This window comes from Prionailurus bengalensis, chromosome D3, assembly GCF_016509475.1.
Source record: "Prionailurus bengalensis isolate Pbe53 chromosome D3, Fcat_Pben_1.1_paternal_pri, whole genome shotgun sequence".
Lineage (NCBI taxonomy): Eukaryota > Metazoa > Chordata > Mammalia > Carnivora > Felidae > Prionailurus > Prionailurus bengalensis.
The window spans coordinates 63891084-63963172 of NC_057356.1; positions in this window are offsets into that span (position 1 = coordinate 63891084).

The following is a 72089-nucleotide window of genomic DNA, read 5'->3' on the forward strand; positions in this document are numbered from 1 at the left end:
GGCAGAGAAAGAGGGAGAGCAAGAATCCCAAGCAGTCTCTGTGCTTTGAGCACAGTGCCTGATGCAGGGCTCGAACTCACAAACTGTGAGATCATTACCTGAAACAAAATAAAGAGTTAGCCACTTAACGGATTAAACCACCCAGGTGCCCCAGAAAAATTAAAATTTGAAGTGAGTTTGGGCAATTACCAAGTTAGAAAGTAGGTTCCATATATTTCAGAAGAGGGACTTGGGGTGTGCTGTGAGATGAACCACATTCCTCATTTGAGAAAACCTAAATAGTTCAGATGTGAATAGAATTTAGTCAGTAGAGTAGACAAATAGGAAGATAGAAGCTTGGGAGTTTGGCTCAATGAATTATTTTGACCAATAATTTTCATTTTTTGATGGAAGTCTGTATGGTTTGATCATTGATCTTCCCCTTCTGCTTGTTGTCATCCATTTTTTGGCATCAGCCACCTTTTCTGGGCCCATATGACTCTATGCTATATGTTGGGAGGCCCAGAGGAGCTCATATAACATGCCTTCCCAAGGACTTCAGACGAACCTACAGTTGAAGACATAAACTGCATGTGGTTCATTCCCTTTATTGAGGTCTGGGTAACTCATATTTGGACACACTTGAAAGCTTAATTAACTATTGCAATTTTAGTGTTAAAAAGCAATAGGCATTCATGACGAAGGAATAGAAATCCAAATTCATGGAGTAATTCCAGGTGTAAGGAGCATCCTCAGACAAAAATGTCTTTTTGCACAGGTGAGGATGTACCTCTGTACTTTGCTCATGCACTTCTCTTTCTACCTGGTGTGCTCCCTCTGACATTTTTTCATGTTGAAAATTTTCTGTCCTTAAGTCTCAGGCACCACACCTTCATTAAGTTCCCTACATGGGAAATGTTGCTTTTATTTCTTCAGAGAACTTACTATGTTCTGTCTTTTATATTCAGGTACTTAACTACATCCTGCTGTAGGCAGCGAGTTCCTTTGGGTCACATATTGTTTTCCTCTGAACCTCATTATGCCTCATTGCATTTGGCACTAGGCCTTGCAGAGTCAAATAACTCAAATGAAATTGTATTGGGTTTTGATAAAGAAAAAAGCAAAGAATTTCATCTATAAAGAAAAAAAACTATGCCTGATTTACAAATTATAAATTTCCAGTCAGAGATTCAATGTTCCTGTCCCACTCCAAGATATAAATTTCCTCTGCTGGTCTGAATCATTTTGTGTTTAATAAGTTGGAAATGATTCAGAAAACTTCATGTTTTCTAATCACTAAAAATGGTAACTCAGTGGTTAATATGTCCCCCAATCCCATCAGTAGCAACAAAAGAAAATACAGGTGCTCAATTAAAAAGAAATCCTTGGCCAAACCAAGTCAGGGCCTGGAAATCTTATATCTCAGTGTTTGGCATGAAGATTTTTTTTGGGTCCATATTGAGGGGCACAATTGGTTTTCTTAAAGGTCAAAGACTCCTAACCAAGATCCCCATGTCAACTTGAGTACAAGCTTTATAAAGAGCAAAGCTGAGTACAAACTCAGCTCATACAACAAGGTCATCATGAATTCAGTTCCTTTATGCCTTTTGCATTACTAAGACTTGCTGGTCATCAGTGTTTATTTCTGTACTAGGCATAAGACCAATATGATAAGGTTTTCTCCCAATAGATAAAGAAAATGAACTTTAACTAGCAATAAACTTTAAAATGAGAGTACAATATTCCTTTAATTCAATAGTAAGCTGATAGACTCAACTATCTTAAAATCGATCATTATATTTGCATCTCATAGAGTCTTTTTCCAATAATTAAAAAAAAAAAGAATTACACAATATCCTAACAGCAAAACCCTTAAAAGGAAAAATAGCCTGTATTCTATACTTATACATTTTAGGTATTTTATTTTTTCAATTTTGTGTTTAGTTCCTTGTTCATATGCATTATTATGAATCCCAAATATGACATGGGTGCTGATAGTTAAAAACAGCTCAGCTTTTGTGCTTAAAAATATTCAGTTTGTTCATATCCTTGGTATTTATTAGAAAAAGGTGACAAGTAGACAATGATCTACTCAATTATAGTGAATACATAATAAACATGGAAAGTGATGATAACCTGTCTACATCCAAAGCTGTGTCATGAGCTGAAGTCATGGCAAAACAAAATTCTTGGGAAAAATGAGGCCAGGAGGGAATAATTAGAATTAGTGAAAGCTTTTTCTGGCAGCAACTCTAGGATTGCTTTGAACATAAAAGATAAGGTTATAAATACCATTTTTGTCTATTAAATTTTTTCAGGATGTATGGACTGAATGTGTCTTCTAAGATTCATATGTTGAAGTCCTAATCCCAGTGTGACTCTATTGCAGTATGGGGCCTGTAAGGAAGCAATTAAGTTTAAATGAGTTCTAAAGGTGAGGCCCTGATTGTCAGAAATGTGTTCTTATGAGTAGAGACAACAGAGAGCTCACTTTCTCCACGAACACATAAAGAAGAGGTGAGGAGAGTGCGCAGTGTGATGATGGCTGCTGACAAGTCTTTAGAGTGAAATCTACCTTATTGGCACTTTAATTAATATTAGACTTCCCAACCTCTATAATTGTAAGAAATAAATCTCTGTTGTTTAAGTTTCTCAGTCTGTGGCATTTTGCTAAAGCAGCCTGAATAGACTAAGATGGAAGAATAGGGAAAGGGTTAAATAATTACTTCCAAGTGTGCGCAATATCAAAAATTTTCTGACCAAGTAAATGGCATTGCCTTATATCTCTAGCCTGTGTCTTCATCAGAAGACTGGATTAGATGAACTCCAAAATCTGTTCAACTTTTGATAATGTCAGTGAAATCTCCTTTATCATTCTGACAGATTGCATTTTCCCCAAACAGCTATAACAATACCTTTCATCACACCTGCTTTTCTTAAAATGTAACTTGGGTATTCTTCCATCAAGATGTAGGATCCATGCTCCATGCTGGGTGGGCTTTGATGACAGCAGAAATCATATTATGAGATTTTCAAGGTGAGGTCATAAAAGGTGATAGAGCTTTCATCAGATTTTCTTAGAATTTATTCTCTTAGAATTCAGCTGCCATGCGGGGATGAAGCTCAAATAGCCATGTGGTGGAACCACATGCAGGTGTTCCAACCAAGAGGCTCAGTTCAGATCCCAGCCAACAGTGAATACCAATTACCCAACATTTGAGTGGGTGAACTTTCAGATGACTCCAGCCTGCAGTCATTAATCTACCTCCAGCCATTAAGTCCTCCTGGTTGAGTTCCAAAACATTGTGAAAAGAAAAACATAATAATAAAAAAAAACATCTCTTTTGTGTTCTTTCCTAATTCCCAAACCAAAGAATTCATGAGCAAAATAAATATTGCTCTAGATCACTGTGTTTGGGGTGGTGTGTTATGCATTGAGAATAACGGGAACAAACATAAACTTCGGCATAACAGATTATTGTTTATTTTTATTTTTGTTTCTTTGCTGATGCTGCTGTTGTCGTGACCACTCAGGTGAACTGGGCTTGAAAATTTAGAGAAAACCTGTTCAATAGTGAATTATGCTGGGTCAGGAACTTGTAATTTTCCCATAACCAGAGGTTTTCAGATATGTCTCGAGCGCTACAGAAGGCTCTTTTGCAATGATAAGTTGACCTGTCTTGGATGGGATGTTTCATCATTTTTGTATTTGTGGTATTTCGCCAAATATCCATCCCAGTGGTACACATCTGCTCACTGAATGTGGGCTTGGATCTAAAGATTTTTCCACATTGTATGATTTGATGATAAAAGAAATGGTAAAAGTGGACTTATCATTAATAAAAGTAATATTGATAATTATCATAATCATTATTATAACTAACATTTTCTGAATGGTAGGGACTGGCTAAGTGCTTTACATGTGTTTTCTATTCAATATCCTGATAACTAAATCTCTGAGGTAGTTACTGACTTATGGATGAGAGAAATTTCCCCTAGATTGATGATTTATTCATTGCCACTAATCTAGCTAAGTGGTGGCTAGGCTTAGAACCCAGGCTATCTGACTCTAGAAGCTATGCTGGATCTGCATATAATATGCTCCTGACTAACTAGTGGAATAAAGTTATCAGGTGAGAATGTAAAACTGCACCCTGCTCATTTCCTTTAGTAGTATGCATACCCTGAAAAGTGATTGTACTTATGACCCTTTGGGTACAAAATATGTCTCCAAGATAGCTAGGCCCATAGTTGAAGGTCAATGCTTTGTGACCATAGAGATTAGTGAGATTAACCAAAGGCCCACAAGAAGGCTAAGTTGAATGTCTCAGTCTTCTGAGAAACTTGTAAAAACTAACTCAATTACGAAGCATCCAAACACAAAACTATTACATTTTATACTTGCATGGTAATTTCCTCCTCAGCCCTCCTGTAATATAGTTTATCACTAATCCTCATAGCACCCCAATAAGAATCTCATGTAAAAAAGAAAAACAAAATACTTGGGAATGATCAAATAAATTCCATGCCATTGCAGTAGAGAATTTAATCACATCTTTTATTTTAGTTTCTCTGAATAAAAATAAATAATTGCTGTCAATTATGAGCTAAACCAATTGAAAGGGAAAATTTGAATTTTGAGACTAAAAAGCATTATTGGATTCAAACAAACAAACAAACAAACAGCAATCAAGACATAATTGTATGCTTCTAAATAATATCCTCATGAATCTCAGGGGTAATTTGTCAAAACAACAACAACGACAAAATTATTGAAAACAAAGAGAACAAAAGTCTTCAGAATTTTGCTGCATTAGTAATAGCAGAGTCAGAGATAGGAGAGTGAATGCTAGCCTAAGAATATGTTATACTGGTCCAGTGATGACCCCAACTCCCTAACTATCTATGAACAAAAGCAATCATTGTCTTTGGGTCTCATTGTTTTTTTTTAATTTGCAGAATGCAATGGAGGGAGTTTCTGAATGTTTATTCAATTTTTTTGGAGATGTAAAATTCAATGATATTTAAACTATGAAATCCTTATGGATTTAAATGGGTCATATTTAAAACTGATGATATGTTTTAGGACAAATTGTTCTGCAACATAACTCCTTTCCTGCTTGACTGAAGAGTGAAGGATATGTTAACACTTATCCATTGGCCAGTATGAATCTTAAAGCAGGACTTGGGAAGCCAAGGTTTTGACATCTGGAGAAAGCATACTACAAAAGAGTTCATCTCTAAGTCAAAATTGACTAATTAAAATTCCTTTATCTATCTCCCTAGGAAAGTTTTCTTTCTGGTCTCTGAAAAGACTTTGAGAAAGAAGAGATAATAAGTTATTGAGCATTTATTCTATGGAATACAGACATGAGCATTTTACGAGTAATATTTCATTAATCATCACAACATCATGAAGCAAATATTATCATCCTCAATTACATTTGAGGATAGCAGAGCTTGGAGATGGTGAGTCATATGGTTAGCAAGTGGATTGGATAGCATACCAGAAAATGTTCATGAGGAAACAGATCCTTTTTCATTCTTTGAGCTGTGTGTTTGGCGTTCAACTATTCCTCTCATACCAGAATTCTGTCTCCTAACATTGCCTTGGAGTGTCCATTTCTTATTTATGAGATAGGGGATGAAGTTCATTATTAGTATCTAAACTAGCATCTAAAACTTTCTCTGTGAAGGACCTGATAGAAAATATTTGTGACTTTGCAGACCACACCCAGACTATCACAATCCTGCAGTTACAGTGTGACAGCAGTCATACACAACATGCAAAAAAAAAAAATGAGTGTGGTTGTGTTACATAAAATTTTATTTACAAAAATAGGGGCACCTGGGTGGCTCAGTTAGTTAAGTGTCCGACCTTGGCTCAGGTCATGATCTTGTTGTTGGTGGACTTGAGCCCTGCATAGGGGTCTGTGATGACAGCTAGAGCCTGAAGCCTTCTTCGAATTCTGCGTCTCCCTCTCTCTCTGCCCCTCTTCTGCTCGTACTCTCTCTCTCTCTCAAAAACAAATAAACATTAAAAAAACTAGAGATTTTAAACAAAAATAGGCACAGGTTCTATCTGGATGGCAGACTGTAGTGTGACTCCTGAACTACATCTCAAATGCATCTACGCCTCCAGAACTGATAAAATTGTTTTTTTAAATTTTTGTCTAAAATTAAAATAATTGCCATGTGCAGTTTAAGCAGAAGAAGGCTTATTTATTTTAAGAAAATGAAATATGCATCAGTAAAAAGAGATCTGTTTTTGGTGGCCTGAGTAGATTCAGTACATTGACTCCCACTGTGTTGCTTTCCTTGTGTTTTTGTTGACAGAACAGCTAAGGAGCATCCACCAGAAATGACCCAAGACAATAGTCCTCAGAGGTTTCTGCTCTGATAAATGATAACATAGTAATGCATAATCCCTCTGCCCACATTCTTTGCTTGGGTCTCATAGAAGTCAATGATTGTATCAAAAAATGGCTCCTGGCTACTCCCAAACATACTTCTTACTTCTTTAATTGTTGGCAAGCAAGAAAGGAGTGGCAGTCAATCATTGGTTAAAATAAAGGCTGTGGAAAAAAAGGTTACATCAGTTGCTTCTATCGCAACATTGATTGCTGTGAAATTGTAATTCATGATTAAATTATCATCCCAATAATTCATGGGGTATAGAGAAACAATATATTTTTATTTGTGGCACTTTTCCTGAGACATTTCTCAATATGCTGAAATGTAACAGGGGCATGTTCTTGTTGACTACTGTTGCTATATAAAGGAAGAGAGGAGACTTCTGTTGCTGGCTGTATCAGACTAGCTGGTATCAGACTAACAATCCCACTGAGAACAATTATAAAAGCTGGATACCATGCATACAACAGCTGCTCAAATGCAATGGAGAGCAACCAAAGCATTCAGGACTGAAGAAACTGAAATCCCAGGGAAATGTGAGGTAAACCCTGATTTCTCTGTTGCTTCTTTTTCTTGAGACATTTGCCAAATTCCTGCAGGTTACAGGACAAACAGCGCAGCCACACACAAAAATGAAGTTCAGGGCTATTAAGCAGGCAGCACTTGAGGGGCCAGAATTGGGCAAATAAAGCTAAAGCACCCCATATTCTGTGCACAACTGTTCTCTCAAGGCATTTGCTGACTCCTAGGCTGAGCATGCAGCACAACACTGTGAAATCAAAGAGCAAGCAGCTGCTGAGAAACTAAAGACCTCAGTGAAGAAAGCTGGAGTTTTGTTGTTCTAATGATAAATTTTATCAGATGATTAAGAAAATTAGATTCAAGTTTCCACCGAGTAAAGAGGACCCAGGTCAATACAGTTGTGAAGCGGGAAAGGCTAAACCCAAATAATAAGAAAAACTGGAAATAGAGTACCATTTATGTATGTATGTATGTATGTATGTATGTATGAACGGGGGAGGGGCAGAGAGAGAGGAAGACACAGAATTCAGAGCAGGCTCCAGGCTCTGAGCTGTCAGCACAGGGCCCAAGTCAGGGATCCAGCTCACTCAGAGCAGTGAGATTGTTACAGGAGGGTGGGAGAGATGCTGGTCCTTGTCTCACAGAGTGGAAGAATAAATCTCCCGGACAACGGAGAGTGAGCAAAGCGATAGAGTTTATTGAGGGAAAGTATAAAGCTCTCAAGAGTGAGAGGGGTCCTGACTGGGTTGCCACTGAGGATTTTTGTCCCTACATTTTTTTGGGATCTTATCATAAAGTCTGTGAGACTCCACTCATGGCACGTGGCTCCAACAGGTCTAGAATACCTTTATCCTTTTTTTTTTCTCCTAAACCTCACCGCTTCTTCATCCTCCACTTTGCAGCTGCAGTCTGCCTTCCTGAAGGTCCCTTATCTTTCCCTGCCTAATGTTAACCCTTTCCCCACTCAAAATCATGACCTGAGCCAAAGTCTGACGCTTAATCAACTGAGCCACTGAAGGGCCCCTAGCACCCTCTTTTTAATACAACCCATTCTCCGTCTTTGCAAAATCACAAAAGAAAGGAAATGGGGAATGGGTAGGATCAATATTAAAAGCAATGCTGCAATAAAGAAAATTTTCAACTTAATATTTAAGGGCCCTGATCCTGGGCTCCCAGGGAAGCTATATTTTAACACTTATCAAGGCCAAAATGACTCAACAACACCTCAAACCATGGGTCTATTTCTGCCCTGAACACACATTGTTACATTTGCTTTGTTAAAGAAAAAAAAAAAAAAAGGAACATTCTGAGCACAAAAGATAAGGAAAAGAAAGAAACTTCCTTGTTCCCACAAGATTAAAGTCACACAGCCCTGCATATACTAGAAATTTAAGATAAGATCTGCAACTTTCTGAAATGTCCTGTGTTTAATGATTTGTAACTTTTTATGCAAAAAATGTGTAGAACGTTACACCAACTGTTCCTCTGCTAGAGTATTCTCTTCTTTGTGAAGATTGTGTATCACTGGCAGCTGTCCTAACGTGGGCTCCAATAAAATTCTCTTCCTTACTTCTAGAAATTTTAAAAGGTTTTTTTTTCTTTTTGCATTGACAACTGGATATGAATTTTCCAAAACCGAGGGAAAAATTCAAGCCATAGGTTTAAGAATTTTAGCAAACTCCAAGAAGTAAACAAAGTAACAACAACAAAAAGCTATACCTAGCCACAAAAAGAAACTTAAAAGCTGCCATGAAATAGTACATTGCTTTCACAGAAGAAATAAGAAACTGAAAAGAGGTAAACCAGAGATAAGAATGGCATATTTGAAATGCTGAAACTCAGAACACTGGATTGTTTACCCAGCTAATATATTACTCAAAAAGAAAAGCGAAATAATGAATGAGGGACTGCATTGCCAGCAGACAAGTACTAAAATTAATCCTAACGAAGTGTTTTGGGAAGATTGACAATAATCACAGATGAAGCATAGTAAATGTAGGACTCACTGAAGAACAATGAAAAGGTAAATATATGGGAACATCTAAATGAAAATTGACTGCTTACAACTTCTTGTGCATTTAAAATGTATGTGGAATCAAAATATATGACAGCAGTTAGTAGGGGGAGTAAATGAATATTAAGTATTATAAGACTTTTTGTTATCCATGAAATACAAAAAATACTAATTTAAGGAAGAACCTAGTAAGTTAAGAATGTAGTTTATTAGGCCTAGGGTAAAGTTTAATAGTCAAAGAGGAAAATGGAATACCTAAGTGTTAAGCTAAGTAATATAAACCAAATAAGCCAATAATATAGATATACATTAAGACAACAGAAGGTTGTCTTATAGACAATAATAATAGAGACACAAAGAATATATGAGATTAAAAAGAAAACAAAGGGCAGAATTACAGATTTAGGTCCAAATATAACAGTAGTTAAACAGTATAAGTAAGCTACATACTCCAATTAAAGCAAAAAAGATAATCAGACTGGATAAAAATAAAGAGACCAACTAATAGAAAAAACAAACAATTTTGATTCGTGAACAAAACACATCCTAAATATAATGACTTAAAAGGTTCAAAAACATATACTATGCAAATAACAAAAACTTGGCATAGCTAAATTTACCAAGTATACTTTGAAGCAAGAATTATTACTTGGGAGATGGAGGAGGATTTAATAAAAATCTAGTTCAATGGGAAACATTTAAGTATTCTGTGTGTTTTCAAATATAAAATAATGGCAGAAATAAAAGGATAAATAGAAGAGTCTAAATCACAATGAGAGGTTTAAGAACAACTGTCTTACAAAGAACAGATAGACAAGCTGATGAGAATGGACTGGATGTGCATAGGAATTGAAAAACACTACTATCAAAATGACCTGACTGAGATCTCAGTAAGGTCACAAACAAATGCAGAAAAGATGTTTTAAGTAACCATGGAACTTTTATAAGAATGAATGATATGCTGGATCATAAATCAAATAAAAGTATAAAGCAAATTGAAACATGCAGAATATTTTCACTGGCTGTAATTTTAATAATTACAATTTCAATTTTTGAAGTCAATCCATGTTTGAAAACAAGTTGGTCAATGTTAATCACCACATTAACATAATAATGATATTGTCATCTCCATAGGTAATGCAATGTTTAAACAAATTCAATACCTAGTCATGAATAAAAAAAAAATCTCTTAAACTAAGAAGAGAGCATCCTTAATCTGATAAAAAGATTATCTCCAAAAATTAGCAAAATCTACAGTAGTTACATTTATGGAGAAAAATTGAATGCTTATCCCAGAAATCAAGAACAAAATAAAGATGTCTGTTATCATCAGTGCTATTCAAAACTATCTTGAAGACCCTAGCCAAACCAATAAAGAAAGAAAAAAATAAATTCATAAGTAGACTACATGATTATATATGTAGAAAATACAAAGACTTTGAAGACAAATGATTAGAATTAGTAGATACCATTAGTTAATTTTGGGGATACAAGATCAATATGAACACTTCAATTATATTTTGATAAAATAGCAGCAACTAAATGGAACTGAAATTTAAAATACCATTCATAATGGCATCAAATATTTAGGAATAAATCTAATAATTGGTATTGGTAATACCAATTGGTAATACCAATACCAATTGGTAATAATTGGTAATATTTCAACTCTGAAAATTATAGAATTATTGAGAGAAATTAAAGAAGATCTAAATAAATGGAGAGAGAGAACATGTTCATGTATTGAAAGACCCAGTAGTGTAAAGATTTTTTTTTCCAATTGATCTAAAGATTTAATCCAATAGGAATCAAGACTAGCAATCATTTATTTTTGCATGTAGAAACTGATGCTAACTAATTAGCTGAAGCTAATTCTGAAATTTATATGAAAATGCACAGGCCCAAGAACAGCAAGTAAGAAGTAGAACAAAGATGGAGAATTTATACTAGCAAAGCCTATTATAAAGCTATGTAATTAAAACAGCTTGATTATTGTGTAAAGTTAGCTAAATAAGTCAATGGGACAGAAAAGAGATTCCTGAAAAAGATTTATACATATAGGATCACCTGACAAAGAGAAAGACGCCCCATTGAGGTAGGAGAAGCCACAGGAGAGGAATGATAGTCTTTTAAGAAAGTAGTCCTTTGTTGTCCAGACTGAGTCTGGAGTTCTCTCTTGCCACCAAGAGAGAGACGCAGATTTAAATAAGAGAAAGGCTAATGTCCATGAGGAGACAAGAGCCCAGAACGGGTTTCGTCTCCGTATTTATGGAGTTCACAAGCTCACGTGATGAATGTGAAGGAAACAAGATCTTACACACGTGAATGTGAAGAAAACAATCAGACAGTAATCATTAACCTGTGGGTGTAAGAAGCAAAGGGTCTGGGGGGCAAGTGGAGTTTGTGATCAAAGTACAATAGTATATTGGCATCAGACGGAGAGTACTTGTGATCCTGTTACAATATCTCGCTAACTAACCTCAGGCGTTTTCGCTAAGCTTATTTCTAACCCATTTATTTCCCCACACTTTATCAACTATCTCTCCCAATGGAAAGAAGTTTCTAAACCTTGACTGTTCTGTCTTAGCAAAACCAAATGCAAATTCTAAATAAATTGCAGAAATAAAGGTGAAAAGTAAAGCAATATAGCATCTAAGCTTCCAGATAGTCTATCATAATATTTAGGTTTGCAGAAATTTCTTTAAAGTATGTAAAAACACCAAAGTCAAGTAAAAAGATTGATGAATTGGGTTTCATTAAAATTAAACCTTTATTTATTTAAGGATACCATACAAGAGAGTGAAAGGAAAGGTGTGGTACGGATATTTGTGACACATTTACCTGACAACTTTTATCCAGAATACAAGATTGCCTACAAGTCAGTAAGAAAGACAACCCCTACGAAATGGTTGATCTGAACAGGTGCCTCTCAAAAGAGAATATTAAAATGTGATAAACTTCTGAACAGGGGCTCCACTTTAGTAGTAATTTTGGAAATGCAAATGAAGACCAAAATGAGATACAATACACAAGCAAAGGAATAACAAAAATTAAAATACATAAACACACTGACAATATCCATTATTAATAAGAATGTGGAGAATCTCTAACTTTCATACACTGCTGCTGAGAGTGTAAACTGATACAACCATCTGGAAAATCAGCAATATCCTCTGATATTGCTGAGCTGAGCATATATATACCCTATGCTCCCCAAACTCCATTACTAGGTATATACCCCAAAAGAATGGGTACACATGTGCCTTAGAAGACATGTCCAAGAAGACTGGTTAGCAGCAGAATTCATAATAGCCTTAAATTAGAACCAAACCTAAAGACTGTCAATACTGGAAACAATAAACAAGTTGAAGTATATTCATAGAATAGAATATGATAGAGCAATGGGAAAGGGCAAATGGCAGCCACATAAAATAGCATGAATGAATCTCAGACTGTTGAGGTAAAGAGACTACACGTGATTCTATTTTTATAAAAGTTCAAATAAAACCAAAACCAATGTATGGATATAAAAGTTAAAATATAGCTACAGAGTATGGGAGGGTGTAGTGAATTGTGGAGGTAATAAATTAGGGAGTCTTTAGGGCTCTGGAAAGGTTTTGAATTTTTATTAGCATGGTGATTATATAGGCAGTTTAATTATTTTTAATTCATTGAATTGCACACTTAAAATTTGGGTCTTTTAGTATAGGTATGGTAATATACTTCACTAAAAAATAGTTTAGAGTCAAACACACACACACACACACATATGCATGCACACATCCATGCACAGGCACACAGGCGCACACACATACCTCAAAGAGAAAATTAGGTGCCTTTAGTTATAATTACAGTACAGGTTCTTAACTACAACACAGCATATCATTGTGCTCTCTTTTTCTCTTTCTCTTCCTCCTTTCTTCCACTTCTTGTTCCTCTCTCCTCATGTACGCTGCTATTGTCTGGTGCTTTCTTATTTTTCCTGTTATCTTATATTACTTCTGAAGCTATTCCTTTTCCTTCCTCTTCACAAAGACGTTATATTTGGTGACCTAACTGTACTGTCCAGTTTGGACTAACCCCAATATATATGCAATAAAATATTTAATATCACTGTTCACTTAGCCCAGGTTTTTATGGGACTGTTAGCATAGGAAGCATAATAACCCCATGGTATGGTTAACCTCCATTTATTTCTCTAGTTATGTGGATTCCACCTTGTAGTCATTTTAAAGGCTTGGAGGAGCCTCATTAACTTTACAAGGCAAGGCTGGATTTACAGAACCAATATCTATGTGGAGAAAGCAACGCCTTCGGGTTCTGTTTTTATTGGAGGTTCTCTGTTGCCTTTTCCCTACTAATACAGATGTCTTTTATAAGATTACTTTTTATGGAACAAAAGCAACAGGCAATTTCCAATTAAATGCAGATGGCAAGGTTTCTCTTCCTACAGGCACTCAGGTGCGAGGATACGCTCCAGAGCCTATGAATTTTATGAGGGGTTAATTCAGTTAGTGTATTTTACATTATTTTGAATATTAATTACAGTAAAAATACTGCTTGTGTTTTACAGGTAGCATATTTTCCAAACAAATTCACATCTTATTTTAAGTAACCTTTCAAAACAAGCATAAGATTATTTCCAGTTCTAAATTATTTTTCTTTTCTGCTTTAACTAGCTCTTCTTTCCAGGACTACACGGTGAAATAATTAAATTCATTGCTTCTTATTGTCATTCAGCTTTGACTAGTGCTTAACTATGAGGCTTAACTATTTGGAGCATATGACAAAGAAACAAGCTGGGACAAGGATGCAGTCATCCTTCACTATTAGCAAGTTTAATAAACACTTGATTGTTAGAAGGAGGAAAATATACTGAATACATAATTAAATGCCAGTTGATTGAATATATATGACATGTTTCAATAGTACCCACTACTATATGCAAAGTTTATAATAGATGCCATAAAAAGACAACTGGGTTACCATGTGAGATTGCATTTTTCCCAGATTGAGGGAAGTGGATGACACACTTATTTCTGTTTCATGCTGTCTGCCTACTCTACCTTTCAAGTTCTCTTTTGGGCATATGGTAAGATTACACTTTCTTACACCCTTAATATAAGGTTTGACCATGGGATTTGCTTTGCCAGTAAAATAGGAGAAGTAATGTATACCACTTTCATGTGGAAAGCATTAGGGTCAGTGTGAGACTTACCATCCTTTATTTTCCTGTGCCAACGATGCAGTTATGTTCCAGACATGCTTCTACTCTGGAAGCCTGGATCTGGGAGTGAGCAGGATGTCCAGAGAACCCTTGATAGACACGTTGCTTCAGAGGGAAATAAATTTTTCTTGTTTTAAGCCGCTAATATTAGCAGGTTATATATGACCAAATTTATAACCCAGTGCATCCTGATATACCTTGAGCCTAGATGGATGCTTTATCCCCGGTGCTCAATGGGCCAATTCAGTTACTGGTGAAAATACAAAGATGTGTAAAAGAAAAGACCTACTACCCTCATGTGGCATGAATTTGAGAAAAGCCATATGAGGAAGGCTAAATTACAATACAGAAACACAAGTCAAGAGTGTTCACATAGCTACCAAATAAATGGGGGATGTGAGAAAGGAGTAGGGTCAAACTCTCAAAGGCCTCTGGGAAATAGAAGGACTTTAATCAGGTCCTTAAACATTGGTAGGGTTTGAAGAGGCAAACATGATATTCTAGGTGAAAAAAGGAATCTGAAGAAATAAGGCAGTAATTAAGTTGGGCAGATTCAAAGTCTAACAAATAGATACATTTGAAAGAAATCAATAATGAGCACATTTAGGAGACGAGAGGTAGACATGACCGGAAACATGTTTTAAGACAGGATGTGGCAACTCTAATGAAACTCCATGAGTTTGAATTTTATCCTCTCCAAACAGGTCATTGAACTTTACTCTCATGGGAATAAGAGAGAAAACTGGGTGGCTGATTCAAGGGTCATATTGATGAGAGAGAGCCTTTACAAGGAGAACAGAATAAATGTGAGGTGCTCAGGAGACATTTCCCAAAACATTACTGGAGAGAATACTCTTTTGAATACTGGAGTTTAGCTAAAGTTTGGTGATAAGGAAGGGGAAATAGAAGACAATAAGGATCAGGTCTTCAAATTAAGTATTAGCCATCAGCCTGTCGAATAAAACAAATGCCAACAGAGCAAAAATTACACAGCGGAGTCTCCATTATCTGTGACAAGCAAGAAATACACACTAGTGATTAAAGTCACTGAGTATTTTGGTGAGGGAAAAACTCAGGAATCTTGCAGAATTACAAAGGAGAAATTCATGGTGGTTGTACTCAGTAAGTACTGAAACCTAGCACACTGGAGAGGATGCAATGAGGCCACAGGGATGTATATGGTTGGTTAAAATAATTTCTTTGTTCCCTAGTCAGGAAAATGTTAGTTCCAGTAAGGGAGGTCTTAGGGTCAAAGTTCATGGTCCAATGACAGCTTCAGCAGGCTAAAAGTATTTGGAATTAAATCCAAAAGTTGGGGCTACTGGGTGGCTTGGTTGGTTCAGCATCTGACTGACTTCAGCTCAGGTCGTGATCTCACCGTTCATGACCTCGAGCCCCTCTTTGAGTGAGCCCTGCTTCTCTCTCTCTCCCCCTCCCTCTCTCTGCCCCTCGCTCACTTGGCCCCTTCTCTCTCTCTCTTAAAGAAAAAGAAAAGAAATACAAAAGTCAATTTTGATACTGCAGGTAAGCGCTTCTGTAAGAGAAATATTTTCCTTTCAACGTGTTCATAATGTCCTTGTTCATGCCGAAATCAAGGGTCTGTTTCCCTGACATCCTCTGCTGCCAAGTAACAAGGACCTAGTCTATCTCTTTGCAGGAACTGTCTCCTACCTTCCTTCCTATTTGAGGTCTGGCTCCTGAAACTCGACCTCCCAGGTTGCCACAGAAAACTTAAATTATATTAACTTATTGTGTATTTCTAGTCTATTTCTTCCTTATAAACTAGCTCCAGGCTTTACCTTCCATTATCAAGATCATTTTTTTTCCTTAAGAAAGTGACATTTGGTCTGAAATGAATTTTGTTTCTTCCCGTAACCCTCTCCTCTAGGAAAAGCACCTACAAAAATGGTTTTCTTATGGACTTTGAAAATTCCAAATATTCTCTTCTTGGCCTATATGCACAGACTTTACATTGTGGACATGACTCATAATACCAAAAAAAAAAAAAAAAGAAAGGAAAGGAGAGGTGGAAGAAATAGAGTAAGAGATGAGAAGTAGAGGGACAGCAGAAGGGTGACGAGGGAAAAGTGAGGAGAGGAGGCAAGATGAGAACCCCAGTGCCCCTTCCACCTCTAAAGTTAGACACTCACTTGGTCTGTTAAATGCTATGTCACCCAAGGAAATTTGTATTTAACTGTGATCAAAACCTTAAAAAAATGCTTAGGAGTTTTACAGTACAGTTTCAGGCACATATGGTTCTGGGGAGAGGATATTTGTATTCCCTGGAACCCTCCTTTTTTGCTGAAATAAAATATTAAACAACCATCTAGTTTTCCAAGATAGAGAAGACGTGGCCTGGTTGAGTTGCTACTATTGTGTTGCAGCCATTATCTCTGTATTATATTATTCAGTTGGTTAAAAAAAAATCCCAAGATGCTTTGTGCAGTTAAGAAATTCTAACATGCTGCAGACATAAAAAAAGAGAAAGCTTGTTTTTCAACATTGGTTTTGTCTTGGATTTTCCTTGGACATAGGCAGACATTCTTTACACAACAGGAGTCTTTAGGCTGCTGCTGCCACCTACAGAGCTCATTTGGTATTTCTCAGCAGCCGATGGAGGAAAACAACCAGGCATTGTTTTTGCAGTTGAGCTCTGTGCCTGTGTCTCTTTTCAGCATCAAGTATTAGGTACATGGTGTTTCCAGGTAACATGGTGCCCTGAAGTTAAACCACTTCTCACATTTATTGCCTGAGTACCTTATATTCTTGAGAGAACTGAAATCTTAGCTTGTTGGCTAGACTGTCCCATGAAATTTCTAAACTTGAAAGGTAATCTCAATAATGCTATCAGTAAAAACAAACCATTCAGAAAAATAAGAGCAAATATCAATAGTTTTTTTCACTATATCTTCAGAGTAATCCAATTCGGAAACATTTATATTTACCTGCATTTACTTCTACATTTTTGAATTTACTTCACTTGCATTCATGTGCTTTATAAAAAGATATTTAATACACTTCATTTATGTAACCAGAAACTAACATACCATATTCAAAATTGAGTGTGAAAGTAAATATCTATTCAAATTCCTCAGTCTTAGAAGTTAATAGTGAATTTCTTTTTGAATTGATAATGAAATTAATTGAAAAATTGGGATATTTTTCCCAAGTTCCTTTTCTAGAGTTTAATAAATTGACCTCTCAGGTTTTATTTGCTGTTGTTGGTATATGTGTGTTATATGTTGCTATATGTTATTCCATTATATATATTTTTAAATAAACATCCTGTTATTGAGAGAGCACTAATACTTACAGAATTTTATGCCAGTCAGGGGCCTAGAAGTGTAACTGCAGGCCCAGGCATTATGGGGAAGGCTTATATTATGTGAAGACTGAGAGAGGAAGCAAGAATGTAAATCAGCCCTGTGATCCTGAAACACAAGTCTTTTTCTTACCAAAAAACCTGCCTGGAACTTGTGAAAAGGTAATCCTTCTTAAATAACCTTCCCTGTGGTAAAGGAATAGTTTATTTTCTTCAATGTGTTATGAGTACTACTTTTAGAAAGTACAATAGAAATAAACTCGTAGAAGAATGAAATACAAACATAGCAAAGACATACATAATGCAATTGAGTCCCCCATTTTAAATTATTATATTCAACAGACATAAATTTAGCTTGCACATTGGCCCAAAGACTTCCATATACTCACTCTCAATTTCATTACTCATCACAAACTGGTATCAAACAGTTCCTAAATGGATGTAGGTCCACAGTCCCCACTCTGAGTAGCATTGCTCTAGGCCAATTTCAAAGTATGATGCATTTGGAAAAAAAAATTGTGTCTGTGAGCACAGGGGCTGTTACTGCTCTTGCTCAGGCTTAAAGTTTATGCATTTAGCACAGTCCCTGGCATTCCACTTCAAAATCAATAAAAGACACTGCAATTTCAGACATACAGAATAAAGCCTGAAAAGGTGAGGGGTTCTATTTCGTAATATCAGTCAAATCACCTTCTTCTTTTAATCCAGATTCATATTTCCACTGTTAGCCTTAGGTATGTTATAGTCAGAACAGGATGCAAGTCCCAAAGCCCTCAGTACAGCATGTTAGGAAGCAACTATGCACCACAGAAATGACACAAAGTGATTCATATGATGGTTCTAAGGTAGGGGAAGAAGGAAAGCAATCTTTTTGGACTTCTAGGAAATAATGGCAAACCCCGCTGAGAACTCCTTTATCTCCAAAATCTTGTGACCTTCCAGTATTCACTCTCAGGTTTTTATTGTTCCCGCCCCCTGCCCATAATCCCCCACCAACTGCTCTGCTATCTTCCCAACATCTGGGGCCTTTGCTACCCCCTTCCTCTTGCCTGTAAAGGCCAGTTTAGATTTTGATTTTCATGCTTTCTTTTTCTTTTTTTGTCCTGGTTCAGTCTAGACTAAAATGGAGACATTTTTCTATCAAATACCCTTTCTCTTTAGAAGCTTCAATTTCTTTCTCCTTATTGGTACTCTCTGCACAAAATATGCATAAACAGCTACCATATTTAGAAGCCTCACATCAGTCTTATAGTTAATTTTATTCTCTCACCTAAGTTTGTTCTTTATTTACTATATAAAGCTTCTCCTGACAGAATAGCCTCCACTGTCTCCTTCCCATCTCTCATTTATGCCTTGACCAACGACAATGTGATTTCTGTCCCTAATTTTAAACTGAAACAGTACAGTTAACCAGTGACCTCATCAGTGTTTTCATGGAACTATGGCACATGTTACCTTTCTTGATGGCTGTGTTTTGTCTATTTGTTATGATGTCTATGCTTTTTTGTGTGGTGTCAATATCTAGGGATTGATTCCATACCTTCACCAGGTAGAGCCTGACTCCATCCTAGATGATGTTGTGTGTACAAAACAAATAGAAGCCTTCTAGATCCTGAAATATTCTGTGCAGATAACTGCATTTTTTAACATATTTTTCCTAATGTCATATTTCTAAAGATGACATATCCTACTTGAAAGAATCCAGATACAAGTTTCAAAGTTGTGGTTTGCCTCTCTCACTGGGCCTGGTGCCTGCCTGTCCCCCAAAACCCTTCCTGTGTTGCTCATCATTTTCTGTACTTTCAGATCCCCTGGTCTTGCTGTGCAGACACACATCAGGAACCTTGTTTTCTTTACTCTGTTTGGAATTTTTGTTTCTCTTGGATTTAACTCTCCAACATTATTCATTTTATTGGAGTACTTATCACTATCTGAAATTATATGATTTGTTTTATTTTTTAATTTTTTAACATTTATTCATTTTTGAGAGAGAGAGAGATACAGACAGATAGACAGGGCGTGAGTGGGGGAGGGGCAGAGAGAGAGGGAGACAAAGAATCCACAGCAAGCTCCAGGCTCCCAGCTGACAGCACAGAGCCAAACATGGGGCTCAAACTCACGAACCACGAGAGAGATCATGACCTGAGCTGAAATCGGACACCCAAAGGACTGAGCCACCCAGGCGCCCCTGATTTGTTTTATTTTTAAACTATTTATTGTCTTCTATAACCAGCATGTAAGCACTATTAGGGCAGGGTTTGTTTTCTTCATGTCTGGGTGGCCGGAGCCCTGTCTAGGTTCTCAGAGGACAATTAATCCAGCCTCTTTTTTAATATGTGAGGAAGCTGAAGTCAAAGGAAGTCAAATGATTTACACCAGGTTTTACCCTTGGAGGCAAAGCCAGAACCAACACCCAGACTTCTTCCTACCACCTGTGCTTTTCCATATTTCCACTGAAGTATCATTAAAGGCAGAGGGAGTTAGTGTATATACCAGGAGATCTAGCATCAGAATCCAAAGTGACTCCCTCTGGACATAAAATCACCTGAATTTGTCCTAAAAATTTAAGCATATTTTATATTTTAATTTATTATATATCTGTGCTGGATTTAACTGATACATAATTCATGGAATAATGATTTCTTTCTACTATGATGCATCATGTGTATTCTGAAGACTTTGGCATTAGACAAATTGGAGTTCAAATCCTGATCCTAATATTCACTACCTGTGAACCGAAAAATCAAATAACCTTTCTCTGACTCCATTCCTGTGTTTAAGATGAAGACACTTATAGTTTCTATTTCAGAAGGTTTTTCTTTAATTAAAAGAAATAATACTATAATACTTTTAGAATATGTGCCTGACACATAAAATGGCCAAAAAATATTAGGGATGAGTATGATCTTCACTGTTTGGGACACTGGTGATCCTTAAATTCAAGGCCCGGTATGTGCTGCCTCAATCTCTGAAACCAGGCGAACCTGGAATGGCTTAACCACAGATTTCCTCCTACTCTGCTCCATGGATAAAGTACCCCTGCCAAACAACCTCCTTGTTAGGGGGACCAGACATAGTTCCTGCTCACCCCTAATGATGTGGTTCCAATTCTGTGCCAGTTCGTATAATTATTTAAACAAGCCAATCATAGCTTCGGCAACAACTAGGGGTCGTCACACTCTCTTGATGTTACAGACTCTGCTCCTCACAGCCACTTTTTTTCACTCTGTTCCTCAGTCCAAACCCTGTGTGGCCACAAGTGGCACACAGTGTTCTCCTCCCTGGACTTTACACGCCATGTGACTAATATACTTCACAGCATATACAACTAATAAAATGCTGTTTATCTTACGTGTTCAGTGTCAATCATAACGTTTGACCATCCTCATAACCAGAGGGTATGAACCCTCCCTTACCAAGCACTAGATAGAAGGTGATTAAAATAATAACAGCAAACCTTATAGTTTTGATTTGGATAACAATGCCAGCTGGTTTTCAAACTCTGTGATGAAATATTTTTTTTCCCCAATCTCATTTCAACCCCAAACCAACAGAGAAAACATATGTTTAAATTGAGATATTCTGCTTTGTTCCAGTAGCAGACTTGATCATGAACGTTATGATATAAAAAAGTAAAATCAAACCATATTTTCTGCCCTGTTTTAAGCCCTTCTGCAGGTTCTTATCAGAGCAAACAAAACTCTGCATCTAAAAGCAGACTGTGACCTATTTTCCCAGGCATATTTTATCCTGTACTTTAAATACTATAAAGTTACACCTATATATTTATTCCATGCTTCAGACATTTGGTGTTTTCATTCCATTCACTTAGAACAATGCTCTTGCTTTTCTTCAGTTGGAATTTCAGTCATTCCTCAAGAGTAAGCACACACATCTTCCCTTCAAAGAAACCTTTCCTGAATTAAAAACTTGGGCCAGTTTCCCTCACCACTAACCCATAGGCAACATCATGGATTGACATGTTCTTTCTTTTTATCTTCTGTCAGGAAGAAGCTATGTCTTGCTCATCTCTGGACTCCCAGGGCCTAGAACAGTCCTGTGAATAACAAGCACTAAATACATGTGGTGGACTTGTCCTGATCCACCACCCCCCCTTTTTTTTTTGGCCATAGGAACACTTCTCATGCATACTCTCTATCATCCCACATACTCCAAATACTTCTTCACTTAGCCCCAAATTAATCTCCATTGGACTTTGATTCACTTTGTGGCAATATTACCGGTTTACAAAAATAATCAAATCTTTCTTTTTAAAAAAAAATAAAATGGCACAATTATAAATGCGAAGAATAGGATGCAGATTATACTCTGTCATAGAATGAAGAGTTAATTTTAAGACTGTTTCTATCAAGACAACTTGATATGTATCAGGTTTACTTTAAATTTAGAATTTTTCCAATAGCTTTAAAATAGGATTTGGCATATGACTGAACACTGTGTAGATGTGATATAAGGTATACTGAGAGTCATTTAAATAATACTCTGATTGACTGGCTTCATCCATCCATTCTCACCACCTCTCTATTGGCTTTTCCTGGCCTTGTGGTCAAACTATTTGGAAAGAAAATTAAACCCCTAGGGAAAAAAATGGAAAATTGATTTTTGGTAAATCATTTTATTTATTAAATGACACTTCACATTGGTGAAGTGAATATTGTTGATATTTTTGATATTTTCTGAGAATCTTACCCTTTATAATTATTTCTACGTTATATATAAGATAGACAGATAGATATGATGTGTGTGTGTGTGTATGTGCATATATATATATAGATAGATAGATATGCAGATATCTATATATAGATATATATAGATATATAGATATATATAGATAGATATATAGATATCTATAGATACATAGATATCTATAGATATATAGATAGATATGATGTGTGTGTGTGTATGTGTGTGTATGTGATATATATATATATATATCAGATGCACTGCAAAAATCTTTGCAATTCTTTAAGTGATGGCTTAAAATATCTACAAATGCAAAATAAAATTCTTAGAGAAAACATTTTTACTTTCTGGACCTGCCTGATATCTTAGAAAAACAAAAGTTTCGTGGACAAATTAGTTTCTAGAGAATAAGCATTGGGTGGTAAGAAATGGCCAGGCATTTTATTTTAGCAACATTTTCCTCTGTTTCATTCTTCCTACATGACCATGGGAAGTCAGGCATGCCTGATGGGAGTCCTTTACAATCTCACAGAAACTCCATTTCATTTTCTCAATCTATCATTTCTAAATGTCCTGCTTTTTCTGTCTTCAGATCATTCATGTGCTTCATTAGAATTAGACATTTAAAAAATGAATTAGACATTCATTCTGTTTGAAGAAATGTTTGTAAATTATTGGGTTTGAAATACCATGATTTACTATAGACAGAAGAACCTGTATTTGATCAAAAAATAGGAGCAAAAACTAAGGGATGGCCTACATATCTTTTTCTTAAATCTTCTAAATGTTGATATATTCCTATGAGAATATGAATCATTGTCCAAATTCTAGGGTATGTCGTTGTTTCCCATTCAATGGGTTGCCTTTCAGTTTTGTTATTTCCTTCACTACTTTTTATTTAATATAGTCCCAATAGCTCATGTTTGCTTTTGTTTTGGGGTGCCTCAGGAGACATCTAGAAAATGTCAGAGAAATTACTGTGTTCTCTTCTAGGATTTTTATGTCTTCAGGTCTCATATTTATGTCTGTATCCATTTTGTGTTTATTTTTGTGTATGGTGAAAGGAAAGTAGAACAGTTTCATTGTTTTGCATGTAGCTGTCCAGTTTTCTAAACATCATTCCTTGGAAACACTGTCTTTTTTTCCATTGGATAGTAACTCCTCCTTTGTTGAAGATTAATTGACCATATGATTGTGGGTTTATTTCTGGGTTTTCTCTTCTATTTCATTGATCTATTTTTATGCCAGTACCATACTGTTTTAATTACTACTGCTTTGTAATATAACTTGAAGTCTATAATTGTGATACCTCCAGTTTGGTCTTTCTATTTCAATATTACTTTGGGTATTCAAAGTCTTTTGTGGTTTCATACACATTTTAGGACTGGTTGTTCTAGTGCTGTGAAAAATGCCATTGGTATTTTGATAGGGATTGCATTGAATGTGCAGATTGCTTTATGTAGCATAAACATTTTATCAATATTTCTTCTTTCAACCCACGAGCATGGAATATCTTTCCATTTCTTTGCATCATCTTGAATTTCTTTCATCAGTGTTTTATAGTTTTCAGAGTACAGGTCTTTCACCTCTTTGGTTAATTTTATTCCTAGATATTTTATTGTTCTTGGTGCATTGTAAATGGGATTGTTTTCTTAATTTCACTTCCTGTTGCATTATTATTAGTGTATAGGAATATAAAAGATTTCTGTATATTGATTTTGTATCATGCAACTTCACTGAATTCATTTATCAGTTCTAGCAGACAACCTTTTTAGTTTTGATGAAGCCCACTTTCTTGATATTTTCTTTTATAGTTTGTGCTTTCATGTTCTATTTTAGAACTCATGTCAAAACACAAAGTCACCAAAATATTCTTTTTTTCTTTCTTTCTAAAAGCTTTAGAATTTTAGCTCTCAAACTTTAGTCTATATCCCATTTTGAATTAATTTTTGCAGATGATCTGAGTTAAGGGTTAAGTTTTGCTTATTTGGATATGACTAACCATAAATGACTAATTTGTTAAAATATGATTATTTCCCCATTGTTTAATCAATTAAAAAATATAGATACTCATATATGACTATAATAAGACATGCTAACACTGTATCTTTAAAGACTTTAAAGACTTTGAATTTCAGCTTAAAGAATTTGAATTTTACCACAAAACTGAGGTAAGGTGTTACAGAAAGAATACATAGGAATTTTGTGCAAAGAAAACATAAGCTTATAAAGAATAAGTTACATCAATAATCAGAAACTAAACCCAAGGCTGGGCCACCTGGGTGGCTCAGTTGTTTAAGTGTCCCACTCAGGTCATGATCTCATGGTCTATGAGTTCAAACCCCATGTCAGGCTCTCTGCTGACAGCTCAGTGCCTGGAGCCTGCTTCAAATTCTATGTCTCCCTCTGTCTCTGTCCCTTCCCCACTCATTCTCTCTCTCTCTCTCTCTCTCTCTCTCTCTCTCTCTCTCTCTCTCTCTCTCTCAAAAATAAATAAACACTAAAAACAATTTTAAAAAACCCAAGGCATATAACAGAGTGATTTGTAATTTTTTGAATGGTCTTTAGAGAATTTATTAGACGTTAACAAATCTCCTCCCAGAAAAATGCTTGAAAATATACTGACCCCCAATTGTGCATACAATATCAGTATGCCTTGAACTGCATCTCTGCTGTCTAGGGGTTTGTAGATACTGGTTAAGAAATACAGAAAAATACCTGTTAGTAAAAACAATACAAAGAAAGTTCAAATGTCGGAAGGAGAGGGACCAAGACATGTTCCAAGAAGTCTGTCTGCATTACTCATTTCACTATTGTATAAAGAACAAGGGACCCTATGGAGAAGATGTGGCTGGGAAAATAAAGGATGGGAACAATGGGTGTTGTATTCTAGGTGAGCACAAAGAGCGCTCAAATGTGATCATGATTGTCCTACTATGCCTTAGTAGACTTCCACATCATAAAATTATACATATAACCTCCATCTTTCTTTACTTCACCCACTGTCACAACCTGGTTATTGAAAAGCCTCCAAAGTAGTCAGGTAGGAATAACTACCTATGAAGTATTAAAGATGGCATAAACCAATGTAAAAAGGCAACTAAAATAGTTTCTAGGATTAGCTTTTCAAAATGATTTGTTGTTGTTGTTTAAGCAGACATCTGTCTGACTAGATAGTTTCATACCAACAGGAACACAAAAACAGTTTTATTTGCTAACCTAAAGTAAATTAACTTCAAAATTAAAACAAAAAGTAAAATAATTGCAACTTACTGTTGAAATCATTACAATTTGCTTATCTCCTTCCTGTGGAGAACTTGAGGGCAATTTCAAATATCCATTTTCAAATATCCATACCAGTTTTCCTCATATACCATAGAAATGCCCTGAAAATTCCAATATGAAGACAACTAGATTCACACTGAATCATTTCTCTTAAAAAATGCTTATTGTGCAAACTGAGCTTTCAACAGCTGCATCAAACCAGTGACTAATTAAAATAATCTTTTTTTGTTTTTATTTTATTTATTTTTATTCATTTTTAATTCCATAATTAACATACAGTGTTATATTAATTTTGGGTGTACAATATAGTGATTCAACAGTTCCATACATTACTCAGTGCTCATCATGATAAGTGTACTTTTAATCTCCTTCACCTATTTCACTCAACCCATACCCATCGCCCTTCTGGAAACTATTTTAATGATTTCCATATAATGGAACTGTATTAATACTTAGTAATGTAACCATATGAGTAAATGTGGATTTATTTTTTTATAAGAACATAAGAGTTTTCAGATAAATGTATCACTTATTGGAAAAAGTATCTTTGTTAGTCCCCATGTTTTGGTGAGCAAATTATGGTTACTGTATCTGAACAGGTGAAGGCAATTTGTTACATACCTCTTGTACAGATCCTAATGGAATAACAGCCAAGCATAGGATAAACTACAGGAAGCAACATCAGCTTCTGAAATCACTGAAAGCAGAGTAAATCCATAAGACACTGAGCTACACAAGAAGAGGAACTGAAATAGTGGAGGAGATATATGGCAGTAAATGGCAGGTGACATCAGTAGTGTTTATTATTGAGTGTATGCAAGCTACTTTATGTTTTAAGCTTATTTATTTATTTTGAGAGAAAGAGAGAGCACAAGCAGGGAAGGGGCAGAGAGAGAGGGAGAAAGAATCGCTAGCAGCCTCCACAGTTTAAGCGAGGACCCCAATGCAGGGCTTGAACTCACAAAATTTGAGATCATGAGCTAAGCCAAAACCAAGAGTCAGATGCTTAACTGACTGAGCCACCTAGGCACCTCTGTGAGCTAATTTCTGCACACACCCCCAAATTCTTCAGGAAAGAGGAACATAGCAAGGAGCTGGGTTTTGCATCAGCATGTGAAGATAGAACAAAGCATTACATGCTTGCCCCAAAGTAGAAATAGCCACATATGTGCTTCCAGTCCTAGTTTTACACATTTGACATGAACAGTGAAAGTGTCCTAGACAAGGGCCTGATGCCTGCTCCCTACCCTCACTGTACTCCTTACACAAACACTTTCTGTCCATTAGATTTGCCTAAAACTATACTCCTAGAGTTTTATGAAGCCCCTAACCCGCTGGTCACCCTCTCTACAGTTATATCTTAGACTGAATAGATTGGAAATCAGATCTGGATGTTATGAGGGAGGTGATGTTGGCGATGGGGGCAGCAAGAAGAAGGGGGATCTGGTGAGGAAAGTGAATGCCAGCAGGGAATGAGGCCAGGAGAAAGGGGGAGGCTGCGAACCCAAAAGCTGAAGGAGACCTTCCTGAAGACTTCCTCTTACCTATGTGTCTACAACTCCTGGAATAAAACCCATGACCGTATGACTCAATTCTGCTATTTTCTTTGGTGTTGTTTACATATCTGTCTCCTCTTGCAGCCTGCGAGTTCTGCCACAGCAAGAATTGTGGCACTTGGTGAGACCTTGGTTTAACCAATAAGTAAATTAATTTAAAAAAACTCCCCTAATTTCCAAGTCATTTTGAGGATTATTTTAGAATGCTCTTAGAAGATAGTCATAACTCTCAGTGTTTAATATCAGACACTGTAGGGAGAGGGGTTGTCTTGTGAATTTATTTACCCAAATCCACAGATAACACTGTGTGTTTGTGTATGTGTTGCAGTGGGGGCTGTGGTTCCAGGGAAGAAAGGAGAAGTGATACACAAAGAGGCTTTTTACTCTCCAGAGAATCTAAACACCCAAATTCCATTATTTCAGAATGTCATTTAAAACATTTCTCATCTTGCCATTATGAAAACTGGTTCATATTCAGGACACTCCCATCCACAATCCACGTCTTTCTCTGTGGCTGTCTGCTCAGAAGCAGACACCCTAGATATCTGTGAGGGAATCCGCTCTTCCTCATGGTGAGTTATAGACCACAAGTACCTCGAAGCTTTCAGGGGACTCGCCAGCACACATTTGTTGTTTATCTGTACAACGCATCCAAGTGGTTTTTTCCCACTTTAATGGAAGGTATAATTTTGAGCTAAGAGTCTGTAATGCTCATGGCTTTTAAATAGATTATTTCTTTGTTTTGGTTGTTTTGAGAGTACATATGTTTCAGCTCCTGGGTAAATTATAGGCTTTTAAGGCTTCACATAGCTATTTTGTTTTTAAGCAGACAGGATTTTACCTTTATTTCTCCTGAGTTCATGCTCATATTTACAGATGAGAAACAGCAGAGGGTAGCATTTATTTACTTTCTGTTGAACGTCAGCCACACATATGCCCGCCTGGAAGCCTAATGGCGGTGACTGACACAGGCCTCCTCTAAGGTCCTTTTCTGTAACATCAGAGCAAGTGGAGGAGAAGCAAAGCCTGCAGAAGGAATGGTTCCATGAAGTCAATAGTAGCTCTGCCATGTCAGTGGAGAAAAGCAAATGGAAGGAAACCAAGGACAACCAAACAAAGGCTGAGGAACAGATGAGGAAGTTTCTGCAATGTCTTAGCCCAGTTTTCCCTGCTGCAAGATAATAAGAAAATTAAGAAAGTGATAACAAGAGATCTACCCCCTTATTCTTTACATGGTATAAATTAGGGAAACTATCATTTGAAGCTGAAGAGTCATTTGTTTGAGGGAAAATAATGAATAAAGAACAACTTTACTCATTTCTTTGCTATAATTCTGCCTGATTGGTAATAGCAAATAAATGATGTTAGTCAGAAGAAAGAATTCTCTGACAGTGGAGGCTGGGAAAGACTGGAACTAGATAACGAAGGAAATACTAGACGTTTTAAAGTTTTATGTGTATTAGTAGTGATTTCTCTCAGTGTTACTCTCCCCCATGCTACATGGCCTCACCACACAGAACTGACCATTGCTACCTGACAACTCCTGAAGAATCTTGCCTCCAGGTCTCACACTGGCTATTCCCTTTATCTAAAGTGCCCTCCCATCCCTTGCTGCTTCTTGAATTCCTGCTCAGTCCTTTTACTGAAAACCTTGGTTTCTCAGTAAAGCCTCACTTTAGTTCTAAAGAAACTATAGAACTTTGGAGAAGTCACTTCTCTGAGATTCCATTTCTCCACCTCTAAAATGAGCAAATTGGAAGTGATCTTTAATGTCACTCCTGTTTCTTGTCCTTAATTCTGCAATGCCCATGCATCTTGGAAACCTCTGCCTCTCCCCGCTTTTTTGGCACATTCCTTCAATTGCTCATTCATAAACTGCACTGCATAACTTATATTATGATTAGACAGGAGTTTTACAAGTGCTTAGTTATATAATTTTTCTTTCTACTGGACTATGAATTGATTATAATAGTACCGTTTATAAATTTATTTTTTCTTTTCTCTGATGCCATGAAGTTCTCAAATGTATGGGGAATGAGTGAATGACCTAATAAATTTTGAGATCAAAGATTTTTAGTAGATACAATGGTACAATAATGGGTCAGCACATGGCTTAATGCTTTATGTTTACTGGGAAAGAACAAGTAAGAAGAACAATGGATACCTCACTTATCTTCAGATTATGGTTTTAGATGGATGAATAACTAATGCTTCAAACTATCCTACAATCGGGACATAAAGCAGTTAAGCTTCTGTCTTTAGAGGTGCTCCATTAGGGTTTTTATGGCCACTTTGTTAGAAGGAGTCACACATGGAATAAAGGGTTATTCTCAAGGGCTTTCTAGTGGGCACAAGAAAGAGTTCATGTATCCAGAACTCTATGGAAGTGATTACGCATATACTGAGGGCATGGAAGTCTAAGGCCACAATGTCTGTGGCCCGGTCTGTGCATCAGAAGCATGAGCTCAGGCTCAGGCTCTGCTAATAAAGTGCTGTCACTTTGGGCAGATCTCCTTACTTTCTAGGGTTTCAGCTTATCCTCCAGAAAGATAAAAGGGGTTAGACAAGATAATTTCAAGTATTCTTACCAGCTTTAAATGACTGCATATCAATAGGAACTGAGATATACTTCATTCCTGAAAATCCCAATAGATGATTATGCAAAGCCTCACAGGTATGAACCAATCCTGCAGTCTACAAAATTAATCTTTGTTTTACAAAGGATTATCATGAGAAAGCATGCTCATGAATGCTTATTTATACCAATTTTACTTACACACATGAAACAAAATTGGTAAGCATTACACGAGTATAGGGTGAAAGGATTATAAACATTATCATCATTTACCATTATTGTGCAATTTCCCACATATAAACTTACAGCGACTAAAAATGATGATTTTACAACTCTCCTATTAATCACAGAACTATTAATCCATTACTGAGTTTATGCCTGCTCCATGAAAAATCCTGATGACTGAGAAAAAGATGAAAACATCAGGGATGCTCAGAATGAGCTCTAATTGAAAGGGCTGGCTTCAGTGAAGTTTATGGCTTAAAGAGGGCTTTCATTTTATGGCTGGCTTTATTTCTTTAAGAGCTAAGTTTTACTTCATCTTCTCATGAACTGCATTTCAGCAAACTTGAGGAGGAAAAACAAATTCTCTATCAAGAAATAGTTAGAAATGACAGAGATGACATACGCTAAGTCAGAGCTAGATGGTAGAAAAATCGGAAGTCCGAAGTTTACCTTTTCCACCCCAACTCTGATTTTTATACCTCTCCATATTTTAGCATCTCTACCTCTTGTTCAAGTGTTTAATGCCTTAGATCATCCCAGATTCCATGGCATCGTAAATCCACCCACTCTGAGCTGCTAATGGTTAAACTTCTTCAAAATACCAAATCCATTATCTATCTAAGATTGAAGGAATTATAACCAGATTACTATGATGTGTATAAATCTTTATGCTTTACAAAGCACATTTTCCCATATATTATCTGATTATAACCTTATAATATTCCCTCGAGTTACATACGTTAGATATTATTCATAGCTCTTATAAGTGGTATGGGAAATGGTTCAGAGGGTTTATGTGGCCTATCCAGAGTCACAGAGCTGATCAGTGGAAGAAGATGAATTCCAACTCAAATTTCTCTATTATAAAATCCAAGGCTTCAAAATATTTTTCTACTGTAGTTACCCAGGCCAACCATAAGTGTCTTACTTCAACTTGTCTTCTCAGTGTTGTTTCCTCTTCTTTCTATTCCTTTATTCATTTATCACACAAGCCTTCAATTCTATTATCAGAACAGCCCTAATTTAGAAAAAACAAAACAAAAGAAAAAACAACTAATCCTTGGGGCTGATACCTAGTTTTCAGGGATAAATAGCCCAAATCGCTTCATGTCACCATCTGTGTTCTTACAGATTTCATGAAATAGTACAATGAAAGGGACATCCCATCCCAATCCTTTAACAGATTAAAACATAAGATCCCTTGAACAATGTCACACATAAAATTAGTAGAACTAAGGCAGAAACTATAGTTGCCAACACTTGACCCTTGCACATAGTTTTTATTAAAAATACTATTTTTCCTGGCGTGCCTGGGTGTCTCACGTTAGGCTCTATGCTGACAACTCAGAGCCTGGAGCCTGCTTCTGATTCTGTGTCTCCCTCTCTCTGCCCCTCCCCCACTTGCACTCTCTCTCTCAAAAATAAATAAGCATTAAAAAATTATTTTCCCCTTTAACATTCTCTAGGAAAAGAAGTTCCACAAAGTTCTTCAGTACCCTATTCTATTATTCCTTCTTAATAGAATCCTTTCTCTCGGTCCAACCAAAGTATAAAAATTCCTAATTTCATCTATGTCTGTCCTGCCCAGAAACCAATGAAGAATTTCACTAGGGCTTCCTGAGCATAACACTTCACGTAGTGGTGGTGAGCTGGGTGTCCAGTGTCTGACTTGCTCAGGCTCCCGTGGGGAAAGGGAAAAGGACATTTTTGCCTTCTAAAACTTAGTTTAGTGGCGAGACGGCATGTGAATGAAACTCAGTTGCTGTGGAATGTCCACACTTCCACCAAGACAAGAAAATCAAGCGCGGTGGCCATGGCAAGGTGCTACTCAGACCCCCTTCAAGAAAAGACTTGCTGCCAGTTGTGGGAAACGGGGTCAGCAGACATCTCCTGTGGCTCCTGCTTAGCTCCATGGCCCTAGAGCCCCCTTTTCCTGAAGTCATGTCCTTCACACCTCTTCAGGGACAGCCCAAATCCTGTGCCACAGAAGAGGGTGTCTAAAGGTGCCCCACTTCAGCCTGACAGACAACAGCCCTGATGGGTGATACTTGCTCCAGAGCCCGCTGCCAGCCAGTTTCCTTGCCCGATTGTGTTTCCGCCCCCCTTTCCTTCACAGTGATGGCTAATAAATATCTTGTATCCCAACCATTTCAGCCCCTCCCTCCCAGAAACCAAGTCTGCAACAGAGAGCTGCAGTGCAGGGAGAGCTGAGAGAGCAAACATGCAGGGAGAGGCAGAGACAAGAGTCAAAAAGAGAGTGATGATAGCTTTGCATTTTCTGCTTTTATTCTCCTGAACCCGGCTATAATTCTGCCCTTTCATTCTGTGTGCCACCCTTGCAGATTAGAATAAATAACTCTCATTATTTTTAGTATTAGTTTATTGCTTAATTTAATTCAAATCAGTTTTTGTTTCTAGCAACCATAGTCATAACTATATAACGAATGTGACTGAGTGCTGTATTTTGTGGTACTGATACAAAGTACAATAAAAGCTAAAAGAATGAACATATTAGTGTGATGTTCTAAAGGAATAAACAAGAATGTCAAGATTTTAACCATTTATTCTCCAGACCTGTTTCTTTTTTGCTTCTCTCTCTCTCTCTCTCTCCCTCCCTCCCTCCCTCCCTGTCTTCTTTACCTTAATTCTTCCTCTCTGTATTTTCCTGGTCTCTGCAACCAACTGTTCCCATCCAAGAGCCTGAGAAGATTCTTAACCTGCCAGAACAACAAATGGGGTTTCTAAGAGTGGTAGGTCTACCTAGTCTGGGATTATTATAAAGGATGGCTAGAGCCCGAATTTCAGCAGATCTTGTGTGGCAAGGGCAGGGCTGGTATCAGAGAAAAGAAATAGATCACGAACAAGAAAGTTCAGGTCCTGCTGCAATTTATTATTTGTAGGAGAAAGTATAGTCCACAACTCATCTAAGATACCTAATTCTTCTATGCTTTTAAGCCTAGCATCCTTTGTGTTTTTCCTCTTCCTTCCTAGTTCAAAGACATTTTCCTTGTCTTCAAAATCCTCAATTTACTAGTTTGGAAGCTCTATGAGAGGGAGAAACATACCCATTTTTACCTTGGTGTCCCCGGTGCTAAGCATGGATCATAGGGGATATTTCAGTGTGTGTTTGCCTGAACAGATAAATCTATTTATTAATAAACAAATGTTTAGCCTTTTGCCACTATAGTGTATTTTATATAAGTTGTTTTATTTAACCCTGATGCCAGGGGACAGCTCTCAGATAAACTGAGACCCCAAAAGAATTGCTCTCAGGCAGATCCAGGGCATGAATCCAGTGGGTCTTCTGCGTAAGGAGTCATTTAGCTTTTCACTATGACACAGCTGCCCCCTTGTTAGCAGGAACAGCAGCAGCTAAGGAGATAGTTCCCCCACCCCCCTCAGTCAGCTGCCTCCAATAGTGAGTAATAAAAGGAATATAGCAAAACTTCCTAGGATACAAGCAGATGAAATTTACACATCCCTACTCCAAAGATATAGTTTTGTTTTACTAACATAAAAATGAATGAAAAGTGAAGGAGTTTCTTCCAAGTCCCATATTGCTTGTTGGAGGAGGAAGACTGAAGACTCAATCAGAAGCCCCACTGAAGCCCAATCTGAAGTGCTCCAGGAGATTTGCAGTCTTTTGGAAACCAGATAGGCTGACAGACCAACCAGGATCTGGGGCAGCTGAGTACAGTAAGTGATGAGTGAATGATTAGTGGGGACTGGGTGAGACTTCAAGCATCTTGGGAACTGCAAAATAGCAACTAGTGCTTAAAAGGAAACTTCAGTCTTGGAAACAAGCACAGGATTCATCAGTGCATGAAAAGGCAATGTGGAATCTTTGACCTAATCAGCACCTGCAGTTACATTCTCAGCACAATGGTGTCTCCTGATTGTCTGGCATGTGCATTTTATGCTTCTCTTTTAATCTTTCAAGCTCTCCCTAGGTGTCTGTTCCCATCCTCTCACTGCTCCTTCCCATCTCCCTCTTGAGTGGTTCCAACTAACAGCTGCACAAGAGCCTAGGGGCTCACCCCTGCCCCATGCTACATTCCATGCTCTCCTCCCTTTTTCTAAAGATGATCCCTCATTCTCTCTCATCCAGAGTTTCCTTAATTACTATGTCCATACTTCTAAGAATCACAAATATAATCTGAAAGACACATAGCTCAGGCTTTTAATTTGTACTCCTTTTCTCTGACAATTTTTCATGAATGTGTGTCTACAGTATAAGTTTCTGCAAGCCAGGGGCTGTGTTTTGTTATGCTTCCAGGTGAGTCAGCATGTTATAAGGTCACTAGGACATGCTTACTACAAAGTGACAGATTCTTGTGTTATCATGTGTTATCAAGCATTATATATATGTATAAACAATTTGTTCCCTCATCTTATAAAAATATCACTTCTCTATCCTTTTACAAATATCTTTTGGCATTTTCCAGATGCTTCTGGAAATGAAAAGGGATTTGCTCTAAACATAAACAATAACATGTCATCAATAAACATGCCATCAATAAAAAGACACTATAAATTACAAAGCCCCTTCTAGTGAATCCAGCCATATCTAAATCTTTTTGTATGTTTGCTACATTAACAAAACTTTTTTTTACCATCATGCTCATATTTTAGCAGCAAACTTAACACAAATTTACATTGTTATAAATGCATTTTTTTCTAGAAAAATTTACTGAATAATTTTCTTCATTTTCTTACTTAAATCTGAACTCACAGTAGTAACACTTAAGAAACATTGTTTTATATGGAACACTTTAAGTTGCCTTAATGAAAAGGAGCTTCATGAATCACCAGGTGAGTCTGAGCTGGAGTTTAGCAGGCTATTTATCTTCTGTTGCCATGCCAATGACATCTGACCACACACGATAAGATATGACGTAGTGAGTGCTGTCTGGCCTAATAAAAGACAAGCTCCCCTCCAATGCTTCAGGACAGAGATTTCAATCAGCTCACAGTCTGAGACTCAATCTACCCTCAGGTTGAAATCATGCTGTCGGCAGCATCTCAGCTTGCCACGAAGAGTGCTATTGGAAGCATGTTTGCTTGGACCAGCTCCAGACTGAGAAAGCCCTCGGCAAAAGATAAACTAACAAGCAAGTACAAGGACATTTTCCAAGTAGTGATGACTCCTGATCCCATTCCTAAATTCTCCGTCCCCTCTTTGGATGTGGCACATGTAGACTTTGATCTAAATTCAAACTCCCAGAAGACTGGTGTTTGAAGGGAAAACTATCTGATGTGATAAACAGCACATTTCCATCTTTCCACTGCAACTCAGAAACCTCTAAAAAGAGTGTGAGGTAAAAAGAAACTTGGTACAAAAAGGATTCTCTCTTCTTGGCTGAGAGTCTTGTTGACTGCAAAGATGTGCACCGAGCTATGCATCACATAAATCCAGCAACCAGGACCACCCTATCATTGCCACATCTCCTCAAAGTTACAACCCTGTATGGGTTTCTCACACTAGAAGAGAGTCCCAACATTCATATGAAGGAATCACTCTTCTTTGAGTCTGACAAAGCTGGACTCAGAACTCTATTGTCACAGAGAAAAGGGATTATTGGCCTCTGCAGTTACCCATTAAACCTTCTGGACAGATCAGGAGACTGAGACAGTCATTCCCAGGATCCCAATTCTTACTGAAGGAGAGTAGGACAATATCTTTGGAATTGATGGGCCACAACCCTCTTGCCTCTCTGTCTCACTGCCCTGTTGGGTCTGAAAACTGTCATTCCAAGGAAGAGAAGTCTTTTCAAAGACTGATGATGAAGCATTTACCCAGCAGTAAGTACATGTAAGCATAAGTCAGGTATGGGCAGAACAATGTTGGGGTAATGCAACGTTAATCTGGGGATTCTATTTTGTCTATCGGAAGGGGTCCAGGCATGGAAGCATCTGTAGTATCTTCCTCCTGCACCTGGACCATGTACAATTTCAGCCTGCTCTAACTGGAAGAGCAAATAAATCAGTAGTAAAATATGTAATTTTTACTGTGTTAACTCAGTGTGTCCCCCTTTGGTACTGTCATTAAGATCAGTTTTTGGGGGCACCTGGGTGTCTCAGTTTGTTAAGCATCCAGAGTGGACTCAGGTTATGATCTCATGATTCCTGGGTTCAAGCCCCGCATCAGGCTTTGTGCTGACAGCTTGGAGCTTGGAGCCTGCTTCAGATTCTGTGTCTCCCTCTCTCTCTCAAAAATAAATAAACATTAAAAAAAATAAAAGAAAAAAAAGACCAGTGATTTTTTTTCTGAATAGTGTGGTCAGCAGAGTATTTCTATTAGAACACTGAAAGCTCTGGCCCTGTATTAAATGCAGAGTTACAACCAAAACCAGAAAGAGAAGTAAGCAAGGATGGGGCATGGTGCAAATAATAACAATGAATTAACACATTTGTAAATGTTTGAATGATAATGTAAGAAACTGGAGCAAAGAGCATTTCTATATTATGTTTTATCCACATGGTTCATATAGATGATTTTTATAGAACTAGATAATATGTAATTCATACTGTGATATAAGGTTGATGAGATTCTCCAAGTTTATACCATACACATACTTATAAGCAATGAACATTCATTAGTTTATCAAATACTCTTTGTTCATTAGATATTTGAATGAAGTTTACCCTTATGTAGGTATCAGGTGCCTAAAACACAGGAAAGAAAGCATTGGTAATTGTTTTCATCATTTCACAAATCTTGGAGGCTTGCATGCCTTTTTAGGTTGGCCATGATATTTTGTCTAGTATGCTCAACTGTATTGTGCCATGCCTATTGTGTGTAATTACTGAAACCAACAAAAAGTTTTTATGTTTTCAAGTCTATAAAAAGTGTTATTTGATTGTCTAGTGTATGGTGATTGAAAAAAAAATAGTGGTATGTTCAAATAAACAAGAATTTTCCAAAGTCTCTCTGACACCAGCTTTCTGTGGGATGCTATAGCTAGCAAGGGTGAATGAAGGTCAGAGTCTAATTAAGGCCTTTAATGAATTAATGTTCTCCTTTTAGTGACAGAACTCACACAGAAGAAGCCAGTAGAAGTCAAGGTAGGAGTGCTCATATTCAACAATGAGAAAATCAGTGCTATCTTGATGGGGTAACTTACTTGCCTATAATTGTTGCTGAAATCCAATATAACAAAACACCCAACACAAGAATTAGAAAGTTGAATGGCATATATTTATCACTCATTCCCAAGAGTAACCCAGGAATATGTGACACTTTGTTTTAGGCCATTGCTGTAATAGAAATGTAAGGGGGGCACCTGAGTGGCTCAGTCGGTTAGGCAGCCAACTTCAGCTCAGGTCACGATCTGGCGTATGTGGGTTCGAGCCTTGCGTCAGGCTCTGTGCTGGCAGCTCAGAGCCTGGAGCCTGCTTCTGATTCTGTTCTCCCTCTCTCTCTGTCCCTCCCCCGCTTTCTCTCTCTCTTTCTCTCTCTCTCTCTCTCAAATAATAAACATTAAAAAGGAAAGAAAAAGAAATGTACGTGGCATGCTAACTTTTTTCACTCCCAAACTACATACAGATTATTTAATTCAATTTATAGGACATATTGAGTTTAATTTTTTCCATCTTTTTTTCCTTGTCATTTTTTTTCTTTGGGGTTCAGTGTCTTCTTGACTTAATATCATGCAGAATTTCCTTTATTTGCCAAGCCTTCAAGGGTAATTAATAGTTTTCTTTGCATCTTTGCCTACAATATCATTTTATAGAAATTTATAACCAGATTTACTCAGTAGGAAGATCAAATAAAGAGAGAAATATTTACCTAAAATTAAATATCTAAACCTAAAGCCATTCTAAAATTTAAAAAGTTTAAGAAAACAGTCTAAAAAGGGCATCTTTAAAAACTAAGTAAAAAAGCATGATTGGCTTTAGCTTGTGACTGAGAATAATAAATTTTATCTTTATAGAATGTTCTTTACCCACCTACATGAGAAAATTGAGTCTGCTTCAGTGAGATTAAACAAATCATTCAGAATTACATGATTGTTAACATGGCAGAGTCCATACTTGAGTTCCACATATCTAACTCCCAAATTGATGCTATTCCATTATTGGTATTTAGTCTTAACAAATTAACTAGTTACAATTAATCAGTTAAGCAAGATCAAAAAAAGAGCAGATCATATGGTAAATAAGTAGCTGCCATCAAATACGAATGGAAGAAAGTTTAGATCCAAAGCTCTGTGCTTTGCTAAGGGGAAGTGGGTTGGGGTAATACTGTTCTGGGGGCTCTGAGCATCCAAGGATTACAAAGAGCACAGCAACAAGATGGGATGCAGCAGGGAGGTGATGCAGAGATGGTGGAGAGGCAAAGAATAAAAACATGGGCCAAGTTTATAACTTCTCTAAATGCTGGACACAACACCCATGGTTCTCTAGAATTGTAGTGTATAGAAACCAAAAGGAAGTGCCCTGTGCTGCTGGCACTGGTGCACATACTCTCACACTTAGCAGATGTAATGGTTAGCCTTATGTGTTAACTTGGCTAGGCTATCACACTCTACCTAGTTATTAATCAAACCTTAGGTGTTGCCATGAAGGTATTTTGTAGATGTGATTTATTCCTGCAATCTGCTGATTTGAAAGTGGTTAATCACTATTATTTTTTCCAAAGGACTTTGCAATTTAACCTTTATCTGTGATCCTTTAATGGACAAAGTAGGGTGCTATTAAAGACAATCAGGAATCACCAAGCAAGTGGGAGGGCAAGGGCTCTCCTGCTGAAAGTCTGCTGTATGTGCCCCTCTCCCACTTACAATACTCTGGCCTTTTGATTAACCTGGGGAAGGTAGACTGTGATCTCAAACTATGTTCAAAGAAACAAGAATACTGTCCTATGGTATCTATGCTTACAGCATATCCATTGACTTAACTGTCTTCTCAATTCCATTATCTTTACCCATGAAAAAGTGTTAATAAATCTTAATCCTATACCTTTGAGCATAATGTAAGATTAAATACTAACAATCAATGGTCAGTATATTTTATTATCACTAAATTATTTTCATATGTTCTATGTCACCATACCTCATAACTTATGAAGTATATGTTATTACTGTTTATATTTTATGAATGTTGATATTGTTAATTTGGTTTCTCAGGATTGAACTTGGGATTTCTCTCAACAAAGTTCAAGTCCTTTCTAAATCTGAGGGACTTACTACTATCTATTAGTAAATTCAGATTCTTATATCTTTCACAGAAGTATTTTTTTATGGTACTGACAGAAAGTTCATAACTTTTACGTTTTGCTACACGATAGCAAAAATAATGAATATAACCATTATTTCCAAAAATGGCCTACCACCTCAACACAATAGAAATAAGTGAATATTAGAGTAAATATTTAGAAAATTAAATTAGCTTTTTATACTTGTATACCAGTGAAGAGAGTAAAAAATTTGTTTTGTGTGGTTATTAGGCAATATTGCTTGTAGATAAGCCTTTTTCACATTGTTTTCACATTGTGTTCACATTTTTCACATTGTTTTCACATTGATTTGATGGCAGTTCAACTGATCAATAATTTATGGTTACCTCCCTGTGTACCCGGCACCATTCTAATTGTTAGGGGTATATGAAAAAAATTATACAGGGGTATCTGGGTGGCTCAGTCAGTTGTGTATCTGACTCTTGATTTTGGCTCAGGTCATGATCCTAGGGTGGTGGGCTCGAGCCCCATGTGGGCTGCATGCTGAGTCTCTCTCTCTCTCTCTCTCTCTCTCTCTCTCTCTCTTTCTGACCCTCTCCCCTGCTAGCATACATGCACACTCTCTCTCAGAAATAAAGACATTTTTAAAAAAATAAAAAGAAAGTAAAAAGGGAAGTATTTGGCCTCAACATTAATAGTTAATCTTAACAAACAATGGTTAATGGATGTTCATTACATGACTGACACTCTGCTAAGTGCTTTGTAAGCATTATCTGCTTCACTCCCATGTTGTGAATGCCCCTACTTCTATTCCTGGGAAGCTCATTACAATGATAAACTTGTCCACTACCACACAGCTAGAAAATAGCAGACCAGAACCCAGACCCAGGCAATAAGACCATAAACCTTGATTTTTTTTTTACCTCTAAGCTGTATCACCTTCTTAAAGACAAAACATACAAACAAACCAATTAGAGATGAATACAGCAAAACCAAAACAAAACACAACATGAAATACTAAAAGTTAGATATTCAAATGTCAGTATTCAAGTGTGGCCAAGAAAGGAGAAACCCACTGAGACACAATTTACCCTTCACTGGAATGAAAAGCATGGGGTACAACCATTTTTTCTGTCTTGTTTACTGTTGAATTTCTAGCCCCTAATCCATAGTCTGGCACATAATAGACACTTAATAACAATTTTCTGAATTATTTAAAAAAGATTAGTAAATCAACACAGGAATAGATTTTGAATGTATGGAGTAGAGAAAGAGGGTCATTCCTAGTGGTGGAAAACATGACTTTCTTCTTTCATTCATTTATTCTACCAACAGACATTTGCTGACGTTCACTGTATTAGTGACCCATATGGAGAATGGTGATGAAATTAGTGGGGGTACTAATTATTCTTAGTCTGATGAAAGGAGCCATCCAAGCTTTTGGAAGAAGCAGACTAAAGCAAGGACATTTATTTGGACATAGGCAGATGGTGGTTTGATCTTGCTTATGTCCTGGGGCAACTGCATTAACTTGGGGGGAAGGTCATAGCTTTCTAAGATAGTTTATCTTGTGACTCCATATATATGGTTGCATACGCTGAAATAGATTGTAAGAAAATCTTAGCTAGAAATCATTTGAAAGCATACCTACAATTGACGAAATCTAAGTATGGGTTAGATGGTCTTATTTATCAATATCGTATTTCCTAATTTAGATAATTCTAATGGTTCTGTAACAGAATATCCTTGTTTTTAGGAAATATAAGCTTAAATGCTAAGTGGTAAGAGGTACATTATCCTCAGCTTATCTAAAAATGTTTCAGAAAAAAATACAAACATGATAAATTCTAAAGCAAGTGAAGCAGAATATAAACAATTTGACTCTGGGTAAAGTATACACAGGAAGCCCTTGTGCCACTTTGCAACTTTTCTGTAAATTTGCAATTATATAAAACTACACAATTTAAAAACAAAACAAGACCTGCAGATAACTTTTTTTAATTTTTTGAATGTTTTTATTTATTTTTGAGACAGAGACAGAGCATGAGCAGGGGAGGGGCAGAGAGAAGGGGAGACACAGAATCTGAAGCAGGCTCCAGGCACTGAGCTGTCAGGACAGAGCCTGACACGGGGCTTGAACTCATAGAGTGTGAGATCATGACCTGAGCTGAAGTTGGATGCTTAACTGACTGAACCGCCCAGGCGCCCCTGCAGATAACTTCTTTAAGTAAAGTTACTTGTATCTCCATTTAGGTCTTGGCTTAGAATTACCTGTTTAATGCCTGAACAAGCAACATATTAGCAGATTATCATACACATCATCATTTCTAAACTACTTGCAGCCCCCATAGTGATTTTTTTGGTCCTTTTTGTAATTTATGCTGAGGCAAGCAACCAGTTGATTAGGGGAAAATAAGGCATTGTGATAGACACATTGTATATATTGTATTTAAAATGTCAGTGCTAAGTTTTGAAGGATGATATTTAATTTTTTAATAAGCACCTAAGTAGGAGAAATCATTCCTATTTTCTTTTCTTTTCTTTTTTTTTTGACAGGCAAAATCAAAGTTGAAAGAGGTTAGCTACATTGGCAATTACTAGTAAGCCATAGAGCAAAGATTCTCTGTTCTGTGTGCACAGAAGAATGATACGGGGAAATTTGAAAACTGCCATTGCCTGGACCCCAATCTAGAAATTCTGGTGTAGTTTCTCTAGTGTGGGTCTGGGCATTAGTTGTTTTTAAAAGTTCCTAAGTGATTCTGATGTACATCTTGGGGGGCAAAACACAGCCATAAGGATAAGGTTGCAAATAAGCAGGTAATCTGACTCCAAGTCCTCTGGTCTTTCTATAACAATACGTATGAAAAACTAAAGTGATAATTACAACTTATCCAAGTAGAGCTTAATGCTTGCTCCTTCTTAATAGTTTAAGCATTATCAAAAGCAGGAAACAACTCAAAAGCAGCTTAAAATTTTCATAAAACCTGTGCATAATAATTATTGCAGATATTACTCTCAGGTTTTAGTTCTTTTATTTTCACGTAGTTCTACAAGCTTTAATGCAGTTTCTTATGCCTTAGAATTAATAGAAGGCAAAATTAAGTTTAAAAAAACTTCAGTGGTGCAATCCCACCTCTCTTCAGAAATCTCCATAGTATTCCAAGTAAATATTTTGAAGAAGAGGTCAAAAGTCAACCACTTTGCCACAGAGATGAGAACCACTAATTTCATGATGCTTTCCATTCCTGTCTTCCTTAGATTCCTTTTCTGAAAGAAATCTAAAACTTCTATATGATTCCCAATTTTCCACACTGTCCTTAAACTATGATTCTGAATATCTCCTATGATCCACAATCATGTCCATCACAACCCACATTATCATTTGCTGAATTTTGTGATATTCACTCTCCACCAAATGCCTGCTTCATAATCTCTCTGCTAAATGTCCTATGGTCTTTTTGCTCTAAGGTAAACCTGGCTGTCCTCTGACCTAGACTTCCCCAACAGCCCTCTCACCTCATGCCTGCTTCCTCCCTCACAAATTTGAACTACAGAGACCATTATATACAAAATCTAAATATCAATGCCCTGTAATTTTTATAAAGAAAAAGATTATTCCAACACTTGTTAAAATGATAAGAAAGACTTTATTGGAACTATAGTAACAGGTGCAAGACTCACAATAGGGGAGAAAGATCGACTCAACTCTGAATACAGCGAAGACAGCTGAGGATTTATAGACAACAGAGTGAGGGAATTAGTGGATGGAATATACAAAGAGGAAGCATCAAACATAGAAGCATTTTTGTTAATCCCACTTAACAGGATTCTTGCTGAAGGCAGGCCAGGGTGATCAGATAGCAAGGGTGGAGGATTCTCACTAAATTAGTGAGATTCTTGCTAAATCTGAACTCAGCAAGGACAGGGGCCAAGATCAAGATTTTGGGAAGAGAACTCAGGGGAGCCTGACTAAAGGTTGGTCAAGGGCAGAGTCTTTGTTATGATATAAGAATCATTAAAACAAGTCAGAGGAGTAATGGGTTGATGTTTCCTAACACACTTGTTTTCCAGCTATCTATTTCTATCTTGTTGCAAGCAGGCACAGCAGGTTGCTGGGCTAGGTGGAGGTAGATAGGATTTACTCTGAGGAATAAGCTTAGGAATTCCCTGAGCTTGCACCCTGAACTTGCAACAAGGCATAAAGAATTAGAAAGCCACTGGATGAAAACATCCAAGACTAGGTAAATTAGGTCAGGTAAACGGGGCAAAGGTCCCAGTATAGGACAAAGAAATAGGAATAGGGACTCTCAGGATGAAAACATCCAAGATGAGTTCAACAAGATTAGGTATTCAGGGCAGAAATGCCTCCCAACTTAGTACAATAGCAGAAAGCTGCTTACATAGGAAGGAAGGACCAAATTAGGTAAACAGGTAAATAGGGCTATAGGCCCCAGTGGGGATGAAGGTGCCCAGAGCAGAGCTAATTAGTAAAAAAAAGATGCCTTGTTGACCCTGAGGTAGCATGCTCTGTCTTTCTTGTCCCCTCGACCAGTTTAGGTAAGCAGAGGTGGGGCCCTATGTCTGCTGTAAACAACCATCTGCCCAGCACCAGGATTTTGTTTTGTATTGACCCAAACCACTAACACAGCATATCTTCGAAACCTCCTTTCCCTCACGCCCATGAGTTAATGATCAAGATTTCATTTTCTCTTTGTGCATGTCCATCATGCTTGTAAGCCTTCTGATCCTAATAAAACCTGAGCAAGGACCCTTATTCAGGGCTCTTGTCTCCTCCCAGACATTAGCCTCTCTCGCATTTTTAATCCTGCATCCCGCTCTCTTGCTGGACAAGAGACAACTCCAGACCCATAGTCCACAACAATTTACAAACATACTAAAATATCCTTCATGTAGTAGGGAATACTCCTTCAGGGGAAAGGGCTGATGTTTATTCCAGCAACCTCATGGCATCTCTATGTTGTCTTGGCACCTTACCTATGTTGTTGCATTTGAAAATCTTTAAGGACTGGCATTAATCATTGTTAGGGAGGATTGTCTTTAGTATAGGAAAAATGGGTAGGCAAAAAATGAGCCAGTCTAACTCCTCCTCTTGCCTTCATAATTTTTCTCCTTGAATTAAACTTCTATACTGCCAAAAGGTTGATCTAGTTAGTAGTTCAGTTAGTGGATCTTATTGTTTTGTTCAACAAAGTAGAACTCTTTGTTGAAATCTCATTTACTAGTTTATAAATCCCTTAAAGAAGTGACTGATGAGCTGGTCCTGCCTCTTTCATGAGTCTCAGTTTTCACAAGTCACCCTAGACTCCAAGGAGCTATTAATAATCTCCTCAAATACCCTGGCTCTCACATTCACACCTTTTCATCTCAGCTATCTCTGTCTTACTGGCAGAATTATATTATCTGTGGCAAATAATAATGGTAAAAACAACAATAACAACCCTAACCAACACAACTTGTGTGGCTAACCAACACAACTTCATTTCTGGTGAACATTCACTGCATTTGGGACAGGCATGTGCTCATCACACACAGGGACCCAACAGGCAGAGTAGCCACCACGTGGAGCATTGCCAGCCACAGTGCCAGACAGAAAAGGAAGAAGCTCTATGTCCTGGCTGATCTAGTGGAAGAAAGGAGAAAGTTCCCCAGAGGAGGAAGAACCAAAACTCTGGCTAACAACACTAATGACTACCATACACTGGTCTTCAGGTGAACTCACACAATTCTTTCAAATTTAAGCTCAAATGTTTCTACCTTTTGTGATCACCACCCATAAACCTGCCACTCTTAGAATACTTAGCATATCATACTGAAATTATTAATTTACATGCTAGTTCCCCAACTAAATTATTAGTTTGTTAAATATAGGCAGTGTATCTAATTCTTGCATTTTTTGCTCCGAGGCCATTGTATGCTTTATTGTGGGGATATTGTTGAATTAGTGAGAAATAAATAAAATCTATCTGGCTAACCAGTTCTTCACTGGTGTGTGACATTTGCCATTAGACATGCAGGCTTTTGGTATAAGGCTGTACATTCCCTAAAGAGGTCCAACTCTGCCCTGAAAAATTATTTCTGCATCATTATAAATGAACATGCTAGATTTGTCATTTAACAAACATTTATATAACCCTAAATACATACCATGAATATTAACTCATTTAATATGCATATAAACCCATTTTACAGACAAGGAAGGTGAGAACAGAGAATTTAAGGAACTTGGCACAGCACAAATGAAATTTTAGGTCATTTATCTTCAGACTCCTTGCTCTTGACCACTAGACTGTACTGACATTTTTGAGCAGCATAGCTTCTTAAAAGGATATTTGAGTACTTTGTTTGGGTAATACTAATTGGAAGGCTTTACATTGATCATATCAGTGATACCTAAACACTTGTCTATTTGTAGATTAATATTGGGATTACTGTGTAAGAATCTCCCAAGGAATCAGAAATTCCATTTGGTATATCTGAAATTTAGAAATAAACAAAATTCACAGATGATTTTGATGCATAGCCATACTTATAAATCATTGCTTTAAATTATTTTATCAAAATGTGTTCCTGTAAAGCACAGGAGACTGTTCATTAACTTCCATACTAATAATAGCAGAAAAGGAGTTATCACAATGGGTAATAGTCATAGTAGGATGAAGTCTTAGTTCTTTCCAAAGAAATTTGTTCCAAGGGCACCTGAGTGGCTCAGTCAGTAAGCATCTGACTTCGGCTCAGGTCATGATCTCACAGTTCATGAGTCTGAGTCCCACATTGGGATCTGTGCTGACAGCTTGGAGCCTGTAGACTGCTTCAGATTCTGTGTCTCCCTTTCTCTCTGCCCTTCTCCCACTCGTGCTCTGTCTCTGTCTCTCTCAAAAATAAGTAAACATTAAAAAATTAAAAAATAATAATAAATTTGTTCCAGTCATGTGATGAAGGTTGAAAAGTCCCAGGGATATTAGCTCTCCCTGTTGCTAGCTTATGGAAATGTTAGTGCCATACTTAAGAGCATATAATTCTAAGTAGAATTATCTGTCATAATGATAGTGTAATTATATTAAACCAAACAAAGCTAACCAAACAAAGCTCCTCCTCTCATGAAACCTACAGTGTAGGGAGGGCAGGGATCCCAAAAGTATGGGCCATGAGCTCAATCTTCCCGCTTTTGCAAATGAAGTTTCACTAGAAGTTCAGCCATACCCATTCATTGAAAGATCATCTCTGGCTATTTTCACACTACAACAGCAGAATTAAGTAGTTACATCAGAGACTGGATGACCCCCCAAAGCCTAACATGTTTATTGTCTGGCCTTCCACAGAAAATCTCCTGACTCTTTGATTTTTTCCATCTTCTCCCCCACCTTTTATCACTCAGGCTGGTGTTGGTTCAGAAGTGACTTGAATAAGCTATTTTTGGATTTTTTTTTAACTTCTGAGAACTTCAAAAAGGCAATGGAATCAGTCAACATATTTGGTATTATTCAGATTTCTCATTTTCAGATTTTAAACAGCAGAATTCAATTTATTTAAGACTCAAGAACTGGGGTACCTGGGTGGCTCAGTCAGTTGGGCATCTGGCTTCAGCTCAGGTCATGATCTCACAGCTAGTGGGTTCAAGCCCCGCGTCGGGCTCTGTGCTGACAGCTCAGAGCCTGGAGTCTGCTTCGGATTCTGTGTCTCCTTTTCTCTCTGCCCCTCTCCCACTCGTGCTCTGTTTCTGCCTCTCTCAAAAATAAGTAAACATTAAAAAATTAAAAAACAAAATAAATTTGTTCCAGTCATGTGATGAAGGTTGAAAAGTCCCAGGGATATTAGCTCTCCCTGTTGCCAGCTTATGGAAATGTTAGTACCATATTTAAGAGCATATAATTCTAAGTAGAATTATCTGTCATAATGATAATGTAATTATATTAAAATTCTTGAGATAAAATGAAAAAATCTTATAAATATATATTTTTATTTGCCAACAATTTTTCTTTATACCAGCTAGTATATAAAATATTTTTAAGGAACCCCAATGTATTAAATGAACTGAATAAGCATTACACAGGTGCTTCAAAAATCATAGGGCTGTTTTAGCAACGGGATAATTTAGCTCAACTGACAAAATTAATCTCCACATAAAGGCTTCATGCTAGCCTGAACTACCATACTGTTACATATTATTTATATGGGGTATTCAGCTTAAAATGATCACATGGTATTATAACAATAAAGCATACTGACAGCTTAAAAAAGACATAAGCTAGGAAAGTTTACCTAAAGATAGAATAATAAAATAGATGATATCAAGTCCTTTTTACATTTCAGTGCTGAAATAGTCCATTGGCAAGATATGTATTTCTTAAAAATGAAAACACACACACGCACACACCTGGTGCCTGCATTTCTGCATATGAGTTTCCAAAATGCCACCAATTAGCTCTAAGATGATAAAATGACCAGTCTACAGGGCTGTGTAATGGATGGCGTTGCTTTAATTAGTAATAATTGATGTATTTATATGCATTCTAGGTGCAGGATAGTCCTACTAAAGAATCATTGACTCTATATGACACCCCCCAAATCAAATCCCAATGAAAGCTAATGACACTCATTAAAATAAAATAGGATTCATAGAAAGACATTAGGAATTCAAATGATTTTCCATAATATAGGATATTGTTACTAGACTGTTTTAGCTGTAGTGACGGGAGAGCATATATGAATATTTGGAAGAAGGAAATGTAACATTTGCCTTTGTTGTATTTCACATCTGTCCACATCAAACCTAACCTTATTTCTTGTTTCTGCTATGTCCAAATGTTTCAAAGTTCTAGAAGGCCACCATCTTCCTTTGGGATGGTTCCTAATCCATGTTACCCTCAATAATCATAAACATGATGCCTTAAATTTCTCCACGCTGCAGTATCATTTTAGATTCCGTCCCCCACATTCAGCCACTCCTGTGTAGTTCATGCCCCTGTTGCTGACCCCATTCAGGTCTTCATTGTCCCCTACCTGGTAATTGTGGCAATGGACTCCTGACTCTATTATCACTCCTTTACAATCTTTCTTTTACACTGTGGCCCAATTTATCATCCTAAGTCTCCAGTCAGATAATGTCTGTTCCCTTTAAAAACACTGGAGATTCCTTGTTTTCTACAGAATAAAGTCCAAAACACTCCACTTCTCATTAGATTTCCTTTGTGCTTTTAACACTATCCAGTCTTTATAGTTTTATTTCTTCCTATGCCACTCTATCCATGCCACACTCAAGAAAGAACAGACTTTTTTGATATTTCTTCCGATCTAATGTTAGACAACTTTAGCAACAGGAACATTCAAACACTATAATCAGTTATCATTTATAGTTTACCATGTCTATATACTAGTCATTTATTTCTAACAGATATATATATACTAATCATGCTTTCACAAGAGAAATAAACTCTGACTGCCTGTAAGGAGAAATCTTTCATGTTTGTTTGGGAAAGGAAAGGTGAGCTATGATTACATATTCTGAAATGTGGGTGGTTTCTGTTGACCCGGACCTGAGCAAGTCACAAAGTGATCATGGCAGAGAACACACTTACGACCACAGGTAGATGAAATAAGAGGCAAGAGATGGAGGGATGTGGGGTAAGTGGTAAATATATATACTCTGCCATCTTCCATCTTTTGTCATGTATGAGAAAATTATATTCTTGAGGTAAATGTATTTATATAAAATTATACTATTTTTTAGTGACCAAAGAGGTTCCATAATGCAAAGAAGACAAGAATTGTGCCAATGACAAGAAGAATTAGAATATATAATGCTTCTTTGAGCACATAAAACTCTCTGGATTTGAGAATTCAATGGTGGCTTCCAGAATCAGAGACAGTAAGAGGTAACAGAGGACTCAATTCCATGAGGTGAACCCAACTCTAAAGGCCACTGAATGAGGAAGATATAAGGTACATTCATTATATTTTTGAACAACTCAACACCATTAATGCTCTAACACTAATTACCTGATGACAACCGGGTGACACTGCAATTTAATTCTGTTCTCACCACTAATTACCCAGAGTCAGTGTAAAATCCCACAGGTTTAAGGTCTCAGTCCCACAAGACTGCTCTCCACTTCAGATGCCAACCCAACTTTTAGGAGCCACCTGCACTTATGACAAGCTGGCTATAAATTGGAGGGTTTCCACAAATCTGTCAGGTTCAAGAGTTCACTACAATGACTCACAGAACTCATTCAAAGCACTGTTCTTTTTATTGCAGTTTTCTTATAAGCACTACACATAGGACAAGGTCTGGAAGTGTCCCAGACACAGAACTGCCATGCCTGCTCTCTATGAAGTCAGGGAATATCACCCCACGAACCAACCAGGAAGTTCTACCATGTCTTGGTATCCAGAGTTTTTAGTGAGCATGTAAGCATGGTTGATTAAATCATTGGCCAGGTGACTGAATTCCATCTGTAGTACCCCCTATACTTAGAGGTCAGGCTGCTCAAAGTTCCAAACTGTTAATCTTTTAGTTGGGATATGTCATTCTGAAATTATCTAGGGGCCCACCTAGTCACCTCATTAGCATTAAGAAAGCATTCCTATTACTTAGGAAATTCTAGGACTCCATGGGACAAGCACCAGATATATTCTCCAGCGTAACACCATTGTTTCATCATGGAGCAAATTTTGTCAACAAAATTCTACATTATTTTAAAATACTTTTAATTTCTTAGATTTACACAGTGTGCCAGAAATAAAAATAGTACAAGACACATCCATATACCCTTTATTTAGTTTCATCTTTTATTAACATTTAACCTCATGTGGTTACTTCACCATTCTCTCTTCCTCCTTTCCTCCCTACCTTTCTCCACACACACACATACACACACACGTACTTTTTCCCTCAACCATTTCAGAATACATTACATGTACCATCTGCACTACTCTTAATGTTATGATAAAAGTTTTCTCTATTAAAAGACTTCTCTTTACCCATGCAAATATGATTATGTTTATTAAAGTAATTTATTTTTCTAATTTGTATTGCTGGTACTTATTTACATGTCCATCTTTACTCAGTGTGATAAAAGGCCTCTTAAGGGCCCAGAAATCTTTATTTTTAAGAACTACCTCCACATTATCCTGACTCAGGTAATCTTTTTTTTTTTTTTTCAACGTTTTTATTTATTTTTTGGGACAGAGAGAGACAGAGCATGAACGGGGGAGGGGCAGAGAGAGAGGGAGACACAGAATCGGAAACAGGCTCCAGGCTCTGAGCCATCAGCCCAGAGCCCAACGCGGGGCTCGAACTCACGGACCGCGAGATCGTGACCTGGCTGAAGTCGGACGCTTAACCGACTGCGCCACCCAGGCGCCCCTGGTAATCTTTTTTTTTTAAAAAAAAGCTTTGAGTAGAGTGACATTTTTAAATCATCTCTACATCTGACATCATGTCTAACTAGTGCTCAGTAAATGTTATTAAAAGGGAAATATTTTATAAAGGAAATTATTTCATAGAGTTCTCTTAGCCCTTCAGTATGCAAACATTGATGGATTAGATCATATTTACCATATGCATAATTCTCTTTTATAATGAAAAATGGCAAAATGAGATACTAGCCGGTTACTATATATTCTCTAAAGTCAGAAATACTATCACAAGTATTTTTAATTTAGTTCAATCTCTATGTGAGGTTAGATTCCCTAAAAAGAAAAGCTGACAAAGATTCAAGTCCATGTGATTCTTTAAGGCAGTGCCTTCAGGAGTAAGAGCATGACGGAAGCAGGACAGGGAAAGGAAAAGAGGAAAGCCAACATGTATCTCAGCTGGAGTCTAGCTTTAGCCTAATCTCCATGGGAGCTCTGGAACATAAATTGTGCTACACAGAGGAAAAACCCAAAGTCAGGAAGCTGGCAATTTGTATTTTCATGTTGGTCAGTCAGTTGATACAACTAGTTGTGGGGGTGAGGAACATAAGGCAAGATAGCTCCCATTTGGCTGAAGATAATTCTCTCTAGAGAACAGTGCAATCATGAGCATTAGCAACCAACACTCAACAGCAGCTGGGGAACACGTACATCAGGCTGGTGAAGAGGATCTGGGAGAGGCACCAACAGTGTCCACTACAGCCCCGATATCTAAACAATTATTTATTTAATATTTAGCCAGGATCCAGAGTGTTCTGAACACTGTGAGGTCTCTTTAGATGCCCAGATACATTTTAAAAGTTAACATAATGTTTTTGAGGTAGTCCTTGAAATATTCTCACTTTTATGACTCTTAACTAGTAATTAAGCTTTATAACTGAATAGGTAGCTATTAAAAAAGGGATTTCAGGCGTTATGTACAATAACATGGTTCTGCAGAATAGAGATGATTATCTACACTTTCAATCTATACCAGACACTGCCCCTTCCTTCCTTTCACTATCTTTAATTGAAGCTGTTTATTCAAGTATCCCTTCTCCACTTAAATGCAGCCTTTTTGTAGGCAATATTTGCATTTTATTCAAATATACACTAGTGTTGGCATTTCTATTCAGTACGCACTCAATTCATGACTAATGAGTAACTAAAGTTATGTATGAATGTATACAACTGTAATGATATGGTGTTTAGATTGAAAATTCTTTTAGTACATCTGAGAAGGAAGACAAACATATGGAATAGTAATTAGTTTAAATAAGACATAATTTACTTCTAAAATTGGTTAGAAGAGCTGTGTCTAGGAAACTAATGAAATGATAAGACAGTCAATCTTGGTGAGATATTTTTCAGGCTGAGAATCAACAGGGATGAATAATCTGGTTGTTGAAACATTTAAATAGAACAATAAGCCCCTGCTTGCAGGGAAAAGATAGCAATGAACTGAAATAGCTCATTCCAAAAAACTGTGTAAGTATGTATTTTCAGGTGGTGGATTAAATATGGACGTGGGAGAGGAAACTGTTTTACTTCTAAGCTTGCACATTTGCACATCAATTTTTTTTCAATTTGTCAGATTCTTGGTACAGATGGTGTACCAGGTGGTTTACAAATGTGTCTAACAACAATGAAAATCCAAAGTCATCACTCCTTCCCTGCAGATGTTGATTTTTGTTCTTAGGGAAGCTACCAAGACCAATAATATCTTTCCCCCTTAAAATAATAACACACATATGACTTTCAGTTTATTTATGCTGAAACTTTAATCCAAAATCATTTTAAGTTGCTTATAATGATATTTCAAAATGAAAATACTGTTCATTTAGTTGTTCTGAGTGTTTGGCTTTTATTTTCTGAATATTTTTGTAGTTGCCTTGATGATGATTATTGAAGCTGGGCTCTAGTCTTTATCTCTGCACCTAATACGAATCCTCATTTTCTATCTCACATCATTAATGGCCAGATCTTAGGATCCAGGACTCATTACAACAAAAGCTGCAATACACAGATGGCATGTAGTAGAAATGATGTTGGGGCTTTGCCAACACTTATACCTTGGGTAGCAAGGAGGAACATTGGGACAAGCATGGAGGATAGTGACGAGATAGCCCAGGTAAGCATTAGATTCGACCTCTTCTAGATAAGCTGCTTAGATACTAACCAATATAATTGGAGGATTACAGGAAATCATTTGCCATGAATTAGTCGACATAGTAGTTAAACTCAATTACTCCTTTTTCTTTAAATTTTACACCTATTTTTACTATCTTTATAGAAAACTGTCCCTTACATATTATTCCTAAGTTAACAAATGCTTATTGAACAATAATCATGGACTAAATATCTGAAGTATTAGAAGTGACTTTTTATTAAGTTGGATATTGCATAAATTCATTTGAGTTGCACCAGTGTATAAACCTTGATATTTAAAAGAGCTTTGAATTCAGAGGCTATGAGGGGAAGGACAGTTTCCTCAACTCTCATTTCAGGGCCTGGGTTGTAGATTCAACAAGGAATGGATGAATAGTGGTGACCTCTGTGAGTATTTGCTAAATATGGAGTATAAATTCCTTAAATTCGCTCTGATTTGTATAGAAAATGCGTAGGGGTATATCATGTTATAAAGAACAAACTAATACCAGGATAAATCCTGCTTTAATAAGCAGAGAGCTCCTTCTGTATGGTAGATACTACCATTGGGTACAAGGGACTCAATGATGAAATAAACATGGTCTCTTGGTTTCATGGGGCTTATAGTCCTGCGGGTCTCAACCACGAATGATTAATCTCCTTAGGTGGGGTGTGGAAAAGTGGCAAGAGGTGAATGTGTGTATATGTAGTGGGGGGAGGAGAGAGCTTGGGTGCTACTGACTGACATGATTGGGCAGTGCTGTGGATCTTTAGTGGTTAAGTTCTAGGTATGATAAACGTCCTGTACTGCCTTGGAGAGACCCATATAATGAAGAATTGCCTGCCCAAAGTGTTTATAGTGTCTCTCCTGAAGAAACACTACAGGAGAGAAAGACAATGCACACCTAAAATATCACATAATTCATATAAATTAAAATTTAGCATCACAGCTCATATCAGGGATATTACAATATATAATTAAGATGTCTAACCCAACTTTAGAGCTTTAGAGAATTAAGGAATTCCTTTTGCCAGATACCAGCAACTAAAGGATGAACAAATTTAATCGCATGAAATAGGATTAAACAGATGTCCTGTATAAGGAACAAACAGACATTTGCATAGAGGTGATATGATTGCTAGGTGGGAAGTAGGAAGAGATGAAGCTTGACCAAAGGCTAGGGCCAGATTATTTAAGGCCTTATAAGTTATGTGACAGATACCTGCATGTTACCCTGAGGAAAACAAAATCATTGAAGAATTTTCATTTAGAGAGTGATACGACCATAGACCATAGGTGTAGCATAAGTTCTTTTCACTGATAGGTTGTAGAATAAATGGGATGATCTCTCACTATCTGTTTACCTTTCTAATAGTAGAAAGCACTAAACACTAAGTATAAGCACTAAGAAAGATGAAAAAAGGAGTAGACAAGAGAAGACAAACATTGTAACAGAACATAAACTAGATGCTCAATATGGAAAGAACACTTTTCCTGCCTGGACCTTCACACTGCCTGATAGAGATATAATGCAAGCCACATACATAACCCTAGATTTACAAGTAGCCACATTAAAAAAAATTACAAAGAAATAGGTGAAATTCATAACAATAATACATATTTTTAACTTAACTGAATATATTCAAATATCATTTTTAAATGCAACTAATATAAAAATTTAATGATACAGCTTACATTGTTTGTTTTTAAATTTTTATACCTGATATTGGAAATGCAGCATGCATTTTCTACTTATAGCACATCTCAATTTGGACCAGTCAGATTGTATGTGCTAGCCATATGTGGATAGTGCTTACCATATTGGAGAGCATAGGCATGATATTTATTACTGAAGAAAGAACAACAAAAAATTGATATTTGCTATATAATTGAATAGAACTTAGGTTTTTCAAATCAGGTTTCTTAGGAAACTGAACAAAAGCAAAATCCATCTTTGTAAACATCGATTAAAAGGAAGAAAGAAGGAACATATCATGATTCATTTTCTGTCTGTGGGTAACTCTATTAGGCAAACTTCATGTAACAAATTAATGATTGTTTTCTTCATAGATCAGGATGTATAGTTTCATTGATTTTTCCAAATGACTATTATAAAACCTAACAATAAGCAAAAATTCCTATTTATTTTAATGCTTTGCTTGTGTGAATGTTCAAATTCTGAGATAGGTGTAAATAGATTTGGAAAAGGAAAAGTATTCATTCAAAACCCAATGTCCTGGAATACAGTTAATTTCATCATCATTTCATTTTAAAATATTACATGCTGTTTAAAGTCATGGTGAAGATTCAAGGAGTTAAATATATGTAATGAACTAGACCTTACCTGTGGCACAGAAGTGCTGAATAAGACATAGGTGTCTCTGTTTTTGAATTAAATTGTTAGAGATAAAAATAGTCAGTGTTCGCCTTTATGCAGAGACCTTTCTGCCTTGCTCTTTTCTTATGCAGAGAGTTCTCCTGACTTGACTCTACCTGTATTAAATTTTTAATCTCTTGTCATTCATTTCCCTCCTTAAGGCTTCGATTAAATCAATAAAGTTATCTTTTATACAGGTGTTAATACCTTTAATACAGGTGTTAATCTCTCCTGTAAGCACTTCATAATACATAATTTGTAGATGTTGCTTGAGTGTTTTCTTTTATTAGTATGGGGTCATATGGAGTTTCTGTATTCCATCACTGCAGAGGACCTTCAGTATGTTTTCTCCTTGAACACCAAAGGAACTTTGATCCCCTTTACTGCTTATATTTGTTAAGGGTGATAAAGCCTCAGATGTACTCAGGAATATATCAGCCAGAGCAAACATAGGAAGAGGTGGGAGTGAGACTCCTTCCTGGGACCACTAGCAACTAATCCTGAAGCAGATACTTTGCTGGCTCACTGGGATGCCACCTATGGGATGATTATCTCTGAGTTTCTTCAGATAAAAGACATTTTCAACCCAAACAAACATTAACATCTGGGTATGTTGAGTAAGCCTATGAAATACTACATACAACTGTTAAATATAATTCCTTGTGCTTACTTTTGCTTTTACATTTCAGAATTCCTCTGTATGCATTCTCTATTTGGACATTTGGCAACCCCTATCCTCCCTTATCCAAATATACCCTTTCATACTTAGAGTACAGACCCAGATTAGGCACCCTTTGCCTTTGAACTAACAAACCTTGCCTTGGTTCTATAATAGCTACATTCAGTCCTTTGTGTGTGCATGTATATTAGGTATTGGATCAGTAAGATCTTAACTCTTTGAGGTAGCACTGCATTTCACAGATTTCTACTCTGGCACCATATTTTATATGTAGTTATGTTTTATAAATTTTTCCTATAAAACTTCTAAGAAACCAGAAACTTTTGTAAATTTTTTAAAACTTAAACTAAAGGAATTGACATGAACTTACAAAGAATACTGCATTTGGAGCAATTCTTTATAACTGCCTCCAGATAGAAGTAAAGCTGTGACAGATTTGGAAACTCTGAAGGGAGATTTCTTAAATGGTTTTTTGAGTGGTGAGGTATTTTAAATGAAAACTTCATAGAAACATTGTCTATTGGCACTGTGTTTTATGTTGCAAGTACTGGCTGCTTGACTTTCCTGTGTTTCTGACAATTTGTAGACAACAGACAAAAATCCCCAAATGGACTTATGCTTCACATAAAAATGTTGAATGTGTTGAGGTTTTCACAAAGAATATATTTACCTGATGTGAGTATATTGAAGCTGGGCTGCCATTTAAGGAAGAACTCTATGCCACAGACAGGCATTCTGCAGGCATTCATTGCACAATTGTAAACTGGCAATGGTAATAGATATTTTGGGAAGTTAAGAGTCCAAATTTATGCAGTTTTTTCTGGGAAGAAACCCATTTAATTCCCATTCTTTAATCTCATATTTTGTTTAAAATTGTATACAAAGAATAAAAATGTACAGGGTTTAAAACTGTCCTTGGCATTCATTCGTTGGTGAACTTGAACAGGTCAGTTGACCTACTGGATCTCAGTGTCCTTATCTGTAAAGTGAGGCTAAGAGTTGTAAAGACAACCGTCAGGTTGTCCTCACTCCTCAGCTAGTTGAAAGGCCATGGTCAACCATTATAATCCCTCCCTTGCATGTGTTCTCAGAAGTGATGCTGTGCCCTTCTCAGTTCATCACCAATGCACATGTCAGCTACTCCCAGTTTTGGTGACATTAATCACTTGGTTAAGGTGGTGTCCACCAGGGATCTGCACCATAAAGTTAACATTTTATCTTTTTAATTAATTATTACTTTGAGAAAAATTTTTTTTGAAGATTTTTTTTTTCAACGTTTATTTATTTTTGGGACAGAGAGAGACAGAGCATGAACGGGGGAGGGGCACAGAAAGAGGGAGACACAGAATCGGAAACAGGCTCCAGGCTCTGAGCCATCAGCCCAGAGCCTGACGCGGGGCTTGAACTCACGGACCGCGAGATCGTGACCTGGCTGAAGTCGGCCGCTTAACCGACTGCGCCACCCAGGCGCCCCTTGAGAAAATGTTAATATGCTTATCAGTCACCCACTAATTTATGAATTCCTTGATGATTGTTTAACTGTACCATGCCTTCTGTATCTAAAAGAGATTTTCCTTCTTGCCATTAATTAATTTATTCATTTTTTTATATCCATAAAGATTCATGGATTCTTAGTTTATTCATTGCTTTCATTATTTATTTTGATACTCAAATTGCCCCAAGTTTGGCAAGTGGAAGCATCTTCAACCTGGTCTCTGTGTGTTTTTGATATGTGCCATGAACATTGTCATGCTTTCTCTGGAGCAACAATATAATCTAGGTTCATTCACTGCCTTAGTGTGGGAGTCAGTCTTTCTTTCTAAGGACTCCTGTTTCTTTTAAGGGAGAAAGATATTAAAGATCTGGTATAGTCCCAATAGTTTATTTTTACTTTTGCTTCCCTTGCCTGAGGAGACACATCTAGAAGAATGCTTCTATGGCTGATGTCAAAGAAATTACTGCCTATATTTTCTTCTAGGATTTTTATAATTTCAGGTCTCACATTTAGGTCTTTAACTCATTTTGAGTTTATTTTTTGTTTTGGTGTAAGAAAATTATCCAATTTCATTTTTTTTTTTAATTTTGAGAGAAATTAAGCTAGGGAGGGGCAGAGACTGAGGGGGAGAGTGAGAATCCTATGCAGGCTCCATGCTGTCAGCACAGAGCTTGATGTGGGGCTGTTTCATGAACTGTGAGATCATGACCTGAGCCAAAACCAAGAGTCAGATTCTTAATGGGATGAGCCACCTAGGTGGTCCAGTTTCATTCGTTTGCATATAACTGTCCAGTTTTCCCACCACCATTTGTTAAAGAGACTGTCTTTTTTCCATTGTATATTCTTGCCCTCTTTTGTCATATATTACTTGACTATAAAAGTGTGGGTTTACTTCTGGACTCTCTATTCTGTTCCTTTGATACACATGCCCATTTTTGTGCCAGTATCAAACTGTTCAGATTACTACAGCTTTGTAGTATATCTTGAAGTCTGGAATTGTGATACTCTAGCATTATTGTTCTTTTTCAAGCTTGTTTTGGATATTCAGGATCTTTTGTAGTTCATTACAAATTTTAGGAGTATTTGTTATGGTTCTGTGAAAAATGTTTTTGGTAATTTGATTGGGATTATGTTAAATCTGTAGATTGCCTTGGGTAGTATGGACATTTTAACAATATTGGTTCTTCCAGTTCATGAACATGGCATATCTTTCCATTTGTTTGTGTCATCTTCAATTTATTTCATCAATATTCTTAAACAATTTTGTTAATGTTTATTTCTTTTTGAGAGAGAGAGAGAAAGCGGGAGAGCAACAGAGAGAGAGAGAGAGAGAGAGAGAGAGAGAGAGAGAGAGACACAGGATCCGAAGCAGGATCCAGGTTCCGAGCTGTCAGCACAGAGCCCAACATGGGGCTCAAACCCACGAACTGTGAGATCATGACCTGAGCTGAAGTCGGATGCTCAACTGACTGAGCCACCCAGGGGTCCCTTTTTCATCAATATTTTTTATACACCAAAATAAAAAGCTTTTGCAAGGCCAAGGGAAAAAAAAAACAAAACAAAACAGCAACCTACTGCATGGGAGGAGATATTTGCAAATGATATATCCAATAAGGAGTTAACATGCAAAATATATAAAGAACTTAGAGGGGTGCCTGGGTGGCTCAGTTGGGTAAGCATCTGGCTTTGGCTCAGGTCATGATCTTGCGGTTTGTGAGTTGGAGCCCCGCATTGGGCTCTGTGCTGTCAGCTCAGAACCTGGAGCCTACTTCAGATACTGTGTCTCCCTCTCTTTCTGCCCCTCCCCAGATCATGCTCTGTCTCTCTCTGTCTCTCAAAAAAAAATAAACATTAAAAAAAAATTTACTTATACAACTCAACACCAAAAAGACATATAATCTTTGGGCAGAGAAACTGAGAAGACATTTTTCCAAAGAAGACATACAGATAGTTAGCAGATACATGAAAAGATGCTCAACATCATTAATCATCAGGGAAATGTGAGTTAAAATCACAATTAGATATTACTTTGCACCTAACAGAATGACTAAAATCAAAAACACAATAAGTAACAAGTGTTGATGAGGGTGTGGGGGAAAAAAGGAACTTTTATGCAAAGCTGGTATGAATATAAATTGGTGCAGCCTTTGTAGGAAATAGTATGGAAGCTCCTCAAAAAAATTAAAAATAGAAATGCCATAGGATCCAATAATTCCAATGCTGGGTATTTACTGGGTATAAATGAAAAAAACAATTTGAAAAGATATATGCATCCCTATTTATTGTAGAATTATTTACCAACAGTGAAGATATGAAAGCAACCCAAATGTCCATCTATAAATTAATGGGTAAAGAAGATGTGGTATATATACACAATGGAATATTACTCAACCATAATAAAATCTTGCCATTTGCAAAAGATGGATGGACCTACGGGGTATAATGCAAAGTAAAATAAGTCTGTGAGAGGAAGACAAATACCATATGATTTCACTCATATGTGGAATTTAAGAAACAAAACAAACAAACAAAGAAGAAAAGAGCCAAAAAACATAATTTAAATATAGAGAACAAACTGGTGATTGCCAGAGGAGAGGTAAGAGGGAGAGAGCTAAAATAGACAAAGGGTTTAAAATTATACTTATCTCTGGGTAAGGGGCATCAAAGAATCTACTCCTGAAATCATTGTTGCACTATATGCTAACTAATTTGGATGTAAATTTAAAAAAATTAAAAATAAAATTAAAAAATAAAATAAAATATCCATGGGGGGGGGCGGGAACATATCCATCACCTAAAAAAAAAAAGTATACTTATCTCAATGAGCACAGAAAAATGTATAGAATTATTGAATCATATTGTATGTATACCTAATAACATAATACTGTGAGCTAATTATGCTTGAATAAAAAAAAATCTTAAAAAAAAAGAAATGAAGATCTGAGTGTTAAGTGTTATTCTTGCTACTGATGCTTCATTGTTTCTTGGCTTTCTCTGGCTGAGAGTTTCTGTATGATGAATGGATGTTTCATCTTTGAGGAAAGAAGCAGAATTAATCATAGGACTCACATAGTGTTTTTCCCTTTTCTCAAGTATCACAATCCTGCACTTCATATTTTGACAGCAAACATATAATTTACATATTTTGTGCAGTCTTGCTTTGTATTCTATGTAAAGATAAGCAGGTACCAGTTATGGTATGGCCCTGAGTAAGTTTTTGGTTTATTTTACAATAAGTGAGAGACTATTAAAGGACAAAAACTTTAAAAAATGTTTGCCCTAATTCAAGTCTGCTTATGGGAAACAAAGGCAACATTAATAGAACAATTATCATAACATGGAAAATTTATCATGAGCTTAAGTCCTGACAAATACCACATGGTCAGAGTTTCCACAGGCGTAAAATTTGGCCTCTGAAGGACATCAAGTAAACATGATGCCTTTCCTCAATCAACCCTGTCTTCTTAAAAGTTTTTTTTTTTTTTTAATTTTTTTTTCAACGTTTTTTATTTATTTTTGGGACAGAGAGAGACAGAGCATGAACGGGGGAGGGGCAGAGAGAGAGAGAGGGAGACACAGAATCGGAAACAGGCTCCAGGCTCTGAGCCATCAGCCCAGAGCCTGACGCAGGGCTCGAACTCACGGACCGCGAGATGGTGACCTGGCTGAAGTCGGACGCTTAACCGACTGCGCCACCCAGGCGCCCCTTAAAAGTTTTTTAAGAAGGACTTTTTGCAAAGTCCTACTGCTCTTCAAATTCAGGCAGAAAAGTCAAGGAGATGGAGAAGAATGGAGGTTTGTACATTTCACAGCTTTCCATTTGTTCCCCCTTCATAAACACATCAGAATTAGAACATTTCATCTTTTTTATGGTACCTTAACACTGAAGAGAGGTAAGCGAAGGAGGTGTGACATATTTTGACAGGCATATCAAGCTTTTCTTCCCAAATAAGTAATTCTACTCAAAGAGTAAATATTTTTAAACTATGTAACTTCTTTCTCAAAGATATTGACAAGTTGCACTATTTTATTCTTTCAGGCACCTAGTTAATGTTCACTAGTCAAGTGGGTAATAAAACATTTGATGGGGGCACCTGGATGGCTCAGCTGGTTAAGCATCTGACTTCAGCTCAGGTCATGATCTCATGATTCGTGAGTTTGAGTCCCGTGTCGGGCCCTGCTGACAGCTTGTAGCCTGAAGCCTGTTTCAGATTCTGTGTCTCCTTCTCTCTCTGCCCCTCCCTGTCTTGTGGTCTGTTTCTCTCTCTCAAAAATAAACATTAAAAAATTTTTTTAAAAGAATAGCTGTAAAAAATACGTCATTTGATAAAGGTGGCAGAGACTAATTTCTCTATTATTTCATCAATAAGGTTAACAGCTGAGAGTAAAAAACTACCTATAAATCTTAGCTATGCTATTATTATGATAGTCATTTAGTCTGGTAAAATAATTTACTTATTACCATAATATAATCAGTGATTCATTTCTAATATTTCATTATGTCTTTATTAGTCTAATAAGAGAACTTGTAGCCAAGGCACAATCCAAGGGAAGAAAATTGTAGAAAAACTAAAACCTTGTATCAATACTTCATGTTACTCTGTGTGTCAACTTTAGTTGTAGTTATTAATTCTATTTTCATTCATTATTCACTCTTTAGCTTATAGATGAAATTTGCAACAGGGCTGGGGAATACACCAACATACTGTACCACTTTCAAATAAAATTTGGAGCTGAAGTTATATTTATTCAGTAAATAATTATTGATTATATGATGCACAAATCACGGTGTTTAGATATATGGGAAAGTATATAAATATATGAGGGGGTCCCTCTGGACCTTATAATTATATTGAAAAGTCAAGTTATACCTTGGCAAAGTATTGCAAAGTATCTTCAGATATATTATTCTTTCTTCTGATTATTAAGTATTATTTTTATTATCCAATTTTATATTGAAACATTAATGACAGATAATAACAACAACAAATACCCCAACATAAGAACATGAGTAGCCTTTCTGAGGCTACATGGCTTATGTGATGAAAGCTGAAGGCTAACTCAAGTCTTCTGATTTAAAAACCTTATGTCTCAAAACTACACTAGCTGGGAAAGTATTATATTAGTCAAATGATTGTTGTTATCTGAGTCTTGTGGGTGGTTTCTGAAAGTTAGCCTTACAGAGGTCATGAGGGCTGGGCTGGGACCTGAATAATGAATGGAGTTTCACAGAGAATGGAGGATGAGGAGACCCTTGGGTGAGGGTGAAAAATGATGGGCAAAAGACTCAAGAGCATGCCAGCTACTATTTTTATGAATATTCCAATGAGAAGAAAAGAACAAGATTAAAGGCCCAGAAATCCAAGAAGTGTCAGGTCTGCAACATGTGTCAGTCATATAAGAAAAATCAACCATTCTTAGTTCTGTTTCTAGGGGAAAGAATCCTATACGTGGGGTTATTATGAAGGAGGGGCTAACTGGAAAGCTTCTTGATGGGACTTCATGGCAAGACATTTTATATCCAGCAAAACCAACCCTTTCTGACTCTCTTTGGAAGCTTTTGAAATGACACAGTGACTTTTCTCAAGGCTACTAATTTTCAGGGTGTGAGAATCTTGCTCACAGGAAAGCGTATTTTCAACTCCTTCTGAGACTCCCACAGAGGCTCAGCCTTAATCACAGGGAGAAAATGATTGCCCATGCATTGTGACTTCAGAGGCAGCAGAATGGAAAGAATAGAACACAGAAGATCTGAGCATTTAAAACTGGCACTGTGAATAAACTGCTTAAGTTTTCTGAGTCTCGGTTTATGCATTTACTTTAAAACTGGAATTAATGCCTTCCTGACTGACTTCCCCACTTCCTTATATTACTGAAAGGGCCTTCCTTATTCAGTAGTTCCCATCTCCTAATACTTTTATTTTTACGGGTCTTGGTATTCATTTTTAAACCATCTCTCTACAGTAACAACAGGAAATGTATTTAAGCCAGCAGGGTGCATACTGGCCAGAACTGTTGATATCGCTACTTATGATGCCAGGCAGCTTCCTCATATGAACCCCATTCTTTTGTAAAGGGAGATTTCAAAATGGAGCAAGCAAGCCTAACTAAGAGAGTCTCTTTTAAAATAGGATTGGAAAGCCGTAAGAGGAGGAATTTATGCACATCCTCGGCAGAGAAATTATAAACTTTTTGCCAGCTGCAAGCCCTCAGCCTGTATTTAACCCCCTCCTCACCAGGACACTTGAATCTTTCCTATTCTTCACTTTGAAAATAGCCAACAAGATTTGACAAGTCTCAATTTCTCATTTGCATATTAACTCTACTCATTCCTGTTAACCTATTTTCTAATTTTTTTTGATTTAACTTTATTTTTTATTTTTTAAAATTTACATCCAAATTAGTTAGTATATAGTGAAGCAATGATTTCAGTAGATTCCTTAATGCCCCTTCCCCATTTAGCCTATCACCCTCCCACACCCCCTCCAGTGACCCTGTTTGTTCTTCATATTTAGGAGTCTTTTCTGTTTTGTCCCCCTCCGTTTTTATATTATTTTTGTTTCCCTTCCCTTATGTTCATCTGTTTTGTCTCTTAAAGTCCTCATATGAGTGAAGTCATATGATTTTTGTCTTTCTCTGACTAATTTCACTTAGCATAATACCCTCCAGTTCCATCCTCTAAATTTTTTTTTAATGTTTATTCATTTTTGGGAGATAGAGAGACAGAGTGGGGGAGGGGCAGAGAGAAGGAGACACAGAATCCCAAGCAAGCTCCAGGCTCTGAGCCGGTCAGCACAGAGCCCCACGTGGGGCTCGAACCTACAAAGTGCGGGATCACGAACTGGGCCGAAGTCCGATGCTCAAGGGACTGAGCCACGCAGGCACCCCCCTGTTAACCTATTTTCAGTCCTTGTTTTGCATAGAGGACCTAAATGAGAATTGCACTCATGACCTTTTGTCTTTATAAGTCTGTCCCTCTTTGTCTTCCTAGGAACATGAGTCAGCTTTCTACCTGAATCTGTCTCCCAAATTGCAACTCCAATTGCCCCAATAAATGCCTGTTTGTTTAAATTTTCAGTGAATTATTTCTTGATTGACATTTCCATTCTCATTCCCATGGTCTTGGTTCAGGCTCACAACATTTCTGGCCTACATTTTTCCAACAACTCCTCGGCCTGCTTTGTAAGACCAGCCTACCCCCTTTTGAATGATTCTTCTCACTCATTGAGAGTACTTGTTTACCGTCCTACTCAAAGCCCTTTAGTCCCACTGACCCTCCTCCCCACTTCCGCATCCCTAAGAAAAAAACCTAAGTTACTTACGCTTGATACAACACATAGGACATGCCATGATCTGTCCTCTTACTGTCTCCCCAAGAACACACAAACGCTAAGGAAGAAAGGCTAAATCTCACACTTAAATTCAGGTTTTCTTACTCCTACACCAGGGGTTAAAATTTTTTTTTTAAGTTTGTTTACTTATTTTTTTCTGAGAGAGACGGAGCATGTGAGCTTGTACAAGTGGGGGAGGGGCAGAGAGAGAAGGAGAGAAAGACCAGGACTTTTTTTGTGTGCATGATGTTGGTAAAAGGTATAATCCATGAAGAAAATGTTATTATACAAGTAACTACATGACATCAATAGTACTGCTGTTACAGAACCTGGTCTGAATCACCCGGTGGAAGAACCAAGTGGCACTAAGAGATCTTAGAAGCAGGAGGTTTATTTCACACCTGGGGCTCAGAGGCGATCACTCTCCAGAGGTCTGAGCTTCCTGAGTGTTAGCAGAGGGAACAATGTATAGTCTGTTACTTCCACATTCCTCATTAGTAGTAATTTGGCACTCCAGCCAAGTGGGGTAGAAAGAACCCGGAAGGGGAGTCTCCCATCAGGAACTGGAATTTCTATGTTAGTTCTGTTGGCCATCATGTAACAGATTTTTCCCTATCACCCCTAACATTTCAACATTTTTACCAAAGAAAAACATGTAAGTAGAAAATAATGTATATTAGCCAAATTCATCAAAATATCTTGATAACTATAATTAATCAATACATACTATTGCCAGGCATGATGAAGAGAATGATGAAGGAAGGAGAAAAATGTTTACCTGTAGCCCAGAAGGCTGACCTATAGCCTGCATACTTCCCAGAAGGATCATATATGGGCTAGTTGCTGCATTCTTAAAGGGTCTCATCATGCCTATAAATATCACAGATACTTAACATCAAACTGAATGATAGGCACCAGAGAAATCTTGTGGAAGTAGTTTTGTGAGTAAAAATTCAAAGAAAACATTTATGACCTAATACTCCCTGCCCATCTCCTCCCCCTTGAGCACTAAGCATACAGCCACCAGCTTCATACAGCAAAGGTGTAGCTTTTTCTGCCCATGGGCCCTGTCCCCATGATACTTAAGTAAGCTTACTAAGCTAGAACATACAATATCTCAAGAATTCTTTAACTGTTCCACTCAATGTTACCCCAACGGAACTTTGCACACAGTATCTAACTTAATTCTCGTTGTAAGCAGATAAACAGGTGCCACTTTATCCCTATTTTATACATGAAGAAATAGATAATATTGCTTTTTCAAATTCAAACAACTAATGAGTAACGAGTGCATGTATCTGTACTTTTAACCACTAAGATCTGTGGTTCACTAAGGTAGCCACCCGACTCAGGGGATGAATGTGTGGTACAATAACATTTAACATCTAGTACAATATAAAAGAAACTGCATGTTTAAAATTAGATGTCATCAGTTAAAACAAATCATGGACATATTACTTTTTTAGTTTCCTAAGTGGACACATTCACACTTCTAGTTTTCTAAGTATCCCACATTTTCCCAAAATAAAACTAACAATAATATTGTTTATAATTAATTTTAAATATATAAAGATAATATTTTCCATTTATTGAAGTTATTGGGCATATTTTGTGGTTGTAGTTCTTCCTGAACTATTTATCAAACATCTCTATGGTTTATTTTTTAAAGATATTTAACTAAGAGAATGTACTAAATTATGCCATTCATGAATTTAAGCAGTTCTTGACATAAAACATTTTCCCACCTTAAATTCAATTGGTATGTTCTAAAAAGAGATTTTAAATTAATCTTTGACATGTGGATTAAATTTTCACATTTTAAGAGGAAATGGTGCTGTATAGCCATGCTTCCTCCTGATACCTAATTATCTTCTCTCTCACCTGAGTAAAATTAATTGTCCTGGACACCTACATTCAAATGATGTGTGCACTGTGTAAAAGAAAGGAAGATAATAAATTTCTTTTCACCACTTTCTAACGTATGTCTCTTGTCATTGATCAATCCCCCTGTTATGTGGTAGTTTAAATTTCTATTTTCCATAATACTTGGAGGATTTTTCCCAATCAAAAATAGGTGCTGACACATGCCTTGGGAACTCTGGGTGTGAATCTCTTCCCATTTATTTAAGTAAAAAATACACGTGAAAACCCTCCCTCTCAAGACTGTTGAAGCCAGGGGGCTGTTTGAGGAGTCCTTTGGTGAACCTGATGAAAATACTGCTGAGAATTTTCTTTACAAAGCTAATGTTTAAAGACATTACAAATCTCACATTGACCTTTGCTTTGTAGAACAAGTGCTTTGCTTTGCTTAAAGTGCATAGGTGGGTTACACACAGGAAGTTCCTCATTGTGGATAGTCTTGCTGAAAGGAACTCATTCTAATGCAATAAATACTCAACATCTCTCTCTGTTAAAAAAAATGATGTTCTCTGATGACATCCTTTGAAATTCTGCTTCTTTGTATAGAGGAAGGAGAATTCTACTGGGTGAAATATAAAAACAATAATCTAGAATTCAGTTTCTTGGTGGCCTTGGAGAAAATGATTAGAAACAATCAAGAGTGATTGTTTCTTTTATTTATTTGATTTCTCTCTTTCACTCCCCCTTGCCATTTTATTATTTCCTTTTTTTTTTTAATTTTTTTTTTCAACGTTTATTTATTTTTGGGACAGAGAGAGACAGAGCATGAACACGGGAGGGGCAGAGAGAGAGGGAGACACAGAATTGGAAACAGGCTCCAGGCTCTGAGCCATCAGCCCAGAGCCTGACACGGGGCTCGAGCTCACGGACCGCGAGATCGTGACCTGGCTGAAGTCGGATGCTCAACCGACTGCGCCACCCAGGCGCCCCTATTATTTCCTTTTTAAAATTTAATTACAGGGTACCTGGGTGGCTCAGTTGGTTAAGCGTCCAACTCTTGATTTCCGCTCAAGTCATGATGTCACGGTTTGTGGGTCTGAGCCCCCTTGGGTCTCTGTGCTGAACAGTGATAGCCCTGAGACTACTTGGGATTCTCTTTCTCTCCTTCTCTCTCTGACCCTTCTCTGCTTACTCTTAATCTTTCTCAAAAATAAGTAAACATTAAAAAAAAAAAACTACAGAAATGTCCCAAGGCTGATACAAAATATATTTGTGTACTCAAAACTATAAGATGTTGCATTTTATATAAAATAATATATTACTTGAGATAGTGCCTGAGATTCTCTTCAAATATGTACATAATGCCAAAAGGGAAGCAAATGGGAGTATAGACGTAACAAATCAATGGGATTTGACATCGTTGAATCTAGGGTGTTGGACACATGACTATTCTGTGTACTTTGGTGTATGTTTCTATTTTTCATGACAAAAACTTTAAAATTTTTTTTATGTAAATAGCTTCATGTTTTTGTTCTTCCTAATAAATCTACCACAACACCCTTTTAATAATAGCCCTTTTGGGACATCTGGGTGGCTCAGTCAGTTCAGTGACTGACTCTTGATTTCAGCTCAGGTCATGATGCCAGGGTAGTGGGATCAAGCCCCGATAGGCACTCTGCACCAAGCATGGAGCCTGCTTAGAATTTTCTCTTTCATTCTTCCTCTGCCCCTCTCCGCACTTCATGCTGTCTCTTTCTAAAATAAATTTAAAAAAAAGAAAATATGCAGTAAAAATATCCTTTAAAAAATAGTCCCATTAAATTGAATCCTGTATGATTTGGGGGAAAAATACACAACTAATAATGTTAAAGCCCCCTTATTCTGCCCCTTAGTTCCATGTTCCTTCCCAGTTACACAAATAGAATTTTGGTTGTATTTCAGTGCATATATATTTTTTTTTAGGTCTATTATATACATATATGGGGGAAATGAGCCCACTGCCCCAATCAAAGGAGGGATGGACACAGAGATTTGGAGCACAGTGAAATGAGGGATTAATCAACTTTCCTGCAAGAGTGGGTGTCTGATGGACAGGTACACTCAGGGCGGTTACAGCAGGCAATTTATCTCCTAGCATGAGGCCCCTCCTCTGATTCCTCATTGGCTGAGTACTACAGAGGTTACAGCCTTACTTGAAGTTTGCCTATGCCCATGCAGAGGCAAAAAGTAGTCTGATTGGAACAAATGTACATCCCTTGAACTGACACAGAGACTTCAGTTCTTTGGCACATGCTTATTGCAAAGCCCACAAAAAATAAGCCTGTGAAATGGAGAATGGAAGAAGAATCAGGAAGTGAAGTGTCTAAGGGTTTGGGACTCCATGGGGGGTGGCAGTGTTCATACATATTTCCAATAGGTTGTAAAACCTGTTGTTAACTAGACAGCACAGTTTTTATTTGGTATTTCGGAAAATGAATCGTCTCACTTACTTCTCACAATATATATCTATAAATAGTATATTACTTTGTATATTTTAAAGTTTTATATAATGTTATATGTTACCTTATGCAACTTACCTTTTCCTATAAATAATTTAGTTTTAGATTATCCATGTCTATGCAAATAAATCTAGTTCTTTTATTTTACCTGACATAGAACAGTCTATGGCTGAACATAGTCAAAATGTTCAGTTTTGCTACCACAAATGATGCTACAATATAAGAGTTATAGAACTACTTATAAGTCATTGTAAGAACTCCTTCAGGGTATATACCTAGAAGTAAAAATTTTCAGCTATAGGACATTTTCATCTTTACCATCAGTAGATACAGCTAGATAGCTCTGTGGAGTAACTGGGGGAGCTCAAAGAATGACAGAGCCCCTGTTTTGCAGTATCTTTTGACCAATGTTCAAAATTGATTGGTTCTATTTTTTTTCTTTTGCTAATCTGATAGTATGAAGCATATCTCCTTGTCATTTTATTTCTTGTGTTACTTGTGAGACCGAACATCTTTTGAAATGTATATTAGCCTTTCAGATTCTTCTGTGAATTTCATATATATATATATATATATATATATATATATATATATGGAACATTTGATTTTTTCTTACTGATTTGTAAGCATTCTTTATATATCCAGGATACTAAGTGGATAATTATAACATAGAGATGATGCCAATCAATTGAGATATGTTTTATCACCAGTCCAAGGTCACTCAGATAATAACTATACCCATGACACTTAGCTACAAATCCTTTTTCTCCTACACTATGCTGCCTTCCAAATATCAAATAATAAGGCTAAGGAAAAAGACTTCTAACATCTTTTCCACTTTTGACACATCATGGTGTTATCAACTGTCAAGTTCATGAAGAAGGCAATTTTTCTTCCATGTGAAATTTTAGTTGGTTTGTATTGTTGAGCGTGTGAGGATGACATTAAGAAGAGCTAGAAAATTCAACACCTCTCTTTTCAAAGATAGACTCCTGGATTTGGAGGCTTCTTAAGAATTTAAAATATAGCAATATCAACAGGCACATGAAAAGATGCCTAACATCACTAATGATCAGGGAAATGCAAATCCAAACCACAATGAGGTACCACCTCACACCTCTCAGGTTGACTACTATCAAAAAGACCAAAAAAAAAAAAGTGTTGGCAAAAATGTGGAGAAAAAGGTACCCTTATACACTATTGGTGAGAATGTAAATTGGTGGAGTTACTATGGAAAAAAATGTGGAAGTTCCTCAAGAAAATAACAAAAAAGAATTACCATACAACCCAGCAATTCTACTTCTGTGTATTTATCCAAAGTAAACAAAACACCAGTTTGAAGAGATACATGCACCCCTATGTTCATCGCAGCACTGTTTACAATAGCCAATATGTGAAAGCAACCTAAGTGTCCATCAATAGATGAATGGATAAACAATATGTGATACACGTGCGCTCACATGCACACACACACACACAGATATACATTCACAATGATATCACTCCACAATAAAAGACTGAGATTTTCCCATTTGTGACAACACAGATAGATCTAGAGGGTATTATGCTAAGTGAAATAAGTCAGAGAAAGACAAATACCATATGATTTCATTTATATGTGGACTCTAAAAAGAAAATGAACAAACAGACAAAACAGAAACAAGCTCACAGACATAGGAAACCAACCGTGGGCAAAATAGATAAAGGGGATTAAGAGGTACAAAATACTACTTATAATAAATCATGGGGATGTAATGTACAGCATAGAAATTATAGTAAATAATATTGAAATAATTTAGTATGGTGACAGATGGTAACTAGACTTATCATGGAGATTGTTTTGTAATGTATAAAATTATCAAATCACTATGATGTACATTTGAAATTAACAGGATATTGTATGTCAATTATACTTCAATAACAACAAATAAAATAGGAGAACAGGGCAGATCTATAGATTACTTCCCTGCAGTGGATGCAGCTCCAGAAGTGTTACACAAAGGATTTATGTATGGCGAATGTTAATAAAATTTATTAAATTACCTATGGACTTGCTGAATATACAACAGATAAACTCTAACACCGTATTTATTTAAAATAAAATCATGACTGTGTTCCCACTAAAATATCTGTGCTTCTTGACATCACTTGGAAAGCGAATAGGCAGCATTAATGTGAGTTAGCAGAAATTTGGTACAAGATGCTAAGGAGATAGAACTCTTCCTGTTTGTCATCTTCTTGTCATAGAATTTTACTATGTTTGTAAAATAACATGATTCCTGTGTTGCCTTAAAGGCTCTGAAGCATCATCATAAGGAAAAATAATATTCTTTGTTCCCTGAGCACCTCATAGAGACACTGAGAACTCAGAAGCATGGCTAGCCTCATCTGGTTTTGCCCTTAGGCAGAAAATGGATGCACGTGGTTGCACCAGCTTGTTGGTTTTGTTGTTGTTTCATTTCTTCAGCATCTCACATGAACTTAAATTTATTGCCCTTATTGATCCTTTAAAGGTCTGTGATGTACTAAGCAGCATGCGCATTCCCAGGCTGATTACAAAAACTAAGTAACAATTTCATTGATTGTCAAGTGTTGAAAAGGAAAGACTAAATAAAGGAAATTTTGAAAGGAAGTAAAGAAGTTTGCCCCTACTAGTCCATCTTCTGTGTGTTTTTCCACACAATTAGAAGCTTAATAATTCCAATTAAAATGAGTGTTTCTTGCAGTTTTTGGCAAATCCATATTAAAGAATATAAAAAATTAATATATTCTGTAGGTCAGTGAAATAAGCAGGTGTTTCCAGATGGTAAACATTTCCTGGAATTCATCCATTTAGTTTACCATGAGTAGCAAAACAGTCACTGCTAATGATGAGTTTCTTTAAGTAACCAAAACTTAGCCAATGTACCCTTACCTCAAACCTGCCACTCTTCCATTTCCTGTTTGTGTCAATGACTTCTACCATTATTAATCAGTTAGGCTTGAAAGAAAACTTGGAGTTATTAGTAAATCTTTTTAGTCTTAAATTTCCAAAATGGATTAAATGAAACTTTTTCATAGAATAACTAGTAGGATTCTAAATTTAACCACACTGATATTTGGATATATGAAGAAAAAATAGCTGATTGACCCAGTATTGTTTATTGGAAAAAAATTTCTTTCCTCACTGCTCTGTAGTAGCACTATTGTTGTTGTAAATAAGGTAGTCATATATATATGCTGATCTGCTTCTGAACTATCTATTCAGTTTTATTGGTCAGTTTGTCTATCTTTGTACCCATACT